Source organism: Gastrolobium bilobum, unplaced genomic scaffold, assembly GCF_033153095.1.
Source record: "Gastrolobium bilobum isolate Gb01-03AN ecotype WA unplaced genomic scaffold, APGP_CSIRO_Gbil_v1 utg4223, whole genome shotgun sequence".
Lineage (NCBI taxonomy): Eukaryota > Viridiplantae > Streptophyta > Magnoliopsida > Fabales > Fabaceae > Gastrolobium > Gastrolobium bilobum.
The window spans coordinates 9428-81516 of NW_026895490.1; the positions used below are offsets into that span (position 1 = coordinate 9428).

A 72089-nucleotide genomic window follows, 5' to 3' on the forward strand; every position below is an offset into this window, starting at 1 on the left:
CAACTTTCTATTTTTTAAAATGACACACACTTTTTCCATTTTAATTAGATGATTCCTGTGTAATATTTAAGGAATTTACATCCATCATTTAAAATGATCACACCAACTTTTTCACACACAACATTTTGTGGGACCCACATGTTTTAAAGAAGAAAAAAAAAACTACGACACGCAAAACGAATCTCTATAACATAACATAATCATTCTTCCTACAACATAACTCTTATAAAATTCAATATTTAATGTCGTAAAGAATTATCTTATATTGATTGTAAATGAAAAGTATGATGGAAAAATAATAATTAGATAAGATAAAAGAACAATAGTCAGTAAAATTTGTATATTATGATTTCAAATCATTTTGCCACACACCCTGAGCTACCAAAATTGGGAAGTAGAAAGAAAAAAAAAAAAATAGTATTTTGATGCTCCATGACCATGCTTCTACTATGAGGAAAAGACATGAAACCCATCAAAAGAAGGAGAAAAAGAAGTAAACTTTGTAGAGTAGACATACCAGACGAACTGTTTCTTGCAACAGGGCTTCTTGGGAGTTGAATCGTCATCGTGAACTGTGTCTCCGGCCATCACAGAAGGAGCATCGCGGAGAAGCAGAATTACAACACAAAATACAACAATCAAGCTAATCTTCTCCGAAGCCACTCTCAACAAGATTTATGAATCCATTACCAACTCTCAGCTGAAACAAAGATAGAGAGAGAAATAGAAGGACCCTTGGCTGATGCGTCTTGGGTAATCAACTTTCGATTTTGTTCCATTTAAAAATAATAATAAAGACGTAAAGACATAAAAATCATTGATTTGTATGTGGAATAAATTTTTGAAGATAGAATTAAATATTTTGGTGAGATTTTTATTATTTTTCTTGGTACGTTTCAGTATTTTTCATGATAATAAATTTATAAAATAAGATTATCTCTCAACTCAGCCTAAAAAATAGATAAAGAGGTGATTCACAGTTTATTTAATAGGAAGGAAGTGAAGCTAATTCTTAATATACCATTCCCATGTTAATTTCATGACGAAAGAAACATATTTTATATGAAAGATAAATGGAAACTGTATTAGGGTAATCAAACACAATATTTATCCCATTTAATAGGATATAACAATTATATATGTTCCATAGTCATCCTCCTTGATGGATCAAAAGACTCTGAAAATTATAAATTTCACCTAGAGTCATAATATTCATGTGCTAAGTATCACAATAATTCCTTGATACATGCCCAATTTCTTAAACAGGTGAACAGACATGTTAATCTAACACAAGCTAAAATACATGGGAAACTGTTGTGGGAACACAAATTTAAGCAGTCAATAATACCGAAGAGCAAAATAATTAATTTATAAATAAATTTTTATAAAAATGTTAATATAATCTATATATAAATATATGAAATCAAATTATATTGATTAAACTGAACTTTTATATTTATTAAAAAAATGTTTTATAAACATTATTCTGAATTCCAGAGATATTCTATGCACAATATACTGATGAATAAGAATAAGAAAAAGATGCCAAGACAAGAAAAATCTTGACTTTCATGGAAGGTAAAGGTAAGACGTACACTCTGACTTGAAAAATAAAAAATAAAAAAGAAAAGAAAAGAAAAGAAAAGAAGAGGAAGTTGCATGAAAGCAAAACTAGACCTTAGACATGCATATGAAGTTATAGAGAAAAAATAGGACAATGACCCGGGAACATGAAAAGCGAATAAGAAGACCAACGGATGAGAGATTGCGCTTTAAGTGGAATGGAAATACCAAAATTGATGGTTTGTTAACTATTGCTACACTCAGGCCTTCTTTCTTGTGCTCTAGTGGCTTGCACAACACAAATGTTAACAACCCTCCAATTCCATTAGCTAAATCAAGAAAAACTTGGGAATATATATATAAAAAAAAGGAGAATCAAGTAGTACTTGGTATTGATTAGCTGTGTCATCTTGTGCATGCAGATTAACTAACTGATATATGGTTTTTGAATCTTCATTTGAATTGGCACTTAACTCTGTTCTCTTTGTCCACTTCTTAGTCAAGTTTTCTTTTATGTTAATCCCTATATATAATAATATAGTCTGAATATCTCACCAAGACAGTGATTCTCACTGAGAATTAATTGATAGGCATATAAAAAAAAAGTGAGGCAAAAATGGCTGGTGGAGGATTTGCTGATGCTGGGACCCTCAAGAGGGCTCATCTTTATGAGTCCAAGATTACTGGATTTTTCATCTTTTCTTGCATTGTTGGAGCTCTTGGTGGATCTCTATTCGGATATGATCTTGGTGTTTCAGGTGAGTTTTATGTTAGAGATATAATAAAATCATTCGCGTGTCTTTTCTCAACGGCTTAAGCTTTTGGAAAAGTTTAGTTTGATCCATGACATTCTACTATCTTGGTGTCTCTCATTTAAAATTAAACCATGATGTTGAAAGGTGACATGCTGAATTCTTTGATCACTTGTTCAAAAATCTTATGAGGGTATGAATAATATTGCTTGATAATTACAGGTGGAGTTACCTCCATGGATGATTTCCTCATAGAATTCTTCCCACAAGTGTATGAGAGGAAGCATGCACATCTTGCAGAAACGGATTATTGTAAATATGATGATCAACTATTGACACTCTTTACATCATCTTTGTACTTTGCGGCGCTTGTGTCAACATTTGGTGCTTCAAGTCTAACAAAAAACAAAGGCAGGAAAGCAAGTATTTTAGTTGGTTCCGTAAGCTTCTTTATTGGAGCTGTTCTCAATGCTGCTGCCAAGAACATTGCCACGTTGATCATTGGGCGTATCCTTCTTGGTGTTGGCATTGGATTTGGTAACCAAGTAGGTTTAACCATATTGATACAAATGTGATATAAAATCTTTCATGTTAAGTTTTTTTTTGGAACATATTATCATGACAACATAAATGAGAGAGTTGGATTGCGACACATATCTTCAAAATATGAAAAAAAGAAACTGTTATTCCCACAAAATAAAAGGGTATCACCAATTTTACTTGCATTGTTTTTCTAATTATTGTGCAGGCTGTTCCTCTGTATCTTTCAGAAATGGCTCCAGCAAAAATCCGAGGAGCAGTGAACCAACTCTTTCAGTTAACAACATGTTTGGGAATTTTAATAGCTAACCTTGTGAACTATGGTACCGAGAGACTTCATCCTTGGGGATGGAGGTTATCCCTTGGTTTAGCCACAGTTCCAGCAACTTTAATGTTCATTGGAGGTTATTTGTGTCCAGAGACACCAAACAGTCTTGTTGAACAAGGACGAATTGAGGAAGGAAGAATAGTATTGGAGAAGATTAGGGGCACCCCTAATGTTGATGCTGAATTTGATGATCTTCTTGAGGCTAGCAGAGAAGCAAAATCTATCAAGAACCCTTTCCAGAACCTCCTCCTAAGAAAGAACAGACCCCAATTAATAATTGGTGCTTTGGCTATTCCAGCATTCCAACAACTAACTGGCAACAACTCCATCCTCTTCTATGCACCTGTCATTTTCCAAACTTTAGGCTTTGGCTCTGGGGCAGCTCTATATTCATCTGTTATCACCAGTGTAGCACTTGTTCTTGCCACTCTTATCTCAATGGCTTTTGTTGACAAGTTTGGTAGGAGAGCTTTCTTTTTGGAAGCTGGTGCTGAAATGATATTCTGCATGGTATAAACTACATCTTTCATACATAACTTTTGTCCTTAAAACTCATATAACACAAATGAAATAAAAAACATAACATGATATTTGTTGAGATATATAAAATCATTAATGTAGTTTCACTCAATAGCTTAAGCTTTTGGGTTGAATTGGTTCTTTACATGGTATCAGAGTCTCGTGTCCCGGGTTCGATCCTTGTCGCCCCCCACTTTCTTTCAAGTGGAATTTCTTTGTTCACACAGGTAGGTGGCCCTGTGCATTGTTCACCCTTCAAGCCCAGTGGGCTCTCGTGTGAGGGGACGTATGGAGATATATAAAACCATTAATGTAACCTCACTCAATAGCTTAAGCTTTTAGGTTGAATTGGTTCTTTATAGTATTCATTATCATATTTTGTTACTAGTTTGAGGGGGTTTTTTTTGTTTCAATCTGCAGATTGCTACAGCTTTGGTTTTGGCTTTTGCATTTGGAAAAGGCAAACAACTTTCATTTGGTGTTGGTTTATTTCTGGTTATAGTGATTTTCATATTTGTTTTAGCATATGGAAGATCTTGGGGTCCCTTGGGGTGGTTGGTTCCTAGTGAGCTTTTCCCATTAGAGATAAGGTCATCTGCACAAAGTGTTGTGGTGTGTGTTAACATGATCTTCACTGCACTTGTGGCACAATTCTTCCTTGTATCACTTTGCCACCTCAAATATGGAATCTTCTTGCTGTTTGGGTTCTTAATTTTCCTTATGAGCTGCTTTGTCTACTACCTATTGCCAGAAACCAAGCAAGTTCCAATAGAGGAGATTTATCTTTTGTTTGAGAGACACTGGTTTTGGAAGAAAGTAGTAGCAGCAGAGTCTGGCACACCATTATAAGCCAAAATCTCAAATCTTGTTCTTTATATATGTTGTGATTCAAGTTGAAGAATTTGATTATATTTTTTTCTCAATGTACTGATACTCTTTTGACATCACTTATTATTTTTTCAATTCTTGTCCATCTATCTTTATAATGCTTAGTAATGTGGAAATTTTTGTGTTGTCCTCTGGATTGTTCCAAACTTGGAATTGATGAGAGGAAAATCACAAAAAGGGATAATCACAAAATCGTAATACTAGAGAAACAAACTAAATATAAAGTTCTTATAAAGGACAAATGTAATGTTCTACTAGCACTTTTTTTTAAGAAAAAGATAAAAACATATAATATGTTAAAACCATACAGAGCTTCTTTGGATCCTCTCTTTTTTAAGTTAGAAGCTACTTATAAGCTAATGCTAAAAAAAAAGAGTTTAACAAAAAAAGTTAAAAGCTGTTTGGTAATTACATAAAAAATTTAGCTTAAAAACACATATTTCAAGAAAATTATCTCTCTCTAACTTTATAACTCTTCATTTTAAAAAAAAATACACATTTCAAGGAAAGCAGATAAGAGTTTAATAAAAGGAGGAGCTTTTAATTTTTATTATAAGAGCTTTTCTCAAAACTTGTTTGGTCTAACTTATGCTTATAAGTAGCTTCTAGCTTAAAAAAAAATAAATACACACATACATATAATCTTTCTTTCTTTTTTTTTTTTTTGTAAAAAGATTAGATATGCATGTATCTTTGACTCAACTACGTTAGGTTTTTTATATTTTAGTTTTTGATACATAAATGATTTTTTTTCTTGGTTTATTTTATATTTTTAACATAATAATTTCATTTTAGGTATTTTAAATAGAATGAGGTAATAAAATACTAATTCATTTCAATCTTTATATTTGCCTAACTACTCATTTAATATGTAAATTTAACAAATCTAATTTCAATATGTTAAATCGTTTAAACCAAAGGGGGTTGGCTCAAGTTGTACACGTTTGATTCCTTTTAAGCAAGGTTTTAGGTTCAATTTTTTGTGAATACAAAAAAATTTATTTAAAAAAACTAATTCTATCGTAATATGAATATTCTCGATTCGAATAGGATTACTTTCACTGAAATTCAGTACAGGAAGGCTATGGTTTTCATTGGTATAATAACTTAGAAGAATAAAATAATAATTTATAAAATTATTGGTCCCATATCACATTTTGAAAAATTAAGCTATCACAACATGAGCACTGGCAAATTTCTATGATAATTCAATGGATTGCTCAATAAAGAATAAAAATATTAATTAAATAATAAAATAAAGAAATTATTGAATTAAAAATTTAAAAGCATTACATTTTTTAAAATAAATCAATAAAATAACTAATAAACATTAAATATTTTTTAATTAGTATATTTATACACTACACATCAGCAAGATTCATACATATATATATATATATATATATATATATATATATATATATATATAGTTTAGCGGATATACACTGACTGTACTTAAGGATTGGTGCACTGATATAAAATTATATCATTTTATAGTGTGAAAATATTTAATATGAGAAATCATAAACATACAAATATAAAATTATGTCATTTTATAGTGTGAAAGCATTAAATATTGGGAATCATAACCATACAAAGATGTAAGTAAATATAAAATATTAAATATAAGGAATCATAATGATGCAAAGGTGAAAATAAATATAATATTTCTATTTTCTACAATTAATTCTAAACGCGAACTTTCTTTATTTCATCCAAAACGACGTAGTTTCTATGTGATTGCACCAATGTTTATATACAGTCACGTTACAAATCATTTTGCCATATATATATATATATATATATATATCCTCTCTTTCCAATGTTTCTTAATTTTAGTGATGAAATTGCTAGGAAACGATTATTGACAGCGCACTGTTAAGTGTCTTTTGTTTTGGTTTATTGAATTCAAATTGTAATATTACAGATTTCCATAAATCGGTAATTTTGTGCATCTAACCCATAAGAAGCTCAAGGTGCATTTGATTTGCTAAAATTTAAAGGACAACTCAGCTCAAAATGAGTTGTATTTTATTTTGTCCTATTTGTAAAATTGATAAAGTACTGGACAAAAGAACTGTCAATTGACAACTCAAAACATCTATTTTTTTTTTAGGGAATATAATTTCTGATGTTATATTACACAACTTGTTTCATGCAAATTTTAAAAAGTGAATAGAACTCATCAACGAGAAGAGAGAGAAAAAAAGTGAATCTCATCCTTTTTTTTTATGTATTGTATGAGACAAAAATTTCATGCAATATGAGAAATTATATTTCCATTTTTTTATATTATTCATTTAATCAGGTGCAAAAATTTTGTGAGTAGAAAAAAAAAAAAAGGAAAAAAAACAAATCTATTCTTATCACTTCATGACACTCGAGCATTTAAATATAATCACCCTTTACTGATTTTCCTTTTAGTTTCAAGTCTCATATTTAGTACATATAAATTAATTACTTTATGTTTTTTATATTCAGATTATATATTGTTTTCAGAGATTTGGTCCTTTTCCTTTAGTCTTCAGTATTTTCCCTGACATTTAATGGGTATTAATTTTAATTATATCTATGTATGTGTTGTGAAAATAAAGTGTGAAATAGGAATGCGATCAAAGTTGAATTAACCCTAAAATTTCTTGCAATTATGATTTAAATATAAAAACGCATGCTATAACTATCAAATAATTATAAAGAAGAAAAATAAAGAACATATTAATTGCATAACATTAAAAATTGAACATTAAATTGAAAGAAAAAAGTAGATAATATCAAAAACCCATTGGTTCCATCTAAAACCCTAACTATAGGAAAACCTAACTTGACATCGTGAAGAGAACTAAAACAAAAGATGAAAAAGTAGAGAAATCCATAAAAGAAACTTGATAACCAATCTCCACGATGAAGCTTTGACCCTTCCTTCAACTCCTTGTCCAAGAACAAGGTCTTTTCTTTCCTTAGGTCATAGAAAATCAAATGCATTTGCCTTGTTTCTTTCCCTTTTTAATAAAAAAGATCCATAAACTTTTTTACAATGAGGCTCGCTGAAGCGAGAAACTTAGCAAAGAAATACATACCAATTGCCTTCTTCTAGGTTTTGCTCGCTAGGTTGCTCGCTTGAGCAAGTTGTTGCACGAAATATCATCCTTTGTACTTGTTCGTTGTAGCGAGCAAGCCAGCGAGCATAACTTGGCTTGAATGTCTCTCCTTCCAGTTTCCTTAACCAACCTTTGCTCCATTATATCAATTTTAACTTGAAATCAATACAATTTTTCGTAAATATTTTACCGAGCACAAAAACTAAAAATATATTTTACATCTAATAATATTTACCATATCTTTAACCGTATTTAATAATATTTAGCATACTGTTGACCCTAAAGACATAATATATTTGACATTTAACGGTATGTTAATATGAACTATTGATGAGTTACATGAATTTTTTTATTCTTCTTTAGTTTTGAATCTTTTAAACATATTTAGAATCACATTAATTGCTTTAATTTATTTCTATGTTAAAAATATGAGTTTTCTTAACTCTTAAGAGAATTTAATTTTTTTTTATTAAATCTTAAAATTACTGAAATATAAAAAACAATAAATATGTTTTAGTCTTAAATGCATTAAATGTTTAACTTTTTATAATTTGTTATTTTTAAATACATATTTAACATTTAAAAAAATCAAAAGATGAAATTAAGTAGAATTAATGATTAAGAGTCTGACTTTTTTACAATAAATTACTTATTTATTGATATCAAGATTTACCGATTGATTAATGATCGATCCAATATATGGACATATCATAATTAATTTGGGGTTTGGTATTTGTCATTTTAAATGACATAAGTTATGTCATTTTAGAAGAGAGGTAGACACAGAAAAACAGAAATCATGGGAGAGAGAAAGTGAGTGGTTTTTTTAATTTAAAATTTAAATTTTCTGTGTCTATATCTCTCGTAAAATGACATAACTTTTTGTCATTTAAAATCACAAACATTTTTCCTATTAATTTGATTTGATTGATTTTATTGGAGTATAAGAAGAAGATTCACAATAGCTTGTGGACCACACCTCGGGGTGAATATATGCGTTATTGTGCAAGACTACGCACTTCATACAAATTTCCTCTCCATATTACGTTTCCTTTGATTTGAAGCCAAAGATGAAGCCTCTTCATTGTTCTTGGTGAGTGCATCTACACTACTCCTCTTGCTATCTTCACAAAATCGCCATTCCTTTCAAACTCCAGCTAAAGCTTTTGTTATTGGTTTGTTATTATATATAAAGGCTTTATTAATCTCCATCAACATAAGAGAAGATATCTCCTACCACTCTTACAATCATGTGGTGGAATCCACATAATTATAAAAAAATAAAAAAAAGCTCAAATAACGATGTCTGTGCTGGAAATTAAATCCATCTTCTGTGGTTGAAGATTAATTTTTCCCTATATATAATTCGTCTCTTTCTTGCCTTCTTGTAATTCAATTCGAATTTTTTTTTCTTCCAAAATTGAGTTTTTTTATATGATGCACGTAGAATTGGCTTACATAACGATATCTTCCTGTTCTGAATTCAGAATGGGCTCAAATTTGACTTGCTGCATCGAAACTAGCCATTGATCAATTATAATTGACAAAAAAAAAACTTTTTCTTTTCAATTTGAATTTTATATTTATTTCGATTTTTTGGGTTTTTTGTTTATTATTATTATTATTTTTTTGATGATTTTATATGTTTATATCTTTAGAAGATCTAAATCTAAAATGATTGGATTGAGTATCAATTAGATTTAAAATTGAATAAAATTATCTATTTACTAAACAATTATTTATTTATTTTGAGATATACTTTTCGAGAACTTTCATTCTAATTGAAGGGATATGATATTGTGACAATCAAATAATGTTACTACCAATGTTACTATCACATCTTAACCGTTGATTTCCGCCAATCAACGGTTATCATTTATTGCGAATTAATAATTAATTAATGAGTTTGATTTGAAAAATGATAACCGTTGATTGGCGGAAATCAACGGTTAAGATGTGGTAGTAACATTATTTGGTTGTCACAATATCCTATCCCCTAATTGAATTGATGACAAATGAACAATGATTTTCCCCTCTTTGTTTCTCTTTGCACCTGCATTCATGTTCTTTATCATAGTAACATGGGTTTCATGGTTTTGTTATAATTTTTTTGTTCAACGTTCTGAGAGCAGGTGTTGATTTTGCGAAGTGATCATATAATTCAACATGGGTGTAATTTTTTTTTTTGAATAATCTCAAGGGTATCTTTTAATTGTAATTGAAGACTAATCCTTATCGAGCATTATGGAATCCATTCAGGAGCTGCTTCCTCAAATTCTTTTTCTCCATTTCCAGGGCTCTAATTCGAAATCTCTGGTTAAGAGGCTCAGGCTCTTTACCACCTGTGCCGAAGGAGTTTGGTAACATGGATGTAATTAACAGTAATGAAAACGACATTGTCACATGCAATGAAGTCATGGTACAAAATGAATATCCAAGTACTGAAGATTCATCAAATGTCACGTCAAGCAACAACGACGACGATGTTACAAAACATCCAGAGCAGATTAAAACAAAGGAATGTTTGGTGCAGCGAAGATTTAGCCTTAGACTTCAAAATCGGAAGGACAATGGCAAAGATAATAAAAAGAGATCAATGAGTGATAACAATGGGAACAATTTTGATCCGAAGAGAGCAAAGATTGAAGTAGGTGAAACATGCATAAGCGATACAAGCTCTCCCTCTAGTGATTTTCTTCATGTGTTTGATGAATTGGACTTCAGGGGCGTTCTAATGATAAAAGAATCGTTGAGATCTTTCAATCTCCATAGACTTGAATCTTCTCAGGTAATAAAATTAATTTGCACATTATTTATATAATCGTTTGTGTTCTTTATTAGTTCTTGAAGTATAGAAAAAAAAAGTCGTATTTCCTTTCCTATTTTATTTATTTATTTGGCAAAATGTGACTACGTGATGTCTTTTTCAATTGGTTTCTCTAATACTGTCCTACAGGTAGAGCAGAGTAAATCCAAGAAGCTGGATAAGAGGGATGCCAAACTTTTAAGGACTAAGGTAAGCCTTTTAAGAACAATTTTTCCTAAACTCCAATTAGAAATTGTGTAAAATGTATTTCTTGAAACTTACTATTTTTTTTTCAGCCAGGAAGATTTTGATTAATTCACTTTGAGGTGTATTAGTTGATAAATTTTCTTTCATTGATGTGCTTTTGAGTGAAAACACAAGCCGAAATATGTTTGTCAGCCATGATTCTGTTCTCCATTGATTCATAGTTTTATTTTTATAGTGAGACATATATAATTCCATAAGCTTTGTGGAATGGGCATCTATATATTCTTGTATCTACCTGACACATACCTGATCTTTATTTTTGTTTTGAGTCTCCTAACCGGTTAATCCTTTTGGACTAGTTCGGTTCGAGTACTGTCAAATCCTATAGAGGGGGCAGCTTCCTAAGACCTTTTTTTTCATTCTCACGGTTCTAATTGATCTTTATTTTTGTTTTTTGAATTGGGGTATGCCATCATTTCAATCTGCTTATGTTGTAGTTAGGCCGATTGAAAAAGCAATGGTGATAACATATTAACGAATATTTGTAAATGGTTTGAGAGATTCTTCAGCAAATTATTTTATTTATTTAAAATTTATAATCATTAATTATGAAAATAAGAAATTGCAATCCCTAGTCTATCTGATATTGTGAAACATACAAATCAAATTATGGTTTTTGATTTGATTTGTATGTTTCCTAACGTGGGATTGTAATTTCCTATTTCCCATAATTAGTGATTGTAAATTTTAGATAATAAAATAAGAGTGCTGAGAAATTTCTCAAAACATTCATAAATCCTTGTTAATATGATCGATTAATTATTGAAATTATTTTCATTTTAGTTGCGACCCTTTTACGATAGAGAGGGTACCAAAGTTTTAATTGTTGGGAGTGTATTTGGATTTGATTTATGTTTGAGATTCCTTTGATGAAGATATAAATTTGTCTTGTATGTTGAAAGTAGGGTTGGCAAAACGGGCCAACCCGACTCAACCCGACCCAACCCGCGTACCCGAAAAAAAAGAGCTGGGTTAGGGTTGACTTGAAAAATAAAAGAGCCAGAAAACTCAACCCAACCTGACTCGAGTCGGGTTAGGGTTGGCTCGAAAAATAGAAAAAAATAAAATTCCATTGATGCTATAACTTCTAATTTTTTTTCCTAAATTATTAATTCATTCAACACAAAGGCATTATACAGATAAACCATAGAAAATTTTGCATTTGGACTTGGACTTATTGGCAGTTGACACCACATTCACACTGTCACACATACTATAAAAAATGTCCTTAATGCACGGTTTTGGACTTATTGGCAGCTGCAGGGTATTTTTGTTTGGGTTTTTGGATTTGGAATTTTAGGTTTTAACTTTCCACTTTACCTTCAATAATTTTTATACTTTTATATTAAAAAAAAAAAGCATAACCCGCGAGCCAACCCGTTTGACCCGTGAGTTAACTCGATTTTTTTCGAGTTGAAACGAGTCGGGCTGACTCGAGTTACTAACTCATTTTTCCTAACCCAACCCGGCTCATTTTAGCCGGGTTACGAGCCAACCCGATGGGTTGACTCATTTTTGCCAAACCTAGTTGAAAGGATAATAGAGAAAGACTAGAGGAGTTGGAAGTTTTCAAATAACTTGCCATTAACCTAAAACTTTCTATTTCTTTTAGGGATAGGATATTGTGACACCCAAGTTATGTTACACCCATGTGACACCCAGTCAGTCTCACCGTTAGATCGCTTATGTTGATCCAACGGTTATATTTACTTCTATCTTTGTATGGTCATGATTTCCCAAATTTAATATTTTATATTTATTTCTACCTTTGTATGCTTATGATTTCCCATATTTAATGCTTTCACTTTAAATTTGAGAAATCATGACCATACAAAGATGGAAATAAATATAACCGTTGGATCAACATAAGCGATCTAACGGTGAGATTGACTGGGTGTCACAATATCCTATCCCTTTTTTTTAAAACAAAATCTTCCTATTTTTTAGGTAAGATTTGGCCAAAGATATTTTGTTATTATTATTTTGCATAAATTTTTGGGATAGACTATTTTATCTTCTTTTTTTTTTTTTCTACCAATTTTCAACACTATCAGATTATAATCTCAATAAGAGAGAAATGATAAAGGTAGTTAATATTCTGATGTAACGGTGTTGAAAAATGGTTGGCAAAGGTAAGCATAAATAAAGAGTAGGTAGAATAACTCATCTCTAGATTTTTAAGTATCTTTATGTTGAAATTATAAAGATTTAGATAGAGAAGAAAGAAAAGGGATAATAAAAAATGGGATAGGTTATTCTACCTATCATTTTTAAGATGATCTTAACTAATTTTTATCTTTCTCTCTCCTCTTGAGATTTTGATCTAACGGTGTTGGAGAGTGGTAGGTAAAGTTAGGTAGAATAACTTATCCCATAAAAAATTGATATTGATTTAAGGGTAAAGGATTTCTTCAGTCAATGGAGATAAGTTATCTTCGGTGAGCTTAAAACGACATCGTTTTGGGATGGAAATCAAGTGTTTTTATAATTTTAATATATTGCAGGGTTATATTAATCTTTATCATTATAATTTTTCTCACTGGAGATAACTTTATCTTCTTTGTTTGCCAAGAAGATAACATCAGTTTTTTTACGTTTCATAATCAATCTAAATTTTAACCATGCAGTTTTCAGTGTTTGCCATCAGTTTTTTTCACGAGCAGAGATCTAGGGTTTCATTAAAGTTGAATGAATAGAGTATATGGGAAAATCTCATGTGAAGTTGGACAGTGATGATTTTATGTCATCATGAGTTGTATTTATTCTTCGAATATCCGTAATAGATGCATCTCTGCATGCAGGACTTGTTTTGTTGAACTCCTAATGAACTTTTGACATGTGAATTGGATTTTCCATTTGTGAAGATTAAGATATATTGTAATTGAAAATCATAGGTCCACTCCTGTGTCAGATCGATCATGTCAATATTTATATTGGAATAATGTTACTAATTAAGTTCATTTGTTGATCTTTCTAGCTACATAAAAGCGTGGAGCAATCTATAAATAGATTATATATACACATTAATTTGTGGAAGACACTTGCAAATTTATTGCTTCAACTGAAATCTTAATCTATAATATTAATGAAATAGTATAATGATACATGTAATGTTATATATGGTCTTGTGCATTCAATAATCAATTATTCATTGTCTAGGATGTTGATAAAAATTGGGCTGAGAAAGGTTTTCCTACAAGCACAGGGTGTAAGTATCTTTTAAAGCAGCTTCGGAGACTGGCCAAATTGGGTAATGATAAGGTTGTAAGTTTTATATATGCTTAATTGGTTCTATCAAGTTTATCGTACAATGCATGTGTTTCATACATTTATAATTTTAAGAAACAATTCTAGGAAATAATTTTTCAAAACACAAATAAACAAAAACAGAATCAAATTGACCTTAGCTTCCTCTCAAAAAACTTCTTACTCTTCACTTCTAAATTGTTGTCACCAAATGGATTCTGTTGATCATGTCTGTGGCTTCAGAACTTTATATAGTGTCATTTGTACTTCAGCTTTCTTTTTTGTCTTTATTCACTTTCATGCTACTTTTCTTTTTGGCTTATGGTTGTATTGTAACATTTGGTTTTGCTTCTTATGTTAGGTACATTTGACTCGAGGGCAAGTATCCAGTGCTTCTGAATATCCATGGTATGCTATCGGCTAAACTCTTTAGAGAAGAAGTGTAATAGGTTCTTTTAATCTGCATTAAATTTGTAACTAAGCTCATGTACATATGGTTTTCTTAGTTTGGTTTGCAAGGACCTTAGCAATGGACAAGAAGCCATTACCATTCCAGTAACTAATGAATATGATGATCCCCCCATTGCACCTGAGGGTAAGTTTAATCATCAACTAGCCATTTTAGTTTTTTAGTAGCAAGTTCTGCTTGAGTAATAAAAGTTCTTCAAAGTAATTGCATTGCACTTTAGCATTTAAAATAGGGATTAATAATTTTATCTCCATACACATATAACAGTGTGTGGAGTCCATGTTGTCTTTTTTCTCTCTCTTCTCCTTACATGCTTCACATGAGGCTCACACACTTTGTATAAGTGTGTGTACAAAAGTGTGTGTAAGAGATAAAATTATCTCATATAACATGAGAAACTATAAACCCTTTAATATATATATATGTGTGTGGGGGGTAGAATTCTTTGACATCAGTGTTAAATTTAAAATTTGACACCTCATCTAAGAGCCATTAGATCGAAAAAGATCAACGACTCTGATTTATAAGCATATGACACCATTGATCTTTTTTTATCTAATGACTCTCAGATGAAGTATCAAATTTTAAATTTGACACTGGTGTCAAAGGATCCCACCCCTATATGTGTGTGTATGAATAATTGGTTGACTAGAACAATTGGAGTTTATTTTATGACTTTCTAAGATAATAATCTAGTTCCATCTTTATAATTTTCTATGATTTAATTTGATATTATGTGTGTGTTTTTTTTCCTTGTATTTTCATTTTCTCTCCTATTTTATTTGGGGAAATGTAATTTGTCTAATTACTCACTTGGAGTTTGCATTAATATGATGTTTTAAATTTTAGGGTTTGCATATACCACATCACTTCAATATGCAAGCAACGTTAAAGTTCCCTCTAGTGACAAAGATTGCAAGTGCAAAGGAAGTTGTAGAAATATGAGTACTTGCTCTTGTGCTCTTCGTAATGGCTCCGAGTTTCCATATGTTGTTGGTCGGAAAGGTTGCAGGTGATAGTTTATTTTTCTAATAAAATTAATCTTTCTTTACCTTCCAAAAATCTTCATTTGTATTTGATTTTCAATCTTCTAAAGTCCTTTAACACACTTTATTGGCTTATTCATATTCAGATTGATGCAGCCTACAGATATTTTGTATGAATGTGGTCCAAGATGTGGACCTAATTGTGACAATAAAATAACTCAAAAGGGTTTGAGTTATAAGCTTGAGGTATATCATCCAAAACTTCTATGCCTTTTTATTAATTATTGTGTGATCCTAAAAACAATTTCTTTGCACAGGTTTATAGAACTCCCAACAAAGGGTGGGCAGTTAGAACATGGGACTTCATTCCTTGTGGTGCACCTATTTGTGAATATTTTGGTGTTGTTAGAAGAAATGAAGATTTGGAGTTGGAGAGTGCTCTAGGGAATGCTTTTATATTTGACATTGATTGCTTACATACAATTAATGAGGTAGATGGACGGGAGGTAAGAATACAATTATTATTTGATTTGAATTTTTTTAGTTTTTTTATTTTAGATTGAATTGTTATCTGTGTCTGTATCTCTCTTAAAATGACATAACTTTCTGTCATTTAAAATGACAAACACTTTTCCCTTTTTTTAATATATATAACTTGCATTGCTGTAAACTTGGTGGGGGTTTGAAATGCCCTTATTATAATCAAAATGGGTCCCTCGGATGTACTGTTGTAGGATATTCTGAAGAAAAAAAAAACAATTATATATTACGGATAGTACATGGTTATAATATTAAATTTTTTTATATCTCTTATAATTATGTACTACTCATAATATATAGTTATTTTTTTGTTACATGAATTCCTGCTAACATGATTCTTATATTTCCCAATCAAAATATGGAATCAAATAGCCATGGTATATCCTTCTTAGGATTGGTTTAGTGTAAGAGTATATTGTGATCTCCTTGTTCAGTTGTGATAAATATCTGATTAGTGTTTGAAAAAGATTTTATTACATTACTTGGAAGGGTGATATTAGTTGATTTTTCCAATGATCTTTTTCTTTTTCTCAGAGAAGGTTGCGTGATGTATCATTGCCGAGTAACACTTTTGTTGAAAAAAGAAATGAAGTGACAACAGAAAATGAGCCCGAGTTCAGCATAGATGCCAACTCTTTTGGGAATGTTGTTAGGCTCATAAATCATAGTTGTGATCCTAACCTCTTTGTTCAATGTGTTCTGAGCTCTCACCATGATATCAGACTAGCTAGGATAGTGTTATTTGCGGCACAAGACATACCTCCTTACCAAGTAAGGATCTTATTTGTGCTTTTCTTTTTCTTTTTCTTTTTTATAGAGTTTGATGTTTCTTATATTGTAGGAGATAAAATTATTTCTACCTATACATAAAAGTACGTGCGGTCATGTGAAGAGAAAAGAAAGAAAAAAATAAACCCCACACACTTTAAAGTGTGTATAAGATATTAAAGGCTTTTTTATATTATACAAATATGATGAAAGTTATATTCACAATTTTTTTTTTTTACAAACTTACAAATTACACTATGTTTTATTGGTAAGACTTCATTCAAGAGTGTCTTACGGATAAGACATAGTGCAGTTTATAAGAATTTATAAGTAAAAAATTTGTAAATATAACATTTCCCTATAAGTATATAATATTTATCATTATTTTTTATTTGTTCTTACTTTTATATAAATTCATTGATGGCCCAAATTATCACCAAACTAATTTGGAATAAAGATGATTATCTACTAGATAATTACAATTTTTACCTCATAATATATTTCTTATGTAAGATGGAATATGGATTCATTGCAATCTTGACTAAAGGGTGGGATATGGATTCATTGCAATCTATTAAAATGAAATCATGAAAAACTCTGCATTAACATATATAATCCATTATGTCACAATTCGAACATCGTTGCAATGCTATGATTTAATGCTTTCTAATTAATGATTTTCTTAATTGTTGGGTACATGCATCATGTTGATACTTGATTTCTTTTGGGGGATACCTTTCTTTGGAATGATAAAAGTGTTATTGTTTTGACAGGAGCTCACATATGATTATGGTTATATACTTGATAGTGTTGTTGGTCCTGATGGAATACCTAAGCAGTTACCTTGTTACTGTGGTGCAGCTGATTGTCGCAAGCGCTTATACTAGTTTGCTATACACAACACATTACATCTGTTTGATTTAAGAATAGACTTTTTCGAATTCCAATTGCATGAGAAGTAGAAACAATATCACAAGTGGGATCTGCAAGTAAGAAGAGAAAAAAAAAAATAGAGATGAGATTTATCTCTATTTTGTATGTGTAAGAGTTTGACTTCTTAGGTGTAAAATGAGAGAAATATAAACTTTTAATATTTTGTATGCAATTTTCGTTCCGTACCAAACCCAATTAAATTAATTTTGGGTGAAGGTGACGTTGTTGTTGTGGTTAAATTTTTATTGAGAATTTGGAGTTTAGGGGTTCCTCTACCTGTTCAAATTGTACATAATTATTAACTATTATGGAAACAACAATCTTATTTCGTTTCGTATGGTATCAAAGTGACGTTGTCGTTGTCGTTGATGTTGAATTTTTATGGAGAAATTAGGGGTACTCTCTTGTACAAATTGCGCATAACTATTAATCAATATAAAAATAACAATATTATTCTGTTTTTTATGATATTGCCAATGCCTAGTAATTAATCATAATTGAAAAGAAAAGAAAAATAGGAACACTGACTAACTGTCACGATTTTAGCAATTTTTTACCAATATTTTACCATGAAGTTCACAACAACTTGTAGCGAATTTGGTAGTCAATGATTTTGTGACACGTGACACACTTTCGCAAGAAAAGCTGACTGCCATGTGTCCAAATTCCCTACGACTGGTAGCGAATTTGGTAGCCAAAGATTTTGTGACACATGACACACTTTCGCAGGAAAAGCAGACTGTCACGTGGCACACTTTTGTAGGAAAAATTGACTGGACTAAGTTCACTACTAGGGCTAGCGAACTTGGTGCGCTATGTGGCACAATCTTGTTGCCCGATAAGAATTAATGTAGCAATCACAATCAAAAAAAGAAAACGAAGAAAAAGAGCTATTTAATTAATGTACCAATCACAATTAGTGTACCGATGGGATTAACTTTTGATTGTACCTATATATTAATGTACCAATCACCAATCACTTTGGAAGGCCATAACTTTTGATTCGGATATTAAAATCAGATGATTTTTTATTTTATTTCACATACTTTTCAAAATCTACGCAATGAAGCCTAATTTGACATATTTTATCTATTACAAACATCGTTCGAATTTATAACAATGACATCACAAATAATTAATGTATCAATCACCAATCATAATTAATATACCAATCAAAATTAATTGTGATTGGTACATTAATTATAATTAGTAATTGATACATTAATTGTGATCAAAATTAAATGTTATTGGTGATTGGTACATTAATTAAATAATCATTTTTCTTCATTTTTTTTTAATTGTGATTGGTACATTAATTCTTATTAGGCAACGAGTTTGTGCCACATGGTGCACCAAATTCGCTACCCCTATTAGCGAACTTAGTCCAGTTTTCTTTTCCTGAAAAATGTGCCACGTGTCATGAAATTATTAGCTACCAAGTTCGCTATCAGTCGTAGCGAACTTGGACATGTGCAGTCAACTTTTCCTGCAAAAGTGTGTCACGTGTCAAAAAAATCATTGGCTACCAAGTTTGCTACCAATCGTAGCGAACTTCAACACGTGGCAGTCTGGTAAATTTTACTATTCGCATGATAGTTTGGTATATAAATGCAAAAAGCATGGCACATTGGTCAATGTTCCAGAAAATAAATAAGATTGAAAAAATATTTCCATATATGATTTTGGGATCATTATATTGTGTATCTATTTAATTTTCTTATCCTTATTACTTTTTTCTACCATCATTGATTATATTTAAATCAACAGTCACAAATATAATAATATTTTTTATTTTATTTATATCTCGCTTATTTTTCTCAACTAATTACACCAGTTGTTTATCGCCGTTGATTTAAATATAATCAATGGTTATTTACCAAAAATAAATAAATAAATAAATATAATCAATGGTAATAAAAAGGTAGTAAAAGTAGAAAGATTAAATAGGTAGGCAATATAACTATTCCTGTAACAAAATGCAACAAATATTTTACTTTTATCTTTTTGTGAATTGTTTTAGTAAATATATTCATACCATATAACATTTTTATGACGAAGTATATATATAGATCTTTTTGGATAGTTACATGACTTTATTCAAAAACAATTCTAAAAAGCAGAGTAGATTGGCCAGTTAGTTAATTTATTTAATTACTTGGCTTAGTATATATGGAATGTATTCTACACTAATCAAGACATCATATTTGAATATAAGTGGCTGTGTAAGTGTTATGCAATATTTATAAGAATACAATAATGAGTTATAAAAAATAAAATTATTCACTTGTGGTTTAGATTTTTTATTCACTCTCATATAGGACAAAATGTCCAAGTGACCAAATATCATTTTCCCTATTCATATTATATTCACCTTCATAACGCAGTTTTTCCCACAATTGACACTATACATTCACCTGCAACAATTAATCACCCAATGGCACTTAGTTTATAATATGCCTTATATAAGTACACATTCACCTGCAACAATTAATCACCCAATGACACTTACTTTATAATATGCCTCAGAATCATCTATATAAGTAAGATTTACGCCCTAGAATAAGGACCTTTGCACTCTCTGCCTCTTTTATTAGATTATCATCTCATGCTCAACAATAACAATGAACGAAACAAAATTTTTAAATGAAAATTAATTATTTTTAAATAATCACTAAAATCACTATTATAAATGAGATAGGTTATGTTTACAAACTTTTTGTTTACAAACTCTTATAAATTACACTATGTACTATTGGAAGTACAATCCTAACCGAGGTACTTCCGGGAGTACATAATGTAATTTGTAAGATTTATAAACAAAAAGTTTGTAAATATAATAATGTCCCCGTTATAAATTATCAAAGTATTTCTATAATTATATTTCAGAGCTCAACCACTAATGGCACAAAGAAGGTACATTAGGTACACTTGATTAGTGCTATTGCTTGACTTATAAGCAAGATTTGATTCACCACACAATGCTCAACTACAACAGAACAATGGTATTACTACTATGTCAAACCTTGGACAAATTTGCAATATAAAAGCAAAACAATTATATGAAGGCTATAGCAGAATCAATTAACTATTCTTCCAAAATTTTACTCAGTAGAAGTAAGTTTTTACTCGGGTAACAATATGAGATTAATACAAATACTTGATCAAATGCCCGAATTTAAAAGGACAACTAAAAGAAAATAGGTGCAGTAGTAAAAACAAAAGATCATGGTAAAAGCAATAGTATAAATTACAAGTAATCCACTTGAATCTGAATCAATATATTTACAAGTAATAATGTTATTCCCTTCAAAAATAAAAGTATACCTCCAGCTGGTATCGTATCAAAAATCATGCAAGTTCCTCTACCTTGTGGTACTACATTTTGACATCCCTCACCAAAATCTTCTTTTCTAATTTTAGAATTCTGCTCCAACTTTTTTACCATTCATATTAACGGTGGTAACTTCTTTTGTCTGCAATGTCAAACATTCTTGCTTGTCACTATTTTTGACCCATAACCTTTCTGGGGGCTTAAAAACGGGCTCAGGTGGAGCTGATTTGGCCAAAGCCACTGTGGTTTGATAAATATGGTCAGCATCCAAAGATTCATCATCTAAAACAAGTGCACTTCCTTTCTTGACAGCTTGCTCCAACAGTAATAAAACTTCTTCTGTACAAGTTGCAGACCTTGATCTACTGATATCTGCTGCTCCTACACCATCTAGCAACTTATCGGTACGAGGATCTACCATGCTATTAATAGAATTGTCACCAGTTCCTAGGATGGTCACACTTGAACTTGTGCTCCCACAGGGCTGTGGCTCACCAGAAGAGCCCATGACATCTTCCGTGGTTTCAACTCCATAGATTTTCATAGAAAGTGAAGCAGGATCCGTAACCACAGACACAAGTAGATTGCTATTTTCTGTGGGATAAGGCACCTTAACCTTGTGCAAACTCACATCTCCGGAACTAGAGGAAATGCTAGTGTTATGAGGTTCATTGCTTAGATGCTCTACTGAATTCTTCTGCAGACATGGTACTGACAATTCTTGTGCATCCGATGGCAGTGCATTTGGATTTTCACTGTCGACAATTTTACTGGCTTCCTTGCTGTCATCTCTGAGATTTGACGAAGAGGGTCTCCAATTTTGTCCTCTCCACATAAGTATGTGCTCGTTTTCAAATGAAAGCAATATGCACGGAACAAGATCCTAAAGCCAAAGAACATATATGAAAGAAAAGATGTTACTATTGCATCATTAGAAAAATTCAAGTAACCTAAGTCAATCTTATGACACACCAAAAATATATATCTCAGTTCATATCATCTTCAATCTCGGATGGAAAATTGAGGTAAAACTGGTTATACCTTTAGTTTTGCTCCAATCCTTTTATAATCACTTGCATCTAGTCCTTGACAATTTATTCGCACTAGCTCACATTCTTCGAATGCCTCTCTGACATTTGTTACAAGGTCACAGTAATTACCATGTTTTGCTGCAACAATATAAAGATAGATATATGTCAGTTTGCCAGAAGAAAGAACAGTAATTTTCCTTTCTTGTTAAATTGTAACGAACATCTGAAAGAATCTACCTAGCTTGCATAAGGGTATCAAATCATTTCCCTTTTGACGCATTTCAGTTGCTTTTTGTAGCGTTAGACCTTCTGGAACTCGCTTGATCAGCTTAGGATACACTGGAGCAGCAGGTTTCCACAGCATAAAAGGAAAACGTGGACGTGTTTCATAATTGTAGTTTCTTCCTCGAAAAAGGTACACTGCACCACCCTTTCTGTAAATGATTTTCCCCCCGGTCCTTTCCTGGCAAACCAGACAAAATGAAGCAAGAGGACATAAATGAAAAAACAAAACGGAATTCTTTTTATCGAAGAATGTCAGAGGACATAGCCAACACACAAAAGTAAGAACAGGTAAACCCATTTTAAAGAAAAGAAAAACAAGGTTACAGTTGTAGACCATTAAGAGAGACCAAAGAAGTTGTCATTGAGAAAAAGGAGTCTTTTATCCCCCTATGAAAAGCTCCAAACAGCACTCAAAAGCGAGATTGAATCCAACATGAGGTAGTAACCTATATTTCTTTCAGTTAGTTAGCATTTAATTGTATTACAAAGCCAGAGAAAAAAGATGAAGAACGTAACAAATATTACAACCAAGAAATTGTACACATCCAAGAGCAAGCTGAGATTGTTATTTCCAAAACTTCTCAAAGCATTAAAAAAAACAGACGCTTAATGTCATGATGAATTGGTAATTGAGCAAGACGTGAAAAGATCAGAGGTTAAAAGCACAAAGAAACCAACCTCTATCTGCTGGCAAACATTGTCCATGTCAACGGTACACACTCCTATGCACTTTATCTTGCACACCTTCCGCCGCTTCCAATAAGTATGTATAGTATCCAACATGTTATGTGTCAAACCATCTCTACCTAACACAGAAAATTTGAGTGCACAGACATTTAAAAAAAAGAAAAGAAGAATAAGTAAACTTTCCATTCCCAATAGCCAGATAAGTGTATACAAGTGATCTCCTCACTCTCATGTAACATGCACTACTTAGCTCTCCTCATTCAATGTTCAAACAATCTTACAAGCAAGTAGCAACTAAGGTTTCACAAAACTCCTACAATTTAAACAAAGCAATATAACTTATGTTGCACCGACACTGACACGGAATACAACATGACACGACACTCCGATACGTTAATTCTAAAAAATGTTAAATTTCGACACGTTAGGACACGTTTTGATATTATATAATATTTTTAATTTATGTAGTGTATAGTATATTTAGTATTCAATAATTTAACAAAAAAAATAAAATTAAACTTGTAATACCCATCAATTTTGCAAAAAAACATAAGATATCCCAAATGTTTATATTAAACTCAATAAAATCATAATTGTAATCTAACGAATCTAATAGTTGGAACTTAAAATGCAACGCAACGTAATCTTTGAACTTTTTTTGAATCTTTGCAATGAATATTGGAGTGTCGGTGACTGTCGGGAAGTGTCGAACACGACACGTCGGAATTTTTTTAAGTGTCGGTGTTAACTGTTACCTATCCTATTCCCATTTAAGAAAAACACAAGTTACCTCCTTAAGTACACATCTACAACAATCACACTATCCTATTCCCATTTAAGAAAAAAAAAAAGTAGAAAAAGTCCCTAACATGCAACCCAACATTTGCACAAACTCCACTCATAATTTCCTCACACGCTCCCATGCAAACCACAGGATAACACTCAAGTCCATTATAACCTTTTGATTAACATTTAATTATTTGAAGCAAAAGGGTTCACTAAATTTTCAATAAAAGAAGAAACTTTAGAACATATTATGAAATTGCAAACCAAAAAAAGTAGAAAATACCAATAATGAGCTGGCGGGTAGTTTTTATGGTGCCATTAACCAATACATTGATCTCATCCTGCGTTAATGGCTCCCCCAATATCTCTTCCCTGGAGTGAAAATGAACCGGCTGAACCGGGCTCGAACCTTCTGAAAATGAACCGGACGACTGAACCGGGTTCGAGTCGAATTCATTAAACTTCTTCCTACTCGGCGGTGGGGCCCGACCGGTCCACGGACGCCGGGTGTTGGCCGGTCCGAACGGCACGAACGGCGGTTCGCGCATTTTGATCGGTTTGGCCGTCGGTGTCTCGGTGTAGCTGTACCTGAACTCGAACGGTGCACCGTCGACAACGTAGGACACTCCGTCATCGCCGATTTTCACATTCGCCGCCGGCGCAGGTTGAAATTGAGCACCAGGGTTGGGATTCTTCGAGAGCCTAAGCGAATCGGGTTTCGGTGGCGGTTTGGAGTACTTGGATTTTTTTCCCGGGATTGAAGGGCGCGACGGAGCGGAGGGTGTTCCGACGGATTTGAATGTTTCGACGGCGGCGGATGCGGCGGCGGATGCGGTTGCGGCGGCGATGTTGGCTATGATGTCGGCGGAGTCGAAGCGGCGAGTGCGGCGGATTTCGTCCTCGATTTCCTGCTGGGCTCGTCGGCGCTGGTTGAACTTCTCGGCGTTTGCGTTATTCCAACGGGAGAAACGGATCTCCGTGGAAGGGCGTTGATGGGTCGGGTTCGGGTCAATGGATGGGGCGAAGATGGGGAACCGGATTGGTAGCTTCAGAGTCACAGCCATGTTGGATGGATAGTACACTTTGATGGTTCAGGTTTATGAGTCACATGTTATTATCTCTGTTTGACGATTTTCGTTGCTGTAGTTAGCTAAGTACATTATTACTTAACAATTAATTATTATAATATCTTATTATAATCCACGATACATTTAGGTTCTTTTATATCCAAAAAATTATATTTATAAATATTTTGTTTATAAATTATAAGTATAATCAGTCATACTTTGAATAAGAGTGTATGACCGGTCATATTTAATATAAGTTGTAAAATAAATTATAAATGGATCTTTCTCCTTTTTTATAACATAAAACATAATACAACCAATTCAATTCTAAATACACTTGAAATTGTAGAAAAGGTCAATTTTTCTCAGAATTGAAAATTAACATCTATAATAACATCTTGCATTTCACAAGAGTAGGGGTTAAAGATGAAGATGAAGTAATTGTTCGTTTTGCTTGTTTATGGATGGAAAGATGTGTGATTACTGATTTTAAGTAGGTCAATCCTATCCATAACAGTAAGAGGTTCAAGATTCTCATTTTTTTTATTTTTTGCTGATTTGCATATTTGCGTAAACCTAAAGATTAAAATCATTAAAAAAAAATTGGATTATATGTTGCGATCGAATCGTATTTTTAATATGTTTTCATTCATAAATCAAAATTTAAACAGACATGGACAGAAAGAATTATAGGAGAAATATAAATAAAAATGATAAGGATAAGTAATTTTGGAATACCCAAAAAAACTTATTTTATTTTTTTAATAAACTACAACTATCGTTCCTGAGACAATCTGGTTCAAATTGGGAATATTCAGATCATGTAGAGCTAGCTCTCCTAAAAAAGAATTTTAAAAAAATCTTAATTTTTTTTAAGACTATTTTAGTAGAGATAGGATATTGTATCTAATTTACCTATCAATTTAAAATATTGTTAGTTGAGAATATAAAAAAAAAATAATAATAAAAGTTAGTTGAGATTATAATGTATCGATATTTGAAGAAATAGATAAAATAAGAATTAAAAAAAGGAAAATATTATTCTCTATTTATAGGGGATAATTATCCTATGGTGTAAAAAAAAAAAATCTTACTATTACAAGAAAAAAAAAATGCAAAAATCAAAATGAGAAAGTAAAAGAGTTATAAAACAACCCTCAAGTGTAGCTCAGTTGGCAGCTGAGCTCCGAAGGGATTGCTTGGTGCAGGGATTAAACCCTGACTCAAACAGTTTCTTAGTAAATCTTTCGGGCCAGAAGATAAGTTAAAAATATTCGGTTGGGGATTAGTCTCGTCCAGAGCTAGCTCAAACGGGCTGTCCGGAGAAGATTGAATGAAGATACTTATGGTATGGTAATGTAGCAAAAAAAAAAAAAAAGAGTCATAAAACTCTTACAAGAAATAAGTAGAATAATCTATGACGTTTTAGTAACAAAATTTTCAAAAAATTAAATTAATAACACGGTGAAGGACCAATTACAAAGCTGCTCCGCCGCCGCCGACAACAATAGCAAGTGTATGTATGTTTTGCTTTCGGACAGTGGTACATACGTAATTATCTTCACTAACAAGACCATATTTATATTATCTCCAGTTTGAGGGATACACCTTACAGAGAAGCGTTGAAGAGGCTTAGTTGCTCGCTGGAGGGAAGGTATTAAGGTAACGTTACTTTGATTTCTTTGTTTCTTCCAATTTTATTTTCGGGGGTGAAATTTGTCTTACAATTTTACCCTTTTTCTGTGTTTTTTAGTTAAAGGGGTGTTTGTTCTATTGCTAAGTTGAAGTCATTGTAGCTAGCATTCAAGATTTCTTCAAAACATGGTACTGTTTATATATGCATTCAGTGGCTTGCATTTGATTCACTTTGTGGAAAAGTTTTTTACTTTTTCTTTTTCTTTCTGAAAAAATTGTTTTACTGTCTTATTTGTTCTTCTGAACTTGAGAAGCTAAACTACCTTTCCAGGTTTTTGCTCAGGATTATAAGGTCACTCACTGTAATGATGATTATTTATCTTAGTTTGAAGTAATCAGTTGAGTTTTGCATGAAATGGGTATCAATGTTCTAGCCCGGAGATTGTATCATGTGGCAATTAGAAGGCTCTTGATTGTTGCAGTGTTCATTGTTATGGTAGTTGTTTTCCAATGTTATTGGATAACTGCAGCAAAGGATGCATCTAGATCCACTGCATCACATGTCCTGCCTATTGTTACTTTTGCCTCTAATTCAGAAGAAGGTGGTTATGAGAAAGAAGCAGATTTGGACTATGAATTGGAATCTGATGGGGACAGAAATTCAAGAAAGGAAGAAATACTTAGTAAGGGTTTTGAAGTGGGAAACCATGAAGATGCAATTTACAGTTTCACTCAGAATAGGCCCAAGTATGTGCATGATCCTACACAGAAGGCTAGAGAACTAGATAACAGACACAATATTCAACACCATGCAAATAACATGCAATTTGCATCACAAGGGATTCATTCAAAGGGCATACAAAATCTGGATGCAGATATGAGCACATCTGATCGGTTACTCATTGTAGAAAAATCTTCAAATGGCAGTGGAATACAGAGTTTGGAAATGGAATCCCGAAATCGGAGACCACGGCTATTGAAAACTTCTTTGTCTAAGATGGGTACTTCATCCATGAGGAGAACTAAGTTGGTGTTGCCAACTTCAATAACACAGATGAACTCTTTGTTGCTTCAGAGTTATATTTCTCCCATGGTATGGAGTTCAGCTTTGTGGTTCCAATTTAATCCATTGTGATGCCTTATTTTTACGTATTATGTATTGATGAATGATGACAGAGGCCAAGGTGGTCTTCTCGACTGGACCGCGAACTCTTATCAGTAAAACTGGAGATTGAAAACGCCCGTGTCATGTCAAATTCTTCAGGACTTTATGCACCTATTTTCCGGGATGTTTCCAAGTTTTCAAGGTATCCTGGCTACAGTTTTATATGTTAGATGTATAGCATTGCAGTATAAATTATTCTTTTTTCATTCTTATACTCTGAGATATCAGTTCCTAGCTGTGCTGTACTTTTTTCGGTTAGTGTATTATTACGAATAATTTGGGTAGATTTTGGAATTGCTAAAATGTTTTTCAAGATATCATTTGTAATTTAGTCTTACAAATTTAGATGTGCACATTATCAACTAGATTTCACCTACACAAGCGATGATATGGACATCATTTCATCCATTTGTCTGGAGACCCCCTTTTTTTTTCTCTTAACCAGTTCATATGTAGGCCTTTTTTTTCTGTAGATAACTGAAGCATAGTGTACATCTGTTCTTCAGGAGTTATGAACTGATGGAGCACAAGCTAAAAGTTTATATCTATAGAGAAGGAAAAAAACCTATATTCCATCAACCGAAGATGAGAGGAATTTATGCCTCCGAGGGGTGGTTTATGAAATTGATGGAGGGAAATAAAAGGTTCACTGTGAGGGATCCCCGAAAAGCTCATTTGTTTTACCTACCGTTCAGCTCTCAAATGCTAAGGGTTACTCTTTCTGACGGTAAGAAGATGGAGCAATACCTTGAGAGATATGTGGAGTTAATTGCAGGAAGATATCGTTTCTGGAACAGAACTGGGGGAGCAGACCATTTTCTTGTTGCTTGTCATGATTGGGTGTGCTTCCATTGCATCACTTTCATTAGTATTTATATAAAAAGTTTTCCAGGATAATGTTAGTAAAGTTCTCTTTAAGATTGGCTTCCTTATAGAAACAAGCATTAATCAATTCAGAAATTTGATCAGACCATAAATCAGCTATCATATAGTTGGATTTATCATGCACAAAAGCAAGGTGGCTCACACAAACTTGACAGGTGTACAAGTGCTTCTAATCTGAGGACCCTGTTTCTAGAATGATGTAGCAAAGTTTTAGCATTGGTCATTGTTGTTTAAATACTTACTATGCTTATCATGGAATAATTTTTTCTGGCTAAAACTCCTATAACATCATATCCTACATGTTTTACATGATATATCTTGATGCAAAATCTAAGATAAATTTTGTCTTTTTGAAATTTTTTAGCTCTAGTGTTTATATATAAGTAAAATGCACAGCCCCATGGTATATTATGCTGTTGAACCTGGATCTAAGGCAGCTTAAAATTTTCTGCAGTATTAACTTAATGTAATGTATGGTATTGCAGGCCTCCAAAATCACAAGGCAACCAATGAAAAGTTGTATTAGGTCTCTCTGCAATGCTAATGTTGCTAAAGGCTTCCAAATAGGCAAGGACACTACTCTACCTGTTACTTATATACACTCTATGATGGATCCACTGAGAGGATTTGCAGGGAAACAACCTTCAGAAAGGTCTATTCTGGCCTTTTTTGCAGGAGGCATGCATGGTTATCTACGTCCAATCCTGCTAAAATACTGGGAGAATAAAGAAACTGACATGAAAATTTTCGGTCCAATGCCGCGTGATATGGAAGGTAAAAGAATTTATATGGAATACATGAATAGCAGCAAGTATTGTGTATGTGCTAGAGGTTATGAGGTCCACACCCCAAGAATAGTTGAGGCCATTTTTTCTGAGTGTGTGCCAGTTATCATATCAGATAATTATGTGCCTCCTCTATTTGAGGTATTGGAATGGGAAGCATTTTCTGTATTTGTTCGTGAAAGGGATATCCCTAATCTTAGAAGCATACTAATCTCAATCCCAGAAGAGAAGTACCTGGCACTGCATTTGGGAGTAAAGAAGGTTCAACAGCATTTCCTGTGGCACAAAGTTCCTGTTAAGTATGACTTATTTCATATGATTCTTCATGCAGTATGGAACAATAGACTTTCTCAGATTAGATCAATGTGATGATGTCATTGATGCGAATAAGTTCCAAGTTGTTGTGGAAGAAAACTAGTAAAACTCAGCATGAAATACGAGCAAAGAACAACTGGAAAGGAAAAATCCTTTCTCATGAATTCAATATTTTGGCAGACTTATAAACACTGTCTGCATTATGGATTGCCCTGCTGACAAATTGAGCTAAAAGTACTTTGATAATTGAAAATTCGTTGGGCTAAAAGACTCAGTTCAAGAACAAGACATGGTCTTTTTGACTGTTGTGTAAATAAACTCTTAAGACATTTGAGGTTTAACCTTTCTTGTCCAAGCTTTGAGCATTCATGAGGAAATCTTGTTCAAATATTTAATTAGTTGAAGTTCAGTTCAGATAAACCTTGTTCAAATATTTCTTTTAGAACAGGATAAAGTTTAGTTCACCTTACGTGTATGCTTTCTTGAAGAATAGTCCCATGCTTGCTGCATTTTTATGCAATTGATAGGTTAAAGATAGTAAGCTTCCAATCTCTTTGTAGATTGAAAGGAAACAATTTGGAGGGATGATATTTTTAAGTGTTACTATATTTTTTTCCATCCATTAATTCTTAGATGAAAAGAAAGAAAAAAGAAGTATTGTTTTTTTTTTTTTTCCATTAGATGATACTGAATAAAAGGAGTTACCATTCTCTCTTCTCTTCCATTCTTTCTTTAAAGATGACTTTCCAGTTATCAATTTCTGTTTCAACAAGTTTCTTTGTAAACACTCACCTTGAATATCAGTTTGACGGTATTCGAATCGGATTAGTGGGATTGTCCATGAACTGGTTGGAAAATAATAATAATAATGAGAATGTTATACTTATTATTATTTTAACTGTATCATTCTTACTACCTTATTGGCTATTATTAGATTAATTTAAAATCAACGACAATTAAGTTTTTTCTTTTTTTCAAATGTTGATTTCAAATTGATCCAACTATAACTAATTAAATAATAAGAATGGTAAGTCTAAAATAGTAGTAAATATAACCGCCGTTAATAATAATATGACAACATTTTTGTACTATGCCAATAATGCAGAGGACCTGGTGCTTTAAAGGTGCAGATAGATGCCCAGAAAATTTTATGGTCACTGCTTCAGCACACTGTCCAAAAAGTCAGTCATATCAAGTTACCAACAACACATTCTTTGCAATCTCAGGAAGAACTGCTTGTAGATATCAGATTTGTAATTTTTGCAGCCTTTTCTATAATTGTAAAGAGCTGCTTGTAGATACCATATCTGTAATTTTAAATGCCAATTACATCTCTGCTGTTGTTGTTCCTTTTTCTTAAGAGTGTAAGTGACCTTTCCACCTTCAGCCTTAAATACACTACAAGCAAATGACAATGCACCAATTTAAGTACTGACAAATGTCAATGAATTTTTTTTTTTAGATTAAAAGTTCAAATTAGATTAACTCAATTCCGTTAACTAAATAGTTGCACTCAATGTTAATACAGTAATATTTACAGATTGTGTATTAAAAATTGCTTTAGTGGGTTGGGTCATTTGTTGGGCCGTGCGAGAGACCGTCAATCATGAGTCAAGTGAGCAGCAATATTAAGTGGGCTCGGAACACTACAATCAAATCCAAAACCTTAAGGCATTAAGTGCATGGGTCCTTTTACTTATATGGTGCTCACTTAGGTCATTCTTAACTAACGTGAGATCTTTTTCACTCAATCATTCACACTTGAATTCCTCAACACCATTAAAAGTTTAACTTAGCTAGCAGAGTCTCCAAAATGAACCGTATGAAACCTGCAAACATTGGAGGCAAATAGTGCCAAAGAAACTAACAGTTCTTGGTTCATATATATAAGGAAAAAAAAATTATATTATTTTTTAATTTAAATTTAATAAACTTCTATATTTTTTTTTTTTTTTTTTGATAACAAAACTTCTATATTTTTATATGAACACAACATAACATTTAAATTAATCGAAGAGTGAATCATTGCTTTTGAGAAGAGGAAAAACTAGGCCCGTGGCTTGTACTGTGCAAGCATACTGAAGAATCATAATTGGAGGTTTTTCAGCCCACGAAACTTCTAACCTTTTGTTGTATTAAAATTATAATTTTATCTCTTACATACACATACAAGTGTATAAGGCTCATGTGGAATTGCTCCCCCCCCATGATTTTTTTATTTTTTTTAAAGTCTTAAAATTTTTATCTATTTAGTAAAAGAGAGTATCAAATTTGGTGCTCCCAATGCATTAAAGTTTTTCTCTTTTGTTAGAGCTAGTTAATGTTTATATATGTATAATATTCAATTTCATTTGGCAATTCATAAATGGAAAATATGTTTTTATGTTGCATGAGATAATTTTGTCTCATGAGGCTAGCTCAAGCTTAACCCGGCTCTGATACCACTGCCATACGAGTTGAATATTTGGGCCTAGGTACTCGGTTGGGGGGGAGCATACCAATTTAGGATGTTCGCGGTGTAGATTGGATCGATTTTGAAGTAATAATCATGTGATTCAATCCCTTCGGTTTGATCATTTAATCATCTATTTGATTTGAATTTTTTTTAAATCCAATACAATTTTATTCAGTTTGGATTGGATCAATTTTCAATTTTTTTGAAAAGCTTAAAATTTAGTCATACAAATCTCTAGTTATATCAAAATAAAACCATTTAAAGCTACAAACCACTAGAAAATTCAAGTTTTCAAACTAAAAAAAGTCTTAAAACTCATGAAGAACTAAAATAGATTAATATAAAATAAAAAAACTAAAACAATATATTTTACTATCAATAACAACCAAAATTCTAAGACTACAAAACAACAAGATTCTAAGTCACCATCTTTCGAAAATAATAAACACATAATAAATTGGATCGATTTTCACCAACCAAATCGAAAACCGATCCAATTCAATTAAAATATACTGTTTTTTCTTTGATTTATGATTTTTTGATTTTCAGTTAATTCGGTTATCGGTTTTTTGGTTTGGTCACCGCGATTTGAATCGATTTGGATCGGTTGATGAACACTCCTAATATTACCAATGTTGGGTTTCACACTTGAGGGAGGAGATTATTGAAATATTCAAGTATGATAAGTCCTACATTACTTGGTAATAAGCTAAGTAAAGTGTATATAAGTGGAATAATTCATAAATTCGATGCCTTAAGATTTTGGGTTGAGATGTGGCATCAGACCTACTTGATGTGGCTTATTTAGTTTAGCTTATTGAGGGTGGTGGTCTTTTGACACGAGCTTCCTCTAGACCAACTTGATAGTGTTATCAAAGCTTTAAGGCATTGTGTTAAAAGATAAAAAGATACAAAATAATTATGGTTGGTCTAGCTTAGTTCATTAGTAATGGTCCCCCGTCACAGACGAAGTTTCACACATGAGGGGAGATTTAAGTGTAATGGAGTCCCACATAATTGGCAAAGTCAAATGGATATAAGGGAGATGACTCATAAAAACTTGGTTGAAATGATTCTTGTCACATGCAACACATAAAAAATGAGTGAAGTCCATTTTTTTCTTTCACTCTCTTCTACTTAACTAGTGTATTACCCGTGCGTTGCACGGAGGAAAAAAAATCGATTTGTTTGTCTCGTAAAAACTAACGCATCACATGCAAGATGCCAAACCTACATTTGAAATCCTTCATCCTCTTAGAAATGAATTAGTAATAATCTACAAATAAAAGTATGAAAAAAAAACACATGAACATGTGAGTACAAATAAAAAGTGTTATAACAATACATCCATATATTGATGACCATGAAATATTGTTTGTTCAAAAATAGCAGTTAACAATATACCATGTGTGGATGAAAAGCGATTCCTGCATGAGAAAAAAAAAGCAGCAGTTAAAAAAACCTAACGTTAACGAATATAAATAAAAAAGCACTTCATTGCCATTTTTTTTTTCTTTACCTGTACCAAGGAGTGATGTTATCTCATAGTAGACAGAAGGAAATTCACGACATTAATCTTTGAAATACTTCATTGTAAATTATATTAAGGGTACTATTTGTAACACAACCGTTTTCATCAAGTATCAATATCTTTAATCCATGTTTGCTCTTTACTCTGGACAGTGCCACATATAATTGCACATGAGTGAAGACAGGATGGAGGAGATAAATTGCAACATGAGAAAGAGATTGTCCTTGGCTCTTATTGATAGTCATGGCAAATGAAACAATCGGGGGAATTGTCTTCTTTGAAAATTTATAGGAAATGTGTGACTTGATGGGCTCATCGTCATTCTAGGATTTTATATTTTATCTCAGAAATGAACTTTCATTTATTACAATCAGATTTATAAAATAATAATAAATAATTATTATTTTTGCAAGGATTTGTGTCGTTAGTCTTTGAAATTTCACAAATTTGAATTTACAAAAATTGAAATCAGATTTAGTAATTTAATTATAAAAGAAGAAGGATAAAATTTCAGTTGAATTATAAAAATATATTGGCGGGCCGGCCCCCACTTTTCCACCTCTAACTGTCAACATTTTATATAAATAATTATTTTTTGCAAGGATTAGTGTCGTTGGCCTTTGGAATTTCACAAATTTGTATTTACAAAAATAAAAGTCAGATTTAGTAATTTAATTATAAAAGAAGAAGGATAAAATTTCAATTGAATTATAAAAATATATTGGAGGGCCGGCCCTCCGGGTCGAGCCCAGTTTTCCACCTCTAACTGTCAGCATTTTATATAAATAATTATTGTTTGCAAGTATTAGTGTCGTTAATCTTTGAAATTTCACAAATTTATATTTACAAAAATTAAAATCAGATTTAGTAATTTAATTATAAAAGAAGAAGGATAAAATTTCAATTGAATTATAAAAATATATTGGCAGGCCAGCCCTCCGGGCCGAGCCCAGTTTTTCACCTCTAACTGTCATTTTTTATTTAAATTTAAAATTTAAAACATTTTATATTAATTATACATATTTTTATATAATTTTTTTATTTTAATTTATGATTTTTGTAGATTTTTTTAATTGGTTATACATGTATATTTAAATTTTTTATGTTAAATATAATTTTAAAAAATACATGTATATTATTTTAATTGGTTATACATGTATACTTAAAAATTTTATGTTAAAATTTTAATTTATTTTTAGTAAAGTATAAATTACGCCATTTCTTTTTTTTCTTTTAAATTTGAAATTTTAAATAATTTTTATCGACTATAAATGTATTTTTATAATTTTAAATATTTTATTGTTTAATCTATAATTTTATATTAAATTCAAATTTATTATATATTTTTTTTTTCACTGCATAAATATTAAATGCTGAACTCTTTTTCCACATATCAAGTTCACATAATTTTTCATTTAATTTATTTCCAAATTTTGAATTTATTTTATAATATAAATAATTTTTTTATTTTACAATTTTTTTAATGTTTTTGTTTTTTTATGCAACATTAATAGGGCTAACAAATATTCATGCAAAAAATAATGGGACATTGAATGAGTTGTATGCCACCATAAATGATTAACTTATTTTTTCATTGATTTTTTATTTCAATTTTTAAAAGAAATTATTATTTATTTAATTTTTTATTTCTAAAATTAATGAGTGAAGGAGTGAAGAACAAGAGCGATAAGCATGTATAACCAATTTTTATTTCGATTTTTAATACCCCGTTCATGTTCATAAAAAATGAGTGACTTTTTTCTTTCACTCTCTTCTACTTAATAAGTTTCGCACAATTTTTTATGGGTTTTCGTTTTATCCTTTAACATAACACAACAAACTTTCCTACACTCACAATATTTTGTGGGGCCCACACTTTTTAAAACAAAAAAATAAATAAAAAATTAAGGCACGCAAAACGAATCTCTATAACATTACACAATCACTTTTCCTACAACATAACTCTTATAAAACCTATTTTTTATATGTTAAATAAAATAATTTGTATCATTCAACATCATAAACGTATTCTCCTTCATAAATATGCAGTATCGAAGTTCAGACTTCAGAGAGGCCAATGAGCTTTCGCCATGTTATGGTGCAAGCAGCATCCTGCTATTTAATGTAAAAAAGCAACAGCTACGTTAACATTTAAAGATGTACAATAATCAATTTTATTGGCCAATTCATATATATGTGCAGTATTGAACTCAGAGAGGTCAAGTAGTTTTGACCAGATCGTGGTTCAAGAACCTATGTAACTCTTCTCAGAAAGATAAGAGTATTTCAGGTCAGAAATTCTTTTATCTTTTTAATTTTATTGTTTAAAGCAAATTGAAACAAAAGCTTCCAAAAATTGACATAACCTGTATTACGGGAGGACTCCAAAACTGAAAGAATATTGGTGCAGAAATTCCACTTAGATAATTCGTTTATGCATCCAAAACAAATTCAGAGAAAAAAGATAGCCAACAACAATGGCCCACCCATTTGTAAGATTTAATGTTTTGGGTCCTCCAATGTATAGCAATCAGCAACAAAAAGAAATGTATTTAATATTCTGAACCAGTGTTATCAAACTCGACCCGATTTAATTGGGTTGATTCGGAGCTTGACGAAATAGTTATTGGATCGGTTTGAGTCAAATATTAGACCGACCATTATCAGATTCGGTCAAACCTAATGACCCGGATGAGTCATGTATTTTAAAAAAAACAAATAATCAAAAACCAAAATTATTTTATCTTGTAAGAAAACAACTATAGAACTCATTTTAATTTTATTTGCTATTAGTTTACTCTTCTACACTGACCTCAAATTTCAGTTTCTAATACTGAAATAATTTGCGGAACAATAAATTAAGAGAATGTGACATAAGTTATTTCAATGTAGATAAATTTAAAAAATATGAGTTCACAAAATCTGACCTTTTGAATGTCATTGAGAGGTATACTTACGGAAATTCTGAGTTGCAATTCAAATTGACATAGTAATTGCGTGTATTTTCACTTATTTGAGCTTTATGAACTTGTAAAAGTGTGATTGGATAATTTTTGAGCTTATTTAGTAAACATTGTTTAACTCATTTTAGATATGGAGAATATAATTAAATGTATATATTTATATATATATATATATATATATATATATATATATATATATATCCAGGTCAATTCGTCCAACCAATGACTTAATGATCCAGTATCCCGACCAAGTCGATAGCCAGGTTTAATAATACTGTTCTGAACCTATTTCACATTCCACAATAGGCCCCGGAAAAAAAGTACTTCAATTTCTATTTAAGTTTCTCATACGTAAGCTATCTTTTTTTAGTGTAAATTGATTTTGCCTCTACATTAGACATGATTAACCTATATCCATATAAGAACAAGAAATCTTATATTGAATTTTAGTTATTGATTCGCTTGTATTTAATAGCTCACATATTTGATAAATTAGAGTTATAAAATGTAAATGAGAATTATTGATTTGATTTTGATTAAACAATCATAAAATTTATTTAATTTTATTATTGTTTGTCCGAGCTAAGAATGAAGTTATTTAGTCAGGATAATATTATAATTGTACAAGAGTTAATTCATTCTATGCATAAAATAAGAGGTACAAAGGCTTTCATGGCAATAAAGATTGATTTAATGAAGGCTTATGATAGACTTAGTTGGAGTTTTTTGCAGAGATCGCTGGAGGAAATTAGACTCCCGCAACATCTGATAGAGCTTATCATGAAATGTGTTCAGAGCACAAATATAAATGTTCTCTGGAATGGGGGTAGGACGAAAGCATTTAGGCCTACAAGATGTATTAGACAAGGTGATCCACTGTCACCTTATCTTTTTGTTATTGCAATGGAGAAATTGTCACACATTATAGCTACTGCAACTAGTGGTGGTTTATGGAAGCCAATTCGGGTGGGTGTTAAGGGGCCTCAAATTTCTCATCTAGTCTTTGCAGATGATCTCATGATTTTCATGGAGGCCAGTGAGGAGCAGTTGGATGTATTAATGAAGTGCTTATGTTTGTTTGAAGAAATTTTTGGACAAAAACTTAGTGTAGATAAAACAACTATTTTCTTTTCCAGAAAAACAAGTGATGTGGTGGCTGATAGGATATCTCAACGTAGTGGATTTAGAAGAGTTAAAAATATGGGTCGTTATTTGGGGTCTATGATGCAGCATGGGAGAGCAACTAGAGACTTATATGAGAGTATTGTGGACAAAGTAAGGTTTAAACTTAATTCTTGGCAGCAACAGTGTCTATCACAGGTAGGTCGTATCACTTTGACTCAATCGGTAATGATAATAATTCCATTTTTTCAAATGCAAATCTGTAAAATTCCTGAAGCAATTTGTTTAGAAATTGAAAAAATCCAGAGAGGCTTCATTTGGGGAGATGGTGAGAATAGTAGGAAGTACCATGGCATCAGTTGGAAATGTATTTCGCGTCCTAAGTCTTGGGGTGGATTGGGGCTGAAGAGACTGAAATTAATGAATGATGCTTTTATTGCTAAGAGGGCTTGGAGTTATCACGTTGGATCTAATTAGCTTTGGGTTAAAATGCTTCGTGCTAAATGTAAAGCAAGGAGTACCCGGAATGGTCCTTTTGCAGTGAATAATGGTGATTCGAATTTTTGGAAAAACACGTGTAGGCTTTTGGAGGAATTGGATTGTTGTCTCATCTGAGTTCTTGGAGATAGAAGTGAAATTAATTTTTGGCAGCATAGATGGTTAACGCCTCAATCATCTCTGCAAGAAGTTGCATCTAATTGGGATCAAAATATAGATACAAACAGGAAGGTGGCTGATATGATAACAGTGGAAGGGGAGTGGGACTATGTGGAGTTAAAACGCTGGCTTCCACAAAATATAATTAATGTATTTAAGAATACTTTGCCTTCGAATAGTCTTGATGGCCCTGACAGGAAGATGTGGGATCTTTTGGGTGAAAGCGTGGTATCTGTAAAGGCTCTTTATAATATTCTTAGTGAGCTGAGAGGTGTGGGGGGAAATGAATCAAAAATTTGGAAAAATATCTGGGAATGGGAGGGGCCACAGAAAGTTAAAATTTTTATGTGGAAAGTGGTTCATCATGGGTTATTAACTATGAATAAAGTTGCTCAATGGTCTGGGGGGAATGATATGTGCCCCATTTGTAACTCTGAACGTGAGACAATGTTGCATGCTTTGAGGGACTGTTTGGAGACGAATCAGCTTTGGTTAAGTCTGGTTTACATTGATGGAAATTATGCTTTTTATCAGCAAGGTTTGGATGAGTGGCTTTCAAAAAATATAATTGTGGGAACTAATATTTCTTTGTTTTTCTTGACTTGCTGGAAAGTGTGGCAATGGAGAATTGAGAAGATGCGTGGCACTAGTATCCCTCCTTTCAGGTCGAGAGAGGTTCTAATTCATAAGCTTGTTAATGATGTTGAGATGGCTGTGGGAGAGGAAATGAGCATTTAGTTGTACGCGGAAAAATGTATGTTGACATTTCTTGGCAATTTCTTTTTTTGGGATTTGTTAAGGTTAACACATATGGTGTTGCTTCCTGGCATAGCTGCTTGTGATGTGGTTATGAGAGATTCTCAAGAGAGATGGCTGGGTGATTTGCTTATAGACTTGGGATTTGTAGTTCTTTTAGAGTAGAATTGTGGGGTGTGTTTTGCGGGCTGGAATTAGCTTGGAATTCTGATCACTGTAATGTTATAATTGAAAGTGATTCAACTTGTGTTATCACTGTGCTCACCTCCCAGGGTGCAGCAGCTCGTGAGAGTCAGTTGATTTCTCGGATACGGGATTCAGAAAGATTGGTCGGTTAGTTTCAATCCCACGTTCAGCGAAGGAAATGCTTGTGCGGGGATGGCAAATTTTATCTTAGAGCATGATGAGGCTGTGCACTATCTTTTTTGTGAAGAACCACCACCTGACATTCACGTTATTTATCTGGTTGATCTTAGTGGAGTGGGAAGTCCGCAAACTTTGGTGATCGAGTAACTTCTGTTTATGTTTTGGTATTCTATCTTTGTTTTTGTTTTTGGGACTCTGTGCTATTGGCTATAAAAAAAATTACAATTGCACTGGAAGCACTTACATTTCAACCGTTTCATCTTGAACGAAATCTCAAGTTTCGAAAAAGAAAATTGGTCCGTATAATTTATGAGACAAATAGGTTGTCCAAATAAAAAGGGAGTGGTAGTGTTTGTTTAGACGGACTACTTTTTTAGAAAAAATTTAATCCATCGATGTAACCGAACTTGGTATTTTCTTTTATTATAAAGGGAAAAAATGTATTCAGTTTTTTACATTTCTCTTTAATTCTTAAAAGAAAAATTTTTCTTTTAATAAAAGTGGTGCATTAAAGTTTGGGTTATATTTATCTCATTTTACATGAGATAAATAAATTTTCTACACACAAAAGTATGGTGGATCCCATTTTTTTCCCTCTCTGTCCTCTTTCATGTAGGTTCCACTTTTAATTTTGTTTCTATAACTTGAAGTAATCATTTTCCTACAACATAATTTTCGGGGGTGTTTGGTAAGAGGTGAAAAAAAAAATTTCTGAAAAAATGAGATGGGAAAATTATTTGCTTATGTTTGGTAAGAGGTGAAGTAAAATTTTGGCTGAAAAATTTTTCCCCATCATTTGTTTTTGTATGTAAAATGGTTGGAGAAGATTATTATTGAAGGGGTGAAATTATTTTTTCTCATGTAGTGAAAAAATTAACATATAATATCAGTAAAATTAACTCAACATTTTCATAAAAAAATTTGCCTACCAAATAACTTTTAGTAACTTATCTAGAAAAAATAATTTCTCATAATATTTCCAGAAATTTTTTTTTTTCAATAAAAAAATTTCTTCTCTTTAAAACACACCCTTAAAGTTTTTCTCTTACATTTTCCTTATCTAATTATGATGCCAGCAATCCAAATAAGCATCCAATGCCAACATCCAATCAAGAGAACCTGAGTACATAGTACTTCTTAAGTATCACTCTTACGATGATCTCATATATATCCAACCATGTTAATATATGCATGCAAACAGAAGTTAATTATTGAACAAAACAGCTTTGTGCAATGACAGCTCATGCAAGTGGTACAATCGTACTGATTCTCTCAGACTGTAATCGAGAGTTACTGGTGAATCAACCAATGAACTTGGCTTTGTCGTGTCGACATCCAGAATTTGAGTAAATCTTCAGTCCAATGGGAACTGATACATAGTAATTGAAGTGAGCGTTTGGTTGAGGAGAAATTTTTTGAATATTAAGGAAATGTAATTAATAGGGAAATAGTTGGAAAGTGAGTTTGGTAAGAAAATGTAAAAAAAGTTGTTTGGTTGGAAAAATTTAACCGGGCAAATTAGGTAAGATTTACAAAGTTCATGTTTGGTTTGAGGTAAAATATAGATGGAGAAATAAGTGATAATTAAAAAAAAAATCCCTGTTTTTAAAACAAAAAAACTCTGTTCAATTATGTTATCATTCAGTACCTTAATTGTAAGATGAATATCCCAGGAGATAAAGGCCCTATACTACTCAGGCCGGAGACATATGAAACCAGAAGATTGAAACTTGACACGACTAACAAAATGCATGTGAAAAAAAATTCCTTTCACCAGACGGAGGTGAAAACATACATAAACCCTTCTTTTTCATCTGAGCCTCTCATCCTCTTGGCTTTGGCAAAAGAGAAGCAACAAAGCAGAGAAAACCGAAAGAAGCTCAGCTCAAATTAGCCAAACTCAAACTCGCCTTCAGCAAAATACGAAGTGGGTGGCTGCTGACCACTCAAAAGAAGATAATATCATGAAGATAATTTCGGTAGCTTTAATTTTTCACTTTCCAATTTAGATGGCTATCGACCAAAACCCACATCCAAGATCGCTTTCTCAACAATGTGAATGCCCCGCTTTCTAGACCAAATGGAGAAATCCTATGCAAGTGGGATAGATGGGCACCCTTGCGAAATCTCTCTACCAAACGAAGTCTTTGAGGATTGCCAAGTTCATTTGCCTAGCTAAATTGTAGGATCTCCTGAACCAAACAGGGCCTTATAGATTCATGGAAGTTTGTGTTGAGTTTATTTTTATTTTTTATATTTCTGAAATGGTGGGTCCCGTTTGAAGTTTGAGTCTGTAGAAAAATGATGTTTTCTCCAATAATAAGAGAAAAACAACACTCATATATATATATATATATATATATATATATATATATAAGGAAATTATTATAAAAAGAAGGGTAATATAAATATGTTATTTTTTTATATTTAGTAAATGATGTATTGAGTAATTTGTATATCCATAAGTATTAAAAATAATTTTTCAGAATTTAAGTAGAGAACCTGTGTTCAATGATTGGAGTTTGCTCCCACATTGAGGGAAAAATCTTCGGTGCTACTGATGCATTGAAGTTCAGTGCATTAGTAGTTCATTTATCTTATGATACGTATGCGGATTCTAGCGGGGGGTTGGAATTCGCAGTCAGGGTTCCTCGTGAATACATGGTTTGAGATTTGATTTGATCTTATTAATCTTCTTATTGGACTAAATAGAATATTTCTATAAATTAATCTATTCCTAGGATATAAGTAATTCTTAATATAATTGTCGGGGGTTGAGATTGATCAAAATCAACTGATTATGTATACGACTCACCATACCAACTATGAAACAACTTATTAGAAACAAATAACAGCCAAAGAACTTCTTGCGTGTGCGTTGTTTCTATCTATTATTATCTAAAAATAATCAAATTATTAATAATTGGGTAAAAGCAAGAAATGATTGCACTGAAGTTTTGTTTCTCATTGAGGTGCTTTCTTACAAAACCATCAATTTTATGTGGACTACGCATTTTTTTTTATATCGTCACAAAATTTATACTTTTATATGGTGTCTGAATTAACTGAACCGTCATGACTCATGAGTCTATATATAACAACGATGATATTAGAAATGTATTCATTAAATAATGCCTTTTTCACCAAATTGACCCTGAATAGTTTTATTTTCTTTTCAAATAAGCCTATGTGAAATTTAGTGCCTATTTGATTTCTGTTTTAGAAAACATTTCTTACTTGTCTATTTTTTAGTTTTTTTTTTTTTTTTGATAAAATATTTTTTAGCTTTTAGAAGTGAAATTAGAGAATAATATTTCTTACTTGTCCTTTTAGAATGGTGCTTGAGGAGGAGATAAATCCAAGAGGTTATTAAACACGAAAAGGTGGTTCTAAGACCAGAAATGGGACGGCTTTGCGGAAGAATTCCAAAGGAGGAGAGGTTGAGAGGATCTTAAATAAAAAAATTTTAAAAAAAATTCTCGAATCAAATGCAAAATTTTATGTAAATTTCTTATGTACGTATTTAACAATATGGATATTAATTCAATAACAACATTTAACGTAAAAATCATTATAAGTTTTGTTTGCATGAAGTGTTGTGTTATGGATTAGCCTTCTTCATAATTCATTGCTTATGAGTTGAACTTCATAGGCCTATCAAAGGGTCATTTCATTGCCTGCTCATAGTTATTATATAGGCCTCTAAGAGACTGCTCACCCTTGATACAGTATTGGTTCAATTCCCTCACACAAAGGAGTGAGGTAATGGGCAAACTCATATAATCAGCTAATTGGCAAACTCATATCATTAAGGAGTATTTCTCAATTATATATACCCTTTGCATTCATATATTTGATGAGTAAACCATTGTGCTTGTTGAGAAATATAGTCTCACATTAGTTGTATGGGTAATTAATGTGAGGTTTATAAGGCTTTGGGCATTCTCACCCTTTGAGCTAGCTTTTGGGGTGGTGTATCTCAAGGTTCTTAACATGGTATCAGAGCGTTCGAAATCCCATCACCTCCCACTTCCTTTGTAGTGGAATTTCCGCATGTAGGTGGACTTGTATGTTGTCCACCCTTCAGCCCAGTGGGCTCTCGTGTGAGGGGGCGTGTTGAGAAATATAGTCTCACATTGGTTGTATGGGCAACTAATGTGAGGTTTATAAGGCCTTGGGCACTCCCACCCTTTGAGCTAGCTTTTGAAGTGGTGTATCCCAAGGTTCTTTATATGCCCTTATACATTTCTCATTTCGCAGTCATACTTCAGATAGCACCTACGGTGACTTTCCTAAAACTTTAGTCCATAGCACCAATGGCGGATATATGATCTTTTATGATGGGCGACGAAAATAAAGTATCAAAGTTAAAAGTTTTATTAAGAAGGGGAAAGTTATAAACTTTTTTTTACAAACTCTTACAAATTTTACTATGTACTAAGAGTAGTACATTCTAGAACATATTATACTACTCTTAATACATTGTCTAGTTTATAAAAATTTGTAAAATAAAAGTTTGTAACTATAACCCTCCCTTATTAAGATTAATATTAGGATAGACTAATTATTACAAATATTTTTTATGGAAGGGCTAAGTATTAGCACTACTAGTCTATTATTATTAGACAAATATTACTTTCTACATACAATAATAATAATCGAAGTTTAGGGAGGGGCAACCGTAAATGCTCACCCCTCCTTGTGGTATCCAAGCGAAAGATTCTATAATACGTTGATATCCATATCCTTGATCTCATTAACATCAATTTTAACTAGTTACAAAATTTAATAAATATTCATGGTATCAAAATGTCCTATATATGTATGTTAAATATCTGTATGGAACCAATTTTTTTTTTTTTTTGGGATATAATGGTAACACTTAAATTTGAACTTATAATCTCATGCAAACTATTTAAATTACTTGCCACTATATCAATCCAAGTGGCTTATACAACCAAATAACAACTAAAGGTGGGTATTAAAGTGTACTTTCAATACTTCATATAGTGAGTATGCTAATGGGCGCTGATGGGTAAAAACTGCGTGGATTTTTCTTATATAGTATATTACATATAGCAAAGAGAATGAACACAAAAGAACAACGCTAGCTGCTATTTTACGACACAGATTAGCATGCTAATGAATTATATAAGTCCAATATGTTTCTTTTCTTCCGTTTGTCGATTTCTATACTTTCCTTTTTTCTGTAATGCCGCCACCAATTTAACATGCATACTAATCCTATTACAATTTAGCAAAGTAAAGGCATTATCCGTCCTACTTTAAGTTATATTAAGCTTGAGATCCCTAATTGGCGAGAAATATTGTTAATGAATTTGAAGCTAAACATGAATAATTATAATTGGATTTTATAAGAGTTATGTGTTAGGAAAAATGATTGTGTTATGTTATAGAGATTCGTTTTGCGTGCCGTAATTTTTTTTTTCTTCAAAACATGCGGGTCTCACAAAATGTTGTGTGTTTAGAAAAAAAATTGTTATCATGTTAAATAATGAATGCAAACCCCATTATAATTGTATGTTAAAATAATAAGAAAGACGTAGAAAATCCAAGAACCGGGTTGAATTCTCTAATATTAACTCTAATATTAGTCTAACAATTGTTCTTAATTGGACTAAAAGAAAGATCCTCTCAATCACACGTGGTATAAAGCAAGCAGGTCACACAAAACTCATGCGTATGGATCATTATTGTCTTTATCTCTGACTTTAAACTCAGATCACACAAAAATATTAGTATGTAGATTATTGCTGGTTATCTATTTAGAATCATTGTTTTAGAAGCTTCCCTGTTATAAGCACCAGTTTGGTTTTATATTTTACTTGAATTAATTTGAAAATAATAGGGGTTGAAAAATTGATATAAAATTTAGTCTAATTTTTTTATTAAAATGATAAATTGAAATTCCTTTTTAAATTTATTATAATTTCATTCCGCGCGGCAGAAGATATCATTTTTGGGTAGGGTCGAACTTAACTACTAAGCTTTGACTAGGAATTAATCTTATAGTTGACTTAAATAATTGAAGCTTATAGAGATATTCAGAGACCAACTCATCTCAAAAAAATAATTAGGGACAATATATCAAAACAAAAATATCATTTTTTTCTAAAGTGTTTTATTTAATTTGATCATTAATTATGTCACCACCTTCTCAATCTGAAAAGCTTTACTTCAGGTTTTTAAAAAAAAAAAAGGAAAAAAAAGAAGGAAAAAAAAAGCTTTCTCTCTAGTCTCTAGTTGGTTGATTGGTTTAAGGATAAATAGGGGAGGGGTGTTAGTAGGTATAGTTTCATAATTTTGAATTCTAACTATGCTAATTACTGTTTTATTATAATAATTTTCTTTATAATCCCGTCATATGTCCTACCTTATATTACAACAGAGAGATAAATTAGTTAAGATACACAAACTGACCCACGCACAACTTGTGATTTGAAAAAAAAATCCCATTTTATTAATTTTTATGTCTGACTACAAAATAATGTGTACCTAAAATTAAATAATATATATTTCTCTTGATTGGGTAGACTTATAGTTTATTGATTAAAATAATAATAATAATTGACGAATACTTACCCCCACAAAATAAATTATTTTGGATTCTAGCAAATATAAAATCAAATTCGAGACATGCCTAATAGTACTGGGACCATCTAGAAGTTGCAAATTAATGACATTTTAGAACAATAATAAATATACATACCCAAGCACACGTATAAATATCTTCGCTCAATATTATTTAATGTTCCCAATATTCACAAATCTACTGAATGGGTGAAGACTGAAGAGGGAAACACATGAATAAAAACTCGAAATTGGAATCTGAAAATTAACTGCATGACGTATCCTAATTATACATGTCACTTCATGTTTGTTTTATTTTTATAATTTTATTATCATTAATTATACCTAAAATTTTATATATCTTTTTTTAATATATATATATATATATATATATATATATATATATATATATATATCTTTATTTTAATTTTACCTCCGCACTAACACCGATTAAATCATCCACAATGACAAATGTTACTTAGGAGATAGGTGGAAAAAAAGAAGGGAAAAAAAAATTAATATTTAATATTTAACACACTGAGCTTCTAATTGAGCTGTGAAGTGCTAGAGTGAGGGGAGAGTGATTCAAGTAGAACATTTAAAAAAAATACATCATCTTAAAAATTTTAACATGTTTATAATGTCTAATGTGAAGACAACACATTATTTGTACTGACAGATGCTCAATTTGAACTTCCGCAACTCATAAAATATATATATATATATATATATATATATATATATATATATATATATATATATACCGCATATACCGCATTACATACCACCACGTCGAACAATTTTTTGGTACAACCAATGTACCCAACATTAGTATTAAAAAAAAAAAATTTGATGAGAAATACTTGAAAAAATATGAATTAAAGTGGAAGAAAACTTTTTTCTTTTAAAAAAAATGTACCGAAACGAGTACATCCGTTGCATAGAAGAAAATTTTCACTCTGTCCCCACTCGCTCACCCTTCTTATTGTAAATATATCTTGTCTCTCAAATAAATTTTAGGTGCCGATGTAGGTACATCATATTCAAAATTTCAAAAAAACATTAAACTTAAACGAAAATAAAAATTAAAAGTTGAATTCAAATGAATTTTTTTTTTCCACTTTTAGAAAAAAGCAGCACCCAAGGGGATACTCCGGTTTCACCTTAGAAATATTAATACCCCTCACCTCTTACACATTTTTATTTCCATATCACCATTACTTTCAATTTTTCCTCATTCTCAAACACCAGTCATAATTAATAATTACGTTAATTATCAATTTAGAAATAATCTTTATGCGAATCATTATTGTGTTACTTGAAAATAATTAATCACGTTTCAATCAACATAAGAAATTTTTAAATAATTTATTATAATTCAATCAGCATAATTATTATTTTTTAAATTTATTCACCTATTAATCGATTATTTCGCTCAGTGTTTTAAAACTCGGACCGGTCATCGAACCGGTCGAGGTACTGGGTCACTGGGTCACTGGTTCAACCGAGTTGACCGGTTTTACTATTCACATATTAAAAATATAAAAATATTACTTATATTAATAAAAATTCACATAAGAAAACTATCTATGAACTTCAAAAAATAAATTGGTTTTCAATGATAGCAAATATTATATACTTCTAAGCTTCTAGCTCTAGACCGTTGAGATGAGATCATGAGACCATCAGTGTCTATCACCACTTAACTTCATGAGATCATTATAAGATGCAACTAAATTACATAAACGAACTACACTAATCTAAAATACCTTGTTATTTTCACCTTACTTTTAATCATATTCATCATAAAATATAAATATGATTTAATTCAAGAGTTCTTATCAACAAAAAAAAAAAAGTTTACCAAAAAAAAAAAGAGAGAAGAAAATACCGGTTTAACCCGGGTCGCCGGGTTTCGACCAGGTCAACCGGTCCAATTCGAACTGACTGCATAACCGATCTAACTACCCGCTCGGACCAGAAAACCCACCGAGTTACCGAGTCCCGAATCGACCCGGCAGGTACGAGTCGGGTTTTAACTAATTTCGCTAGTCAAATTCGAAACAATCGATAAGTCCAAATACTGATTGAAATTTGTAATTATCTATATTTTGTTTTTCGAAACTTTCTTGTTTTAATTAGAAATTTTAATACTGATATGTAACGACATACATATTGTAATTCTTATACCAGATCAAATAAATATGTTAAAAACTCACTCTAAAATATTTTATTTTATTTTATTTTTCAAATTTACGGTATTTTGGTCAATCAACTAGAGTGAGGGAGTGTGTGAACATGAATCTAAAACAGAACATATATATATATATATATATGGGAAAAACATTTCTCAAGCTGCTTGAGATAAATTTATCTTCGGCCACCCCAAAACTACGTCGTTTTGATTATTTATTTCCTTATATGTATTTATTTACCTTTGAATGGTTATGATTCCCCTTTTCTCTCTCTTCCTTTATCACCATTGATCCATCTTTGTACGGTTATGATTTAGTAGCCGGATATAACTTTATCTCCGGCAGCTTGAGAAATGATAAGCCATATATATATATATATATATATATATATGGATTTACATTTTTGTTATTTCCAAAAAAAAAAAAAAAGATTTACATTGTTACCGCTGCTGCATGTGCAACTAGTGTCAAATACTATCCATATATATACTTAAAAGCATTAAATATGAAAAATCATAATCATACAAAAAATAAAAGCATTAAATAAGAATTATAATCATACATCTGTCATTGTTGTACGTAAAGCGATTGTATAAATAATTTTATCATATATATATATATATGGGGTAGGATCATTTGACACTAGTGTCACATTTAAAATTTGACACATCATCTTAGAGCCGTTAAATAAAAAAAGATCAATGATGTTACATGCTTACAAATCAAAGTCGTTGATCTTTTTTGATCTAAGGGCTCTCAGATTAAGTGTCAAACTTTAAATTTGACAATGGTGTCAAAGGATCTGCCTATATATATATATATATATATTTTAAATGACACACCTTACATCCTTTTACTCAAATAAATATGTGGGACCCACATTTTTTAAAAATTTCTCCCCCACTCCCCCCCATGATTTATCTCTTTCTCTCACTTAAAATGACACAACAACTTTATGTCCTTTAAAATGATACACACTTTCCTCTCTATATATATATAGGCAGGATCTTTTGACAGAGTGTCAAATACCTTATCTGAGAGCCCTCAGATCAACGAATCTGACTTGTAAGCATGTGACACTATCGATCGTTTTTTATCTAATGGCCTTCAGATGAGGTAGGATCCTTTGACACTGATGTCAAATTTGAAGTTTGACACCTCATCTGAGGGCCGTTAGATAAAAAAAAATCAATGGTGTCACATACTTACAAATCAAAGTCGTTGATCTTTTTTTATCTAATGACTCTCAGATAAGGTGTCAAAGTTTAAATTTGACACTGATGTTAAAGGATCCTATATATATATATATATATACACATAGAAAGAGAGAGAGAGAGAGTGGGAGAGATGGAGTGTAGCTTAGGTAATTATAATACCACTACCACAAGTCCACAACACCATAGAAAATCTCCATACACGGTTCTTTCTCTGCCAGCCTGTTTTTGTGAGCTATTTAGTGCCCTTGACACCTTCCTTCATCCTTCTCCGCCACCCTCCCTACCCCTTCCTCCCCTATATAAAAATTTATATTAAGAGTACTTGTGCATGTACCATAATCTTGATTCTTGAATATGCACTATATATATGATCTACACTACTAAAACAACCCATGATGTGGCTTTGAAAGCAGAGCCATTCGTGTGGGACTTCGTAGGGAAGGGGGGTCCTTACAATTAAAAGATAAGCCCCACGTTTTTCTTTCATTTCTTCCCCTTTTCTCTCTCTCTCTCTCTCTCTCTTTCTCCCCTTCACCCTCTCTACTAAAACCCCCCCCTCTTCCCTCCTCCATTCCACATTCACATCCTTCACTCTCCCTCTCTCACACACACTCTGTGTCATTGTCACACACCCCAAACACACTTACTCTCACAAAACCAAACATAGACATCAAACCAAAACAAAACAAACAAAAAAACCTTAACTTTCTGTTCCGTAAAACAAAAAAAGAACACAGCTTTTGAAGTGTGACAAGCAATGGCTGAGCCACTAAGCTCAGAAACAGAGACAAGAAGCACAAGTTGCACTTCACCTTCTTCATCTTCACCACCACCACCACAACCACCATCATCAAGTTCAAGAAAGCGTGCGAGAGATAGCAATAGCAATAGCAATAGCAATAGCAAGCACCCGGTTTACAGAGGGGTCCGAATGCGCACGTGGGGCAAATGGGTATCCGAAATTCGAGAGCCCAGAAAGAAGAACCGAATCTGGCTCGGTACATTCGCCACCGCAGAGATGGCGGCGCGTGCACACGACGTCGCCGCGCTCACCATAAAGGGCTCCTCAGCCATCCTCAACTTCCCCGAACTCGCCGGGTCACTGCCCCGACCCGCATCCAACTCGCCCCGGGACGTTCAAGCAGCCGCAGCCAAAGCCGCTTCCATGGAAGTTCATCTCACCCCTCCGTCGCCGGAGGATTCGTCTTCGTCGTCGTCGACGCCGGAGGATCTGGGTGAGATAGTGGAGCTTCCGCCGTTGGGAACCAGTTTCGAATCACCCGACCCGAGTAGAGAGTTCGTGTTTTTCGACCCGGTTGATGGGTGGCCCTATCCTCACCCGTGGTATCACGGCATTTATGATGACCAGGATAATGGTGGTTACTTTATTGGAGATATGAACAACATGATATCAATGCAAGACTCAGAGAGTATGGTTCTTTCATCGTGGCCTTAAGAGGAAGATTGTTCTTTGTTACAACACTAATGTTTAGTGTTTTCCCTTTGGAGTGTGATTTCTTTTTTTCCTTTTTCTTTTTTTTATGAATTACATAGTATTTATTACTTAACCTTCAATATGGGCCCTTTGGCAATTTTTCTTTCAAGGGCTAAATATATGTTTATATATAAATATATATATTTGTTTTCTTGTTTCTCAAGTTGCTACTTTCTGTTAGTTTAATTTACACTTCTCTCCCTCTCTCTCTCTCTTTTTTTTTTCTAGTGTTTTTGTTGTGATCCTCATCTTTGTTATTAGTTCTACACAATGTTATTGCACAACTGGTATTTGGTATGACAATAGTTGCTTGGAAATGGTAAAAATTGAATCTTCAATGATGCAATGATGTAAATGAAGTGAAATATACGTGTAGAAAGTGGTTCCAAGCTTATATTATGTAGTTCTGCTTTTCAATTACAAGAATAAAGGTTAAAAGCAGATTCTCTATTGCATTTTTCATTTTTTACAGCTCATTCTTCTTTCTTTTTCTTTTTTTTTAACGAAAGACCCGGGTAACAAAATTCCAAGTCTATATATCATATGATTGAATAAAGTGGTTAAAACCATAGTTTTATTTGTATTATATTTGCAAGAGGGATGATGCTTAACATAGCAATTTGACCCATAGTACATAATACAGCTAGCATCAAGTTCTGACACGCAACGCGGAAGTTCATGTTTTCATTTTCGTTTGTTATTGCATTTATGCGAATTGGAAATTGAAATATTATTGCTATACTTGATTTTTATATTCTTATTTTTACACTTCCATTTCTATAAGAGAAAGAAAAGTTAAAAGTGAATTTTTTGTTAAATATTATAAAAGTATAGAATGGAGGAGTAAAAAAATAAAAGGCAAGAATAACATTTTTATCTTAGAAAGGCAATGCATGCTCAGCTAGTTCTGCAAATCGTGGTAGAGTCCAGAAAACTATTTAAATTATAGTTCGACCCCATTTTAAGCTATGTCATTATTTGGATGTGATGTGATGTGATGATTTGCAAGGAAGATGCATATAACAGTGACATGTTTTTTTTTTGTTTTTTTATTTTTTATCTTTTATAGATCCAGTGGCAGGAATTTAATTACTAAATATATGACTATGTGATTACAAATATTGCAATATTTTGTTGATGCATTTGTCCTTACTATATACCATTTTAATTTTAGCTCTAATAGTATACTTGGTTATTTGAGATGCAACTATTTAGGGACATGATACATGTGATTTCTTGTTATTAACAAATGGCATTCTACTAATCTTACACCAAGTCATGAAATAAATCATGCCTAAAAATCGTAAGGAAAAAGTGAACACTAGAACTTTTTTCTGGCCCCCCTTTTCTACTTGGTTAATATATACCTGACTTTAGTTGTGGGGTTCTAATAGCTCTTTTAAGTGACAGTTTTATTTCTTTGTTGTTGTTACGACGTGTGTGTATGTATGCATATGCTATCTAACTTTACAATGTGAGCAAACGCTCAAAATCTTTAAGCTTAATGATAAAAGAACACCCATGTTAAGCAAAGATTCGAGTTTGAGACTTTGTGTATGCAGAAAATTCTCGCTGAGAGACTCATCTGCTAATGCTAGGTAACCTACCCGGGTCGGACTGGACATAGTCGAGACGAAGCCCCAAAAGCCAGTGGAGCAATCCAAAAAAAAAACACCAATCGTAGCACAAATACGTGTATTCAAGATATCTCACAGGTCGATCGCCACCCTTCAATTTTTCTTTTTTTTCCTTTTCTATCTTTTTTCTCCCTTACATCTACGGCTCTCAATGAGCCTGTGTAATGTATATTCAAAAGTCAGTGATACTAACATTTCACATAATAAAATACCCAGTATTGAGTTGGCACTGAAAATTTATGTTGGTTATCTAGGAGCATGATAGGAAATGTACATTATATATGTGACCGTACACCTCCATTGGAGAACTAGGTCTCTTTGGGTCGTAAATTTCAATTTAGATAGTCAATGCTAGGATATGAGTTTGTGCTTACTAATTTGTCACTTATTCTATTGAAACGCCATATGAGTTGGGGTCTCCATATATTCAGAAAAAAAATATATTATATTCACTCAAATGTATTTTCATAAATACGGTATAAGTGGTATGTTATTGCATAAATATATATAAAAAAGTAAATATATAAGTATTGGAAGTACGGAGAATTCATAGATAAAATCATAGTTATTAAAATCGGACTGACCCGGCCGGATCGACCTGGGAACCGGTAAATCGATCTGGCATGCATCAGAACCAGTGCGACTCGGTCCGATCCGGCCGGTTTTCATAAAAACCGGTGACCCGGTCGGTTAACCGGTGATCCGGCCCGATCCAAAAAAAAAAAATTCCCAAATTTTTGTTTTTAAAAAAAATAAAATCATAATAGCCATATTTGAATATTTTTTTGCTTATTGACTTACATAAGTTATGTACCTACATCATTAATATTATCTCAATTATGTACTATGCATAAAATTTTGAATTAATTTATAATTAGATATGTCGTTATATGAATCCCGTATCACGATCGTTATATTTTTGTTTGATTTTTATTTGATAATAATATGTGATTTATTATTTTTTGTATTAAAATATTTGAAATTTTTATCATTTTTTTTAGATATTTGAATATGTTTATAATTTTTTAATATAAATTATAAAATTGCATATAATTACCGGGTCATGCGATTGAACCAGTGACCCACTGGTTGAACCAGTGAGTTAGTGACCCGATACCTCGACCGGGTTAATGACCGGGCCAGTTTTAATAACATTGATGAAATTATATGTTTATGATATATTAAAAAAATTATATATTTATGGATAGGTTTGGTTCGATTTGAATTAAATTGGTTTTCAAAATCAGAACAAAAAATTGATTTTTCATATTTTTGGGCATTTTCATTATAAGTTTTTTCAACTTTTGATTCTTCGATCGGCTTAATTTTTTTATTATCATTAATTTGGATGGATTTATAAACACTCCAGTATAAAAACAAAAAAATGGTATGTTCACACTAGTCAAATTTATTGGTCAAAACTATTTGAAAGATATATTCAAAAAAAGGGTTATATATTAGTTTAATATTAAAACGTGTGATGTATAGATAAACACGCGGCGGTGTCGAATATTAATTTGGTCAATTATTTAATATTAGCCCACAAGAAAAAAATATTTGTAAATTTCCGAATTCAACATAAGTAACTTGCTTTTGATCGAAATCGAGAAATGAAGTGGTCCGGTGCATGCAATCACTACAAAGTTCAAATTACTCTACTGTTTTTGGTAAAACCATTCTGTTATTTCAATCAATTTTCATCTACCTACCATTCACCGCATTGAAATGAATTATACTTTATTAACTGGTGGTCCAATGGTAGAATCTTTGTTCCAATTAAGTCTGTGAATACGACATTTTTTTTGGTACCCTTGAACTTTTAAAATATAGAATTGATGAAATGTTCAATCTTAAAAGTGTTTTTTTCCTCTCCTTTTCATATTATTCATCTATTCATTGATTATTTGACTAGTTTGATTTGAGTGATTATATGAGTATTAAAATTTTTCCTATCATATTTTAACACAGTTATATTCTTAGAAATTTGAATTCAAAATCATTAATTAAATTGAAATAATCTCTTATCAGTTGATCCATATACTTGATGTTTTATACTCACAGTCTCACACCCCTTAAGCTATTAAGATTCGTCTAGTGATAAGAGATTTAGATAATTTGTATTAAGTTGTGCATTTAATTTCTACCAATATATCAAAAAAAATAAAAAATACTCGCACACCTTTATAGAAGCCGTTACTATTAGAACCCTATATATGCAAAAATTATTAAACATTCCTGTAAGTGCAAATACAGATCCCATAAATGATTAATGTAACTTCTGTGATCCATATTCCCTCACATCTAACGTAACATTATTGGGAGGAAACCCAATGCTAGGTGGACTCAATTACAAATAGTGACTTTTGTTTCAATAATTGCGCAATAGCCTTAACCCATTTCTTTTAACTGTTCAGCTTACAAAATTGCTATATCTCCCCACCAACAAGGAACTCATTGTATGGAAGTCAAAACTTCATGACCCCATTTCATAGCTGTAAGATGTGGAGCAAAAAGGACACCCATTATTGTTTTGCTTACCATACATCTTGTCTTCTAGTACAAGATTTGGGTGTGTTGTTTTTATGTGGTGGAAATGAGAAGATCTTAAGTAAACTAAAACAAAAGAGTTTCATTTGAATTAAATTACTTAATGGACCAATTATCAAGAAACTTAGTAAGTTCGTATAGGTGGATATGCTTAGCGTGTCCAAGAATAATTAGCAATCCCATCAAATTACAGCATGAAACTTTGGTACAAGGGCCAAACATGTGCATCCGTATGAACACAGGAGTGATAGGTACCTTTTATGTTACCTATTTCTTAAAATAAAAATAAAAATAAATGCAGTGCTAAACTTCGTTGTTGCAATAAATCAAAACAGTAACTGCATGGTTGAAGCAATTTGACGCCGTTATATATATAGAGGTAGGATCATTTGACATCAATGTCAAATTTAAAATTTGACATCTTATCTAAGAGTCATTAGATCAAAAAAGATCAACGGCTCTGATTTGTAAGCATGTGACTCTATTGATCTTTTTTGATCTCACCGCTCTCAGATGAAGTGTCAAATTTCAAATTTGACACCGGTGTCAAAGGATCCTGTCTCATATATATATATATATATATATATATATATATATATATATATATATATATATATATATGGGTCAAGATCATTTTATACTAGTATAAGTTACACTTTTAATCTTCTCCGTTAATTCCACTTATATCTAAGGGCTCAAATTTTTTAGTAATGTGAGCCATTAGATACAAGTGAATCAATGGTCAAAATTGAGTGTAAGACTTCAAACTCTTATAACGGTATAAGAATATCTACCCTTATATATATATATATATATATATATATATATATATATAAACACACACACACACACGTGTGTGTGTGTATATATATACACAAATTTTTTTATAAATTTTTACAAATTATATTATATAATCCCGGAAATACATAGTGTAACCTAGTGTATTTCAGGAAGTATATAGTGTAATTCATAAGAGTTTGTAAACAAAAAATTTATAAATATAACTCTTCCCCCATATATATATATATATATATATATATATATATATATATATATATATATATATAGGGTTTTATAAGAGTTATGTTGTAGGAAAAATGATTGTGTAATGTTATAGAGATTCATTTGCGTGCCTTAGTTTTTTTTTTTTTTTTTTTGCTTCAAAAAGTGCGGGCCTTACAAAATATTGTGTGAGTAAGAAACTTTTTTGTATCATGTGAGATGATAGATGCAAACCTCATATATATATGATCATGACCCTATATATATATATATATATATGTATATAGATATATATATACATATATATATATATATATATATATATATATATATATGAGGTAGGATCCTTTGACACCAGTGTCAAATTTGAAATTTAACACATCATCAATGGTGTCACATGCTTACAAATCAGAGTCGTTGATCATTTTTGATTTAACGGCTCTCAGATGAGATGTCAAATTTTAAATTTGACACTGATATAAAAGGATCCTACACACACATATATATATATAAGTATATAAGTAGGATCTTTTGACACCGGTGTCAAATTTGAAGTTTGACACCTCATCTGAGATTCGTTAGATAAAAAAAAGATAAACGACTCTGATTTGTAATCATGTGACACCATTGATATTTTTTGATCTAACGATTCTCAGATGAGATGTCAAACTTCAAATTTGACACCGGTGTTAAAGAATCCTACCTCATATATATATATATATATATATTATTGAGGTACGATGCTATTCTTTTTGGCTTCACACGTGCTCCTTGATCCAAAAGTTGACTGTAACTAATAAAGGAATTATTTGGAAAATTACAATATAATTAAGACTGGTTTGCGTGAAAAGTTAGTCAATAGCCGTAGTGGTCAGCAAAATTGTGGAAGTTAGTGAAACAGGGTTCGAATCTCGTCTCATGTACTTTTACAATATCTTAAAATTAAAACCTTTGTATAAAAAAACAAAAAAACTGTTTTGCGTGCCATAGGGTTTCACATATATACTACTAATATTTTTTATTTTTTATTTTCCCATGTATCCAAAAAAAAAATTAAACTTTTTTAGTGCTTAACATACCCTGAAACAAGCACCATCTTATCAGTGTTTTTCCCCTCTAAGCCTCAGTTCAAGTGTTGTAACTCAACATTTTTTTGTACCATAAAATTCTCTAATCTTGGCTTATGACAGAAAATACAAAACACTATCAATTCTAATGGACCACTATGGCACTATCCTAGTGATTGCACATTATCCCAAGGTTCTAAACATGGTATCAAAGCCTCACCGTCTCCCGCGTTAAAAGGTAGAATTAAAATAAAATAAAAAGCACAAAAAGGTAAAGCAAAAATGGGCCTGTGCAATTTCCACGCTTCTAGCCTAAAGGGCTCTTGCGTGAGGGGACGTGTTGAGATATATAGTCCCACATTGATTGGATGGGCAACTAATATGGTCTTTATAAGGCCTTAGGCACTCTCACCCCTTGAGCTAGCTTTTGAGGTGGTGTATTTTAAGGGTTCTTAACACACATTGAATCACTCACCTAATTAATCTTTAAATAGTAATTATATAACAAGTGATGATTTAATACTAATGTTTTCTTTTATAATGAAAAAAAAGAAGACTAATCACTGTGATTATGATGTACAAAAGTTTCATGGAGGATGATGAATCACAAGGATTCCATGGTCACATGCTTCTGCATACCGTTGCAAGCGCTCCAAAAGACCAAGTCAGTGGTTTGCTTTAATTAGCAACAAAATAACTATATAAACCATTATTAGATGCAACAGAGAACAGACTGGCTCAAAGTATTAATAAGATCTTAGTTGGCTAATAAATCATATCTCAGCACAGAATCTGCTAACTCCAAACCCCAATAATTAACTGGAATTTTTTTTTTTTTCCCTTTTTAGATTATTTAACTTCATAAATTTTTATTATTCTGATTTGATTCCAATTAATAAGCAACAACCTTATAATGCCTGAACTAAAATAAGTGCTAGTAGGAGTAGTGGTCAATTTTTGGCACGATTTGTCTGCAACAAAATATCTGATATCTAGAAATAATAGACAAGTAGGAAATAAGTGTCACGAACACAATAATAGGACAAGGAAAAAAATATTTAAAATGTGAAATTATTTGTGGCATTCATTTGCATAGTGAACCCCTTAAAGGTTGTTGAGGTGATTTGATGGCAATGAGAGTCCCTGGAGGGTTGAGAACCATGTATCTCAAAAAAATTTGTCTAGTAAGAAGGTTGTGCAATCTCACTACCATAGGACAAGTCTTGTACCATAAGGGGTGAATCAGATTTTGGGCCCTCTTATGACAGATAAGACAATGAGGAAACAGTGATGAGTGATAATTCTATATTTTGATGCAAATATCTTCTATTTTTAGGTGTCAGAGATGATAATGGTATGAATCTAGAAGATTCTCTTGCCCTGATTTCTTCTTGAGAAAAATATGATTTCTTTTAACAGATTTTTCAATGTAATTATGTATATATGATAACACAGCTTTAAATTTAAGAAGCCTAGAGGAAGTGATTGGAGACAGTTACTGTTGGGGTTCTAACTTTTGTAGCAATAGAAGGTTCATTCTCTTGTTTTTATTGAACTGTAGCAAGATAAAATTTCACATGTACACACCTGAGAGTTTTGATTTATTTGTCTACATAAATGGAACATTGTATTAGGTGAAAATGATAGGTAACCACAAAGATGAAAGTATCAAATTAAATGCAAGACGGTTTTTAGATCCTTGTTCTGCTACAACAGCCTTCTTTAATTTTTTTTCAGCTGCTTCTTTTGCTAGTAGCTATTAAGTATTAACAAGAAAGAAGCCTCTGTACCTCTCAGTTTTCAGTGTGGTCCAAAATACATGTTTCTGGTTTCCAGCTCTTGAAAATTAACTCATTCAAGGCTCTTTTCTCATTAACTTTTGGCATAACTAATCAATTTCAATGGATTAAGGGTCTCACCAAAACCAAACACTCTTAGCATAGATTATAAGGAGTTTGAGTCTTTTAACCAGAGGTCTCGAGTTCGATTTTTAAGAATGGAAAAAAGGATTTGGCAAAGTTGTCTCCTTTAATAGGGTCTGACAAGTGCTCGAACGAAATGTAATCCGAAGAATGAACGGGTTGAAAAATTAAAAAAAAAAAAAAAAAAAAGCTCTCACCAAAGGTAAAATTGGTAACAGAATATTATGGTATAAGCTTCCTTGAAAACCTGCAACTGTGCAAGACCTTTCTCTATTTTTGTTTCTCAAGTAGTTTTATCTATAATTGAAGCCTTATATAAGTAAGGAAAGTTGGGCACCCAGAGGGCAATAATTTATCAGATGATGCAAAAGTAATTATTAATAAATGGGGTGTCTGTGATTTATCTAAGAGGTTGCAGGATACAAATCAGGTAGAGATTGCATTGTAGCTAGAACTAACATATGATTAAATATCATTAATTGGATGACAATGTTAGCAAATATACATATCAAACCATAGCTGAAAGGAGAAGAAACATTTAATAACAAGTGTGAACTTTTTACGAACAGAGAGCTTCGAGCACAAACTCTGATATGGTTGTTTCTATGGCAATTATATTATGACATAAAATATTATGTCTATTTTTTTCATGTCTATTCTATCTATTATTTTTTAATATTGTTAAATTAAAATCTCAAGAGTAGAAAGAAAAAATAAGAGGAAATTGAAATTATGATTTAATGATGCTCGAAAAAAATAGATAGAATAGGTATAAAAAAATATAAATATAATATCTTATCCCTTATATTATTTAGCAATACCGACAGAAAATTTAACACTAACATAGTATTAAAAAATAGGAAAAATATATATCATTTTAAAGGACATAAATTTAAGTCATTTTAAAAGAGAGATAAACATAAAGAGGAGTTATATATAAAAAAAAATGTGGGTCTCATTTTTTTATATCATCTCTCTTTTAAAATAATTTAAGTTTCTATCCTTTAAATGCACATATATTTTTCCTTAAGAGAGTGTTTGGTATGCAGGATTCTTCAAGAATTTCGAGAAATTGAATTTGAAGAATTCTGAGAAATTAAATTTTTCTAAATTTTAAATTTACGGATATTATCATAAACTGAATGTAAAAATTATGTTTTTAAAAATTAAAATTTTCGACAAAAAAAAAAATTATTCTGTACCAAACTTCCCTCACAAGATATCATAGTGAAATTTTACTGTCGATACCAATTGTTCGCTCCACACTCGAATCATGGTGATTAATATGTCCAATTCGATGCAGTAAATATTTACAATAAACAGCAGCTACGTGTTAGGATTCCGTTGTGCCCTGTCTGAATCTAACTTTTGTGTAACACATTACGTTACGATAGAGAAAGCCCTATCTTATTTCATAAAGTTTTTTTTTTTTTTTTTTTTACTGTACTGTAAAAAGTGTTTTTTTTTTCGGGGGATAATAAAGCATAAAATCCTTTGGAGTAAGGCCAATGAAACTGAAACAATTATATTGTGGTCAAATCTTTCATCAACCACGTGTCAGAACTTCAAGAGGGTAACGTCATTCTCCCTAAATTAAAAGTTTAATATTTTTGATTTTGTTGCCTAAATTTTTTTTCTGTCAAGCTCATGTAAAAATAAATGTTTTAATAATTTTTTATTTTTTATTTTTTTGCATGAGATCAATATATATTTTATGTGAATGTGATAAAAAATTATTTTTTTAACAAAAGTATAAATTTGTTTTTCGTAATGTATACTAGAAGAACTTTATGAAAGTGATGAATAATTTTGCACTAAACAGTCAATGACAAACATTTACAGCGTGACGTTTGGCTTACCTAAACTCAATCACTCCCAAGTAATTTGAAAGCCTAAAAAGAAGTGCACATCATTGTTAATACAACTTTTTATCATCCGTTTGCAGATAACCACATAAACACATAACACTTGTCATTTGCCAAGTCAAAGTGCATTTTCAATTTGGAAAGACCACCACAGAGCATGTAAATATAAGTAAAATGAAGACAGCATTGGGGCTTCGCCCCTTAATGTTATAAAAAAAAAAAAAGAAGACAGCAACAATAATTAGCAACATCGACTGAATTACATGAACAGTTTTTTTTATTAGGTTGTCATTCGTCAATGTTTGTTATGCTTGATAATGAATTTTATTCTCTATGATTATTATATTATTTATCAAATTTGTTATTAATAATAATGAATTTAGTTCAGTCAAATTTTTTTCTACGAAAGTGTATCATATGTCACAAAATTATTGACGAATAAAATTTACTACTAGTCATAATGAATTACATCGCATGACAGTCTAATAAAAAATAATATTCACGTGATATTTGAATAAAAAATTTGTCAAACAATAATACTTTGTTCGATGTTACCAATAATCAACTATTGAAATTAGAAAGCAAAATTAAAGGGTGCCCTAAATTTGGAATGTGTAAACCCCTCTCCTTCAAATTTTGCTTTATCAAAAATAAAAATAAAAAGGGAAAATATTTCTGCAGTTACTGCAGATAAGTTATCTGTATTTATTTTCAAAACGACGTCGTTTTGGTATTGAAATCTTAAAAAATTATAAATATAAAGACTATTATAACCCTGAAATAAATTAAAATTATATAAACACCATGATTTTTGCTCCAAAATGACGTTGTATTGGACTTACTACAGATAACTTATATACAATAACTGCAGAAAAAGCGAACCCATAAAAAAACTATTAATTTCGCTGCCCTTTTTATTTCTAAATGGGTGTAATCAAACTAGTTAATTCATTAAGCGTTACCACAGGATGCTTAATTTGTTACATGCCCAAAAGTAACAAGAATCAAATGAATCATCTTTGCTTTATGCTTTCAATCATTTGAGCATATTGGATAGTCAATAACTTGCTATAAAAAAGATGCTCACCAAAAAAAAAAAAAAAAAAACTTGCTATAAAAAGATAGACTGGGATTAAAAATAAAAACAAAAGACCCCACTCTCTTTTATTACTTGGTGAAGGCAAATTTTTAGAGGAAGATAGCTTCAAAAATTATTTTCACCAGTTATCTTTTGAGTGCTACATTTGTGGTGCAAGGTTAAAGACTTAATGAAGTCTTGTTAATGCTTAATTTAAGACAGAGTACAAAAGGAAATTGAACAACTCATCCAGAAAATACAATTGTTAATGATGATTTGGTAGATATTTCCCATGAAAAAATGATGAACATGCAATGGTCAATTTATGACTCACAACAAAACCCCATGATTACATTTCCATTTCAATATTGGCAAGAGTTAGATGTTTCATTATGTTTTGTCCTTTATGAAAGTGGGCCAAAGAGTAAAGTGAATTTTACTCTGCATTGTCGAAACCTACAAGAAGAGTTAAAAAAATGTGGTTTTAATATTTATAGTTTATATTTACTTCTTTTAACTTTCTGTAACTTTGCAGGTTATGTTTTTGACGTTTTTCTTTCTGGTCAAGAAAGAATAATTTTGGGGTGGGGTGGGGGGCGGCCGTGTGTGTTAAGATAAAGGGCTAAAGTCCAAAGAAAATGAAAAGAAACTGAGATATATTATTGAAGGTGTTGAAAGTAATGAATGAATTTTTTTAGGGGCATGGTTATATTTATAAGTTGTTTTTTTATAAATTATACTATATATTTTTAGGAGAACACTAGGTTATATTAGGATTAGCAAAATGGGCCAATTCGGCCCGACCCGACCCAACCCGCATTCAACTCGAAAAAAACAAGTCAGGTTAGGGTTGGCTCGAAAAAAAAACGAGACAGAAAATCCAACCCAACCCTAACCCGAGTCGGGTTAGGGTTGGCTCAATAATATGGCTCGTGGTTGGCTAAAAAATATGGCTCGTGGGTTAGCTCGAAAATTGGCTCACCGGTTGGCTCATTTTCAGCCTATTTAAATGACTATGTAGTATTAATACACCAGCTATGTAGCTTCCATCTGCTTAAACAAAGGGTTACAAAATGAGAAATAAAAGCAAAATATTTTAGTTTCGATTTTTTTTACAAATTTGCATCAACGTCAAGAAACAATCAGAACCACTTACTACAAAATAGGTAAGATATTTGAACTAAACAGAACCAGCATAACATAACAATATAAAAATGGTAGGGATGTGAGAAGATTAGGGACTTAGGTTTAGAGAAGGAAGAAAAATAATGACAGCATGTGTGGATTTTGTCCATTTTTGTATATTTTATTTTGTATTTTTTTATAAAAAAAAAAAAAAAACTCAACCTGCGAGCTGACTCGTTTAACCCGCGTGTTGGGTCGTTTTTTCACTAGTTGGCAGCTCGTTTTTGCCAACTCAACCCGACTCATTTTTTGCGGGTTACGAGCCAACCCAACGGGTTAGCTCGTTTTTGCCAATCCTAGATTACACTATGTTATTCCGGAAATACATAATGTAATTTGTAAAAATTTATAAAACAAATTTATAAACGGATCCTTCCCATTTTTTTATTGAGAAATTAGTTAATTATTCCTTTGAATTTCGTATATAGAGTAATTTAGTTTATGGGATAAAATATCATAGACATATAATGTAATTTTCATGCGTATCTTATTTTATACAATATGGTAGTTAGCTAGCTAGTTTGCACAATAATTGTCTCCTCTATAGGTGTAAGGGAATTTATATTTTAATTCTTAGCTATATAAGCCTGAGACATCAAATAGACTCTCGCACAACATTATTTTCCTTCCTTAATAAACATAGTGATGAACACCCTTATCATATAATGTAATTTTCATGCGTATCTTATTTTATACAATATGGTAGTTAGCTAGCTAGTTTGCACAATAATTGTCTCCTCTATAGGTGTAAGGGAATTTATATTTTAATTCTAGCTATATAAGCCTGAACATGAGACGTCAAATGAGACTCTCGCACGACATTATCTTCATTCCTTAATAAACATAGTGATTACCCCAATTACATTAGACTTCTTAATGCTTTTCCAAGTCCGAATAATGCTTCAAAATTTCGTACACATTAGGTATCCCCCCACACTTTTTCCCAACATCATACTGGAGAGAGTTTGAATACAAGTACACCCTATAGGATTTCTTAGGTTAGGATCAGGTCACTTATCCGTTGATTCGTTGAATCAACCCAATTATTTGAGATGTGAACAAACACCAGGTTATTTAATGTTATATACCTTAATTAGTCAATTATATTATAATTGATAGATAAACTCATACCAAAGAATAACTCTAATGATGCATTTACTTGCGTGCGTGCTCATGCAACTAGATCATAAAATGAGTTAAAATTAATCAATGCAGCAGAATCATTAGACTAATCCTCTTTCTTACCATTTCATCTACTTTCTGCTTGTTCATTTAGATTTTTACACATGGCATGAGGAGGCATACAACATAGTAATACAAGTGTCTTCGTTGAATTTTGGATTCTCTAATGTTAAGAAATATATCATATGAAAAATTATAATCATATAAAGATGAATCAATGATAATAAAAAAAAATATTGAAATAAATAATGACAAAAACATAACTATTGATTCATCTTTATATAATTATGATCTTCACACATTATCATGTATTTTTTTTAACGTGATCCATTTCCGTCTTCATTAGGACTACAATATGCAAGCTTGGACTATGTGAAAAGAGATAAGAATAGAGTGTAAAACATTAATTAAGATATGGGATGAAAAGCAAGGATAAAAAAGAAGGGTAATACACTACCAAGCATACACGGTTATATTATCAATTATAGGCGGTTCAAACCACCTCTGTTTGTTTAATTTGGCGGTTACTCAACAGTCGGAGATTACACAGTCGCAATGTCATCCTCCGACGGTTAATCTCAACCGCTGGACTAACCGCTTGAAGTAAACTCCGACGGTCATTGTGACGGGTGAAAACGCCTGAATTATCATCCAAATATACTGGTTAAGAATGCAAAGGCGGTTGTGAAAACCGCCTCCAATTAACATCTTTAGGCGGTTACACAGGCAGTTATTAAAAGTTAAATTTTTAAAATGTTCCTCAGGCGGTTTTGTTAACCGCCTCTGTATATAAAACATGATTTTATTTATTTATTTTTTTGGTTAATAACGTGACTTTTTGTAATTGACACTTTTAATAGGCAGTTATTTTTGTCCTTTTATGCACACAAATTCGTTTTTCAGTGATTTTTTGACCTTTTTTTTAGAAAACATATTTCTTTTAAAATAATTTATAAATTTGTTTATAAAAAAATACTAATTTATTTTGTATGTAAAAATTATTTTCAATAAATTTTTTCTTTTTTACATCATTTTTTATTTTGGTTAAGGTTAACTATTCTACAGTTAATTTTACAATCTCCAAAAAAAAAGTAATTAGAATTTTAAGAATAAAAGCAAAACATATCCATTAATAAACGAGAATGTAAATATTCATACATTCATTGAAGGAGTAATAACCTAACAACTTTAGCTAACAGTGCATATTCAACAACCATAACCTAGGGACTTAACTAGAGATGTCAACAGTGTAGAAATCCAGAAAACTAACAACCATTCATGGAAGAAATCCATGCACAATGTCATGTAGCTAGATTATATCCAGGAAGCAAAAAGTGTCAACAGTTAAAATTTAAGATTCTGGTGCTGGTGGTGGAGGTTGAGCAAGAGGTGATGCATTTGGTTCTTCACAATGTGGGTCATAACTACCATTAGAGGATCTTCTGAGTCCCGGAGATCCCAAGTCTGCAGCCTAATGCAAAAGAAAAAAAGAATAAATGAGCCATGTTGAATTTACAAGTTTCACACACAATTAACAAAGAAAGTTCAAATAAAAGAATTTCCTGCATTAGCATCAGAAACAGAAACAGTGAGAGCAGTTACATCAAGTGTTCATTCTCATCTCACTATACGTTCTCCTATCTAAAAACAATATTGCAGCAAATTATTTGACCGATTAACTGAGCACAATAACCATTAGTAACCTCAATAAAGCAGTAGCAATTTTTTATAAATGAGTTGTATCTTAATTACATATAGAGAAGTAGCAGAACATCTACATAAAGAGCAATCTTCAAACCAACAAACTCATTAGTACAAATTAAAATTCAAAGGAATGTTTGTCACATAATGAGTTAGTGCTTATGCAGCCATATTTGTTCCGTTCAGCGACATCAAGATATGGGAGGGTACAAAATCATTACAAAACAACTTATAGATTGTATTCCTAATAAAGATACGAGTAAGCTCTCAAATTCTTGAAAAGTTTAGCAAAAGATATATTTGTCCCTGTATGTAAAAACTTCCTTCTAAGAACAACAAATGTAGGTTATACTAGTCTTTAGATTCCAAAGATAGAGACAAAAATAGTCTAAAGTGAGAGAAAATTTTTCCATGAGCCCCATCTCTGGGATGTCTCCGCAAAAAACTTTTTTTTTTTTTGGTAAGCAAAAACTTATTTTATTTTGCTCTAACATGGAATTACCCATAAAAGAATATAGAGTTATAGCCATTTAAATTTCCAGTAATAACAGTTCTGTAAATTTATAATTCAATATTTTTTATATTTTTTTAACTTACCATATAATTGAATTATATTCTAATTTTTTAAAATTAATCCTCTGATACGTTGTTTAATTAAATCAATAGTTATTTTATTACCATTCCCGATTCCAACAATTTTTTCTCTTTCACTTATCAAAAAAAAAAAATCTATTTCATTATTTATAAATGGTTAGAATGGTCTTATATGATATTCTTATTTTAAATAATATATAAGAGGTTTTATTCTTTGAATTTCTCACAACTTAAAATTATATAATTAAATTTTTTTATAAACCACAAATATCCTTCAAAGGAGACAATTCTGTTTGAACTAGGTATGTCCACATTATGGTGATGCTAGCTCTCCCAAAGAGACTTTTGACATTCACAAGAACTTGAACTCAAAACATTGCTTAAGCGGAATTAAGTATGTACAATTTGAACCAACCCCCTTTCGTTAATTACATCTTTTAGTCAAACACTAACTTCATACATCAAATTTTAAGTTGATAAAAATCGATGGATAAATAATTTTAGATAAGTTTATACAATCTAAGTTCTCCCTCAACTTCTTGCTCAATGTTATTTTCTTACACCCTATTACAGTCCAACTCATCAAGTGTGCCAAGCTCTTCAGTAGCCACTGTGCTTACTGCACGTGGAATTCACTCTACAATAATAAAAACATGTGGACTTCATCCTTTGCTTAATCATATTCGCACCATTATCATAACATATAGCTTTCCACGTTAGATAATTGGTTACGCATTAGTCGTTCTTTCTGTTATGAAAAGTTGTTAAAGAAGTAGTTAATTTCTTTAACAAGTAGTTAGTTTCTTTATCTTTCTGCTTATATAATTTTAGTATTTGTCATTGTTCATGTACTTTTGTAATCTTTCTCATAAATGAATATGATAACAGTTTCGTTTTCTCTTCTTTTCAAGATGGTATCAGAGCTGCAATATCTTTGATATCCGTCTCAGACGTCAATTTTTTTTCTCTAAAGCTTTTCTCAACCATGGCTATAGCGAACCAACTTCCAGAATTTCTTACAAACCCAGCTCATCCCCTCTTCCTCCATCTGAATGAGAGCCCTTCACAAATGCTAGTTTCTCCTCCTTTGAACTGGCGTAACTACCATTCTTGGTCACGATCGATGTTAATGGCGCTGTTGTCGAAAACAAACTTGGATTTGTTAATGGAGTGGTGGCAGAACCTGAAGAAGATGATATGGCTCACCAAGCGTGGGAACGATTGTTGCGACTCACGGCAAGTGCACCGATTGTACAAGTAATATAATGTTTGAATAAGAGATCATTCCCACGAGGATTATACTCAAGCACTAATTCACTATCGCAAATTAAGTTGGCCAATCGAAATTGTATTTGAAACGAAATTTGAATTTGAAATTTAAAAGAGTAAATCTGATTAACCGCAAGAATTAAAAAGCAAGAAATTAAAGGCAAGAATTTAAAGATTTGAATTAACTAATGTAAAAGAACGTAGCTAGAGTTTTGACATCCTTCAATCTCTTTATTACGTTTGAATTCCTTCTTTACTTTAATCGTCCTTAATATCAATCTAATTGATTCCTTCTTATGTAATTAGGGCTCAATCCCTTGTTACCCTAAACCTTCACAATCTTGCAAGAACCCTAGTTCCCCGGTTATTCCCCAAGAAGGTAAGCATTAAGTTCAAGAATCTTAAAGATTACGCAAACTCTTTGTCTATCCCTAGAATCATAAAGCGTACGATGAAATTATCAGATAAGGATCATACACCAACATTCCTATTGTCGTGCATTTACCTAAGATCAATATATAAGATTCAAGCTCATATAAATCATTAAAAATAGATAATTTCATTCATGATAAAAAAGAAAATTAACACAACGAATTGTTCAAAACATAATAAATTGATTAAATTCCATCTAACCATAACTACTTAGGAATCTAGCCAGACATAGCAATATCAAGAACGAAAGAAAATAGAAAATCTCCCCCAAACTCCGTAAATGATTGGTGAATCTTCAATAATTTCAGTGCAGACTTGAATTTGATCTGTCTCCGTCGCTCACGAACATGAACCGATGAATTTTCTGCGTTCCCTCTGCTCCCAAGTACCAAGAACTCTTCTTGAATGTCAAAAAGTGATTAATTCTGACCCCAAATGTGTTTTTAAGGGTAAAGAATTCGTGCCCTAGGTGGATACCTCGAAATGGGCCTAAGTTGGGTTTTTGGGGCGCTTAAGCCTGAATCAGCGCGCTTAAGCTCCCTAAGATTTGCATGGAAAATTAACGTGGCGCGCTTAAGCGTGCTCTTCGAGTCTGAATTTTCTCCTTGCAGCGCGCTTAAGCCTAAGATTGAGGGCTTAAGCGCCCAGAGGCAGTGGCTTTTGCTATTTGATTGGGATTTCTGGACTTCTAGGGGGCTTAAGCCTCAATATGGGAGCTTAAGCCCCCTCTTCAACAACTTGATAATCTAGATTTTCTTTAGATAGATCTTCAAATCTTTTGGTTTGATCTCTATCTATCCATATCTTCATATTTGTTTCCTTTTATCTTCAAATCCCTTAAAAATAGCAAATATATAATAATTAATTCATAATTCATAAAATTCATGATTTTATGTCAATAAACCCTAGATTTCACTCATTTGACTTGATAATTCATGTGATTTTAGTCCATAAAACAGGATAAACAAAAAGTTTATCAAACAATTCCCAGATTTAAACATTGTTGTCCTCAGCAATTAACTAAAATAAGACTATGGGAAAAATAGAGACGGCTGATTATGATTAATGAATAACAGACAGAAAACTGATCAATCATGAGATATATTAGAATATTCAAGTTTAAAAGCAATGACACATCAATTTCAAGCATACATTCACAACTCACTAGTCATAAAATCATGACATAAGTTCTCAAAATAAAGAGTAGTAATATTTAGATCCACAACACCCTCTCACTGAGATTTTTATTTATTCACTTACACTCAAGTGTTTGAGGGTATGTGTCTCACTCTTACTTTACTGAATTAAAACTACCATAAGCTTGTTTATATTCTCACTCTCCACAGTCTAACTGGTATACACAGTCAATCAAGAGGTCTTTGAGGTTGTAATGTGGCTTAGGTAAAAGGAAAAGAATCATCTTGGTAAGTGGCTTGAGATTACTGATCAAAATTCAATTTCAAAGAGGAACTTATATATGACTGTTCAACATACAGTAAACAAATTTCTCTTATTTGCTTTTTCCTCTTTTCTTCTTCCACTTATTCATATAACATGAATCTTTTCTTTCTTTCCCTTTTCCTTTTGTTTTGCTTTTTTCTGTTTTTGTACAGATACACATTTCAACCTTTTTCTTTTCATTTTTCTTTTGCACCACTTTTTGGCTTTTTCCTCTTTTCACCTTTTCTTTCATACACTAGATATTGATTTTCTCTTTTTGTTGTTCCAATCATATCTAGTTCCTCTTTTAAATTTGAAAATTAATCAGTTCAGGTGAGGATGTGTATGGAGTGGCTATTCATAATATACTGTCAATGAACAAACAGGCCTAGGCTCAAAGGGCTTAATCTAAGAATAAACATTCAGGGTCGCTATTTGGCTATCTAGCTTTTAGAAAGAATTGCCTTTATCATTTCAACAATTATATACCACAGACCATCTCAAGGAGAAACAAAACAAGTTCTAGAGTGATTCAAACAGTAAAGTTCACACCAAAAAATTTATTTCTGTTTAGGCTCAAAAGCTTACGGCTAAGGGTGTGAGACTTATTTTTCACTCTCTATTTGATCACATTAGTTATTCTTCTCTTATTCCAGTGAACTATGAAGCATGCTTGACTGACGCTCATTTATGTGTGAAAATAAATTTTACATCATCATACTCTTAATCTCAACTATCATACAATATCATGTAGTTATTCACAGTGCATACAATCAAGCACAATGGAACAAAGAATTCACCATCTTAAAAAATTTCACTAAATATTTAGTGATTTAGGATGGATAGGGACTTAAACTAATTTGAAAGCTTTAAATTTGGAAAGTAAACTATTATAATTGAAAACTTAAAAAATAAACTCATACTTAATCAAAATAATTTCTAAAATAAACTAATACGAAATAATTAAACTCATATGAAATAATATTGAGAAACTCCCCTGAATCATTGCATCATTGCATTTGCAAATTGGATATTTCTGTGTAATCATGAAATCTTTCTTCCGACCATGTGAAGTTTGTGGTCTGATGAATTGCGTGGTACCCATTCCCAGATCTAAATCTTGCTGTCCTCAGCAATAAATTTAAATCTAAAAGAATCCTTAGCAAGAAATGGGAAAAAAATTGATATTGTGTTCTGCACACATGTCACAGATAATGAAGCTACGTCAGCATGTCATATATCCAAAAAATATCATAGTCAGGACCAGTCTCAATATACATCTCCTATCATCATCAACTAATATCATCAAATTATACATTAAAATAAACGAAAACAAAATGTAAAAGTCTGAAAACTGATATGAAGGTCAATCCTCTTCCATATCAGTAGTGGGTGTGTCCTCCTCCTCTGCATCCTGATCATCTTCAGCTGTGGCATCAGCAGTAGCAACATCATCAGTATATATATCAACAGCATCCTGTGTAGTGTCTGATGTCATGTCGGCCTCAGCAGCGTCAGCAGCAGCAGTATCGGCAGCATGTATTCCTGTCGACTCCTCATCAGATCCAGAATATGCTGGATACTCGAATGGTGGTGCTGGAATGTCTCTCTGCTGGCACAAATCCACCATCTATGCGCTCATGTAGTCCTGGAAGGCTATCTTCTTGCTCTGCGAGTATCGAGCTCCCATCTGGATGTATCTCTGCTCACACTGTAGGGACTGCACTGCTTCCCATAGGGAAAGGATGTCAGGCTGTCTTTCCTGCTGAACAGGTGCTGCTGCTGGTGCTGGAGGTGCTGGTGGAGCACCCATGTTGAAGGCGATGAAAGCAGCATCAATCTGGGGGCATACTCGCACAAGCTTGAGCTCATAGGTATCTCTACTCCCGCCTATGTACACAGGGTCTGAATGAGAGAGCTATGTGCAAGAGCGGCCTTAGGAGATTTTTGATGGGCAAAGTCATAAATATCGTCTGCCAAAATCTCTGGAAGGTCCACTGTACCCCCAGTCATGATAGTGTGAATAAGAGCTGCTCTTTTCACTTGTACCTCGGATGTATGGGTGGTAGGCAGGATGTTGTTGATAATGAACTGGAACCATATCTTAGCCACTGGATTAAGCTGGCTAAGCTGTAACAGCTTGGG

At 32.0% G+C, this 72089-nt stretch overlaps 6 protein-coding genes across 8 annotated transcripts; 5 read left to right on the top strand and 1 right to left on the bottom strand.

Moving 5' to 3' along the window:
• Positions 1–388: 388 nt before the first annotated feature.
• Positions 389–4551, top strand: LOC133313840 (sugar transport protein 14-like). Its single transcript, XM_061515254.1, has 5 exons — positions 389–753; positions 2154–2321; positions 2538–2860; positions 3064–3693; positions 4123–4551. Exons 2-5 carry the CDS (start codon positions 2180–2182, stop codon positions 4549–4551), a joined length of 1524 nt encoding a protein of 507 aa, XP_061371238.1. The 5' UTR covers positions 389–753; positions 2154–2179.
• A 5502-nt stretch (positions 4552–10053) lies between these two features.
• On the top strand, positions 10054–17657 carry LOC133313889 (histone-lysine N-methyltransferase, H3 lysine-9 specific SUVH4-like). The gene is made up of 10 exons (XM_061515304.1): positions 10054–10476; positions 10645–10704; positions 13921–14025; positions 14369–14415; positions 14514–14602; positions 15326–15488; positions 15609–15708; positions 15780–15968; positions 16537–16773; positions 17544–17657. The coding sequence occupies exons 1-10, from the start codon at positions 10054–10056 to the stop codon at positions 17655–17657; spliced, it is 1527 nt and encodes a 508-aa protein (XP_061371288.1).
• A 3156-nt stretch (positions 17658–20813) lies between these two features.
• Positions 20814–24932, bottom strand: LOC133313879 (CRS2-associated factor 1, chloroplastic-like). Its single transcript, XM_061515295.1, is given in 6 exon segments — positions 20814–21140; positions 21142–21917; positions 22076–22203; positions 22303–22528; positions 23029–23156; positions 24107–24932. Coding segments are annotated over 6 exon segments (2229 nt in total). The 5' UTR covers positions 24888–24932; the 3' UTR covers positions 20814–20950.
• Positions 24933–26393: 1461 nt separating this feature from the next.
• On the top strand, positions 26394–30135 carry LOC133313916 (probable glycosyltransferase At3g07620). 3 transcript variants are annotated; one of them, XM_061515347.1, is made up of 7 exons: positions 26394–26406; positions 26485–26552; positions 26644–26714; positions 26857–27618; positions 27702–27832; positions 28197–28530; positions 29061–30135. In XM_061515347.1, the coding sequence occupies exons 4-7, from the start codon at positions 26941–26943 to the stop codon at positions 29727–29729; spliced, it is 1812 nt and encodes a 603-aa protein (XP_061371331.1). In that variant the 5' UTR covers positions 26394–26406; positions 26485–26552; positions 26644–26714; positions 26857–26940; the 3' UTR covers positions 29730–30135. The 3 variants fall into 3 exon arrangements, with proteins under 3 accessions (XP_061371331.1, XP_061371317.1, XP_061371324.1); XM_061515333.1 differs by lacking the exon at positions 26394–26406 and having other exon boundaries at positions 26431–26552; XM_061515340.1 differs by lacking the exons at positions 26394–26406; positions 26644–26714 and having other exon boundaries at positions 26431–26552.
• A 7161-nt stretch (positions 30136–37296) lies between these two features.
• LOC133313895 (uncharacterized) lies at positions 37297–39141 on the top strand. Its single transcript, XM_061515311.1, has 3 exons — positions 37297–37944; positions 38036–38113; positions 38398–39141. Exons 1-3 carry the CDS (start codon positions 37297–37299, stop codon positions 39139–39141), a joined length of 1470 nt encoding a protein of 489 aa, XP_061371295.1.
• An 11144-nt stretch (positions 39142–50285) lies between these two features.
• LOC133313959 (ethylene-responsive transcription factor TINY-like) lies at positions 50286–51021 on the top strand. Its single transcript, XM_061515388.1, has one exon. It carries the CDS (start codon positions 50286–50288, stop codon positions 50982–50984), a length of 699 nt encoding a protein of 232 aa, XP_061371372.1. The 3' UTR covers positions 50985–51021.
• Positions 51022–72089: the final 21068 nt, after the last annotated feature.

Bases quoted from the DNA above. Each gene is read 5' to 3' on its own strand.
- LOC133313840 (XM_061515254.1), top strand. From the start codon at position 2,180: ATGGCTGGTGGAGGATTTGCTGATGCTGGGACCCTCAAGAGGGCTCAT. The intron at 2,322-2,537 runs GTGAGTTTTATG...TGATAATTACAG, and splicing joins ATATGATCTTGGTGTTTCAG to GTGGAGTTACCTCCATGGAT. The intron at 2,861-3,063 runs GTAGGTTTAACC...ATTATTGTGCAG, and splicing joins GCATTGGATTTGGTAACCAA to GCTGTTCCTCTGTATCTTTC.
- LOC133313889 (XM_061515304.1), top strand. From the start codon at position 10,054: ATGGATGTAATTAACAGTAATGAAAACGACATTGTCACATGCAATGAA. The intron at 14,026-14,368 runs GTAAGTTTTATA...TTCTTATGTTAG, and splicing joins AATTGGGTAATGATAAGGTT to GTACATTTGACTCGAGGGCA. The intron at 16,774-17,543 runs GTAAGGATCTTA...TTGTTTTGACAG, and splicing joins AAGACATACCTCCTTACCAA to GAGCTCACATATGATTATGG.
- LOC133313916 (XM_061515347.1), top strand. From the start codon at position 26,941: ATGGGTATCAATGTTCTAGCCCGGAGATTGTATCATGTGGCAATTAGA. The intron at 27,619-27,701 runs GTATGGAGTTCA...GAATGATGACAG, and splicing joins AGAGTTATATTTCTCCCATG to AGGCCAAGGTGGTCTTCTCG. The intron at 28,531-29,060 runs GTGTGCTTCCAT...ATGGTATTGCAG, and splicing joins TTGTTGCTTGTCATGATTGG to GCCTCCAAAATCACAAGGCA.
- LOC133313895 (XM_061515311.1), top strand. From the start codon at position 37,297: ATGGCAATAAAGATTGATTTAATGAAGGCTTATGATAGACTTAGTTGG. The intron at 37,945-38,035 runs GTAGGTCGTATC...CAATTTGTTTAG, and splicing joins AGCAACAGTGTCTATCACAG to AAATTGAAAAAATCCAGAGA. The intron at 38,114-38,397 runs GTATTTCGCGTC...AATTTTTGGCAG, and splicing joins CCATGGCATCAGTTGGAAAT to CATAGATGGTTAACGCCTCA.
- LOC133313959 (XM_061515388.1), top strand. From the start codon at position 50,286: ATGGCTGAGCCACTAAGCTCAGAAACAGAGACAAGAAGCACAAGTTGC.